Genomic DNA, 60,948 nt, shown 5'->3' with positions numbered 1-60,948 from the left:
GCCTCTGACGCTGTCCGTGGTCCTGACCACCTGAAGCGGATCTGCTGTGGGGACAGCTGGCCAGCCATCATCCCGACCCTGAGGAGAGCATGAGATGGGCCACAGCCACATAGTCACCCCAGGCTGTGGGTACTTGTCAGAGGGTCTCTGGGCAGGGTGAGACCCTGGCGCCCCTCGCCAGCATCTGGGCATCTGGGCCAGGTCAGTCTGGGAGGAGGGAGGTCAAGGCCAGCGGTCACCAGCTCCATGGGGGGGCTGTCCAGACTGAAAGGACCAGGGCCACACGTGGGCACATTCTGCTCTTTCTTCTGCTAATCATGACTGATTGTTATTCTTGTTTGCAAAAATCCTGGTAGGGTGACACCATCCCACGTGCACTGGGAGGAAGGCAGAGTAGCTCAGAAGCCGGGTTAGGGATCTCTGTCCCCCTGGCAACCAAGCCCAGCATGGGGAGAGCAGGGTCTTTGCTCTCTGAGGAGCAGGCCCAGAGCTGCATTCCCCAGCGTTGGCCCCAGACTCCTCGGACGTGACTCTTTGGACATCTGGCTTCTGCCCCTGTCATGCCCAATCCAGTCCCTACTCACCTGCTGTCTTTTGTTGCATAACAAATTACCCCCAAACTTAGGGGCTTAAAACAACACCGTTCATGCTCTCGAAGTGTCTGTGGGTCAGGAACCCAGGTGCTGGGACCTCGGGCTCACATTCTCTCACGAGGTTGCTGTCAAGCTGTCGGCTGGGGCTGTGATCTCATCTGAGGGCTCAGCTGGGTGTGTGTGGGGGTCCACTTCCAAGCTCCCTTGGGTGGTTGTTCGCAGGCCTCGGTTCCTCTTTACAGGGTTGCCTTCGAACACGGCAGCCGGCTTCCCCCAGGGTGAGCAATCTGAGAGAGCGAGAGGCAGAGCCCGCATCAGAAGCCACGGTCTTAATAATCCAACCTCAGAAGTGACATCCTGTCACCTGTGCCACACTGTTTTCACTACAAGTGAGTCCAGCCATGCTCAAGGAGAGGGGATGATTCCCTGGCAGTCCAGTTGCTAAAACTCTGCGTTCTCACTGCTGAAGGCCCAGGTTTGATCCCTGGTTGCGGAACTAAGATCCCACAAGCTGTGCGGAGTGGCAAAAAAACAAAATAAAATAAAAAAGGGATGCACGAGGACAAGAATACCAGGGGGTCGCTGGGGGCTCTGAGAGCCTGCCCCACACACCACCTGTCCCAGATGTTGGGGTGGGCTGCCCTGCCTTAGGTCTGGCAGGGATCTTCCAAGTATCTGGACAGAACTTTAGACAGAACTAGAGACTCCTAGTCCAGGAGTAAGTTGGCTGTGATCAGCAGGGACCCCCTCCCCGCCGCCCAAGTGCCACCCACATCCACCCTATACCTGCACAAGGAGTCAGAATCCAGCTGACCAAAAGGGATACAGGCTGGCCTCGTGGCAGGGCATCCAGGATATCTGCCCTGCCTCCAGTCCCATGGGGAGGCTGTGTGTTAACTCTGAAATGCATGTGTCCGTTCTGACAAGGATGACTGGCTGTGGACTCTGCCCAGCCTCAAGCCTTGCCTGGCTCCAGAGCTTTTCAGACAAAATCCAGCCCTTTTCTCTGCTGTGGCCTGAGCCATCCCCACCGCCCCCCTCCCCTCCCTGCTCCCCCAACACTCCTGCTCGCTCTTACCTTGAAGCTTGCCAGCTCTCCTCCTCCACGCTCACCGGCTCCATCAGAGAGGCCTTGTCCACACCCCCAGGGCTCTCCCTTTACCGCTCACCCCATTCTGTAGCCCCTGTCAAGCTGCCCAGCTGTCCCCTGCTTGCCTTCCCTCTCGCTGGCACGCGCCTTGGGCCAGGTGCAGGATGAGCTCTCTCCCTGTGGGTCTCGTGTAACCCTCACACACTTCCACGTGGTTACTAGCAACACCCTCATTTTACAGACGCAGGAACTGAGGCTCACGGGGGGTGGGGGCACGCAGCATACCTGAAGCCACACACCAGTGGGTGGTCCCGGGCTGTCTGCATAAATATTTGTTGGACGAATGAGGGCAGGACTGAAGGACCGACCCCAGCACTTGCAGGGTAGCTTTCGTTTACTCAGCACCCAGCAGAGACCGATTCCAGGCACAGGGGACAGCAGATGCAAAAGCACAGCACGACTAACGCCTGGTGGGACCGGAAGACGAGAGACAAAGCTGAGAAACTGGCCAGAGCAGGCAGCGGAGGACCTTGAACGCCCAGACCAGGATTTGGGACTCGCCCGCTTGAGTGTGGGCGTGGCTGAAGGCAGCAGTCCCTGGTGCTACCGCTGCTGGTGGGGTCGTCACGGGTGCTCCGGGGAGGAGAATAGCCTCGAACAATCGAGACCGTGATGGGGCTGGGGAGCGGAGGGCCCAAGGGCTGTGAACAGGGCCCTGTGCTAGCACCTGCCACCCGTTACTCCCTCCCTCCCTCTCTGCGTCTTTGTGCCGTGTCCTTTCCTTTCGCAGTAAACGTTCTTCTTCCGAGAAATTCCAAGGGGATCTCAGCCAAGCAGAGGGGGGAGGGATCCTGCCCACGCCTGGGGCGGGGGGAGGTAGAGGTGGAGGGAGCGCCGGGAACGGGTGGAGGGAGCCCGAGCCGGAGAGGGCTGGCGCCGCTGGCGAGCGGGGCGCCGGCTGGCCAGAGGGGCCCAGGACGGCCCGGGACGGTGACCCGGCTCTGGCCCTGAGCCCCAGACGCCTGAGTCCTTGAGTCTCCAGCCTCCCCCGCCCCCCCGCGCGGCCCCCGCCCCGGCTCCGCCCCGCCCCTCGCGCGGGGTCCGTGTCTGCGGCTGCGTTCCCCGAAAGACAAGGCTGCACCCGGCTTCCCTTCCACAGGGAGACCGAAGGGCACCTCTCCCCGCGCCGCCCGCGCTTCCCGGAGCCCCGGAGTCGCGACACCCCAGGGATGTGAGTGCGCCCCCGACCTGAGGCCCGCGCTCCACGCTTAGATCCGCGGTGAGAGCTGAGGCTCGCACGGGGAGACGAGGGGAGGAGGCTCCGCGCCGGGTTCCCGGTCCCCCCCCCCCCCCGCCCGGGGTGGGGTGGGGGCGAGGCGCCCGCCCTTCCCCCCATTGGCAGGTACTGTCCACTCGCATCTTGTCCTGCCCTTTCCTCTCCGGACGCACCTATCGCTCCCCAGGGATAAGACGCGCCTCCCGACCCACCCTCCTACCCACAGGTGCGGAGCGTGGGGTGCGGGCCTTTCGAGCTGTCACCCTGCCGGAGAGGGCAGACCTATTTTCCCCGGGGTGGGGGGGGGGGATGCAGTGATGGTGGATGCTCTGGGGGATGGGCTGGGGGTGGGGCTTTGAGAGCTCCCCGACGACCCCTAGCCCTGGATTCCGGGGAGGAGGTTGCGTTAGGATGCCAGAAAAGGGGAGGGTCCTTCGACCTGGGCCGGGACTTGGTCTCCTGATCGAGGCTTCTCCCTGCCAGGCCTGTGCCCCAGACGACCCCAGCCTGCAGCCCCCGCGCCTTCCTGAGGCCCGCCTGGAGCATGTTGCCTGCGGCCATGAAGGGCCTCGGCCTGGTGCTGCTGGCCGCTCTGCTGTGCTCTGGCCCCGGTGAGTCTGGGGGCGGCTGGCGGGGGTAAGCCAGGTCGCCTGAGAGCCTGTATGAGGCAGCTCCGGAGAGAACCAGGTGTGGGGCGGCCATTCTCTGACGGTGCCCATCAGACACACACCCCCTCCGGAGCCCAGCGACCCCAGCCCAGCGCTCGCCTGTGTGGCCCCTGCTGGCGCTGCCCCAGCTCCAGCGGCGCGGGTCTCTCCTGGCTCCTGAGGGCGTGGGTCCTTTTCCTCTTGGGTCCTGGTCCAGTGGCTGCTCCCGGCTTAGTGCCGGCTTGCTTGTGTTCCATCTCTTCTCAGAGCCCCACCTGGCCTCCCATCAAGTCCTGTTTGGTTCTTCCTCCACGGAACCAACTAGATTCTGGGGGATGTGTGTGAGGGGGTAGGAGTGTGCAGGAGGGCACCATAGGTGTGATACTTGTGGCTGTGTGTGCACACACCGTGCGTGTGTGTGGGGCCGGGGGGGTGCATAGGGGTTTCCGGAGTCCCAGTGGTGGCACCCTCACCCCACCCTGCCCAAAGGCACACAGGTCGTCCCAGCCTGTCCTCGGGGTGCTAGTTTGGCCTGGTCACTCCTGGTCAAGGAGTGCCGGCCTCCTACAGCTGCATGGTTCTCCTAGGACATGCAGCGAGGCAGGTGGGGAGGACGCAAGGGGCTGGCTGGCTTGGACCCCTGTCCCTCTGGTCATCCTCTTCTCTGTACCCTGCCCAGCTCATGGCCTGTGGTGCCAGGACTGCACGCTGACCACCAACTCCAGTCATTGTACCCCGAAGCAGTGCCCGCCGGCAGACACGGTGTGTGCCAGCGTCCAGATCACAGATCCCAGCAGCAGTAAGTCAGGCTCCAGCCTGGGATGGGGAGGGGTCGGCGCTGTCATCAGAGTCCCTCTGGCCTCAGGCGACAGCATGGGTCTGGGGGCAGGGCACTGCCCTGCTGTGTGACAGTCAGCAGGTGCCTGACCCTCTCTGGCCCTTCTGTGGCCCTTTTCATGTAGCTGGGGACAGTGTGGGTGGATCGAAGCCTCAGTTCTGTTGTTCTGGGGTCCTGAACTGACCTGGAGGGTCCCTGGCTTGGGTCCTGGGCACCAGGCGGAAAGGGCCCTGTGGGGCTCGAATCCCAGGCTCCCCCCCTCCTCCCCAGGCAGGAAGGATCATTCTGTGAACAAGATGTGTGCCTCGTCCTGTGACTTCGTGAAGCGGCACTTTTTCTCAGACTATCTGATGGGCTTCATTAACTCTGGGATCTTGAAAGTAGATGTGGACTGCTGTGAGAAGGATTTGTGCAACGGGGTGGCGCTGGCGGGGCGCAGCTCCTGGGCCCTGGCGGGGGGACTCCTGCTTGGCCTGGGGCCCACCCTCCTCTGGGCTGGGCCCTGAGGTCCCCTCCCTCCCGCAGAGCTTCTGAACTCGTCCCGCCAGACCTGAGGCTGTGGCTGCCCCCTCCCCAGCCTGGCCTGGCTGAAGCTGGGGGCAGCCTTGGCCTGTCCACAGTCTGTGGCCCCCGCCCCTCCCTGTCTCTCCACCAGCTCCAAGTCCCAGCCAGCAGGACATCTCCAGGAATCAGGCGTCCAGCAGGAGGCTGGGACCCCGGGCCTCGGAGGGGAAGCCAGGCTGAGCCAGGCCCCGCCCGACAGCCTGGCTGTGAGGGCATCCTCTAAGGAGAAGTAAAGTCAATTCTGAGTCCAGAGACCCGGGCCTGAGCCTGGTGGGGATTTTTTTTTGGGGGGGGGGGTTCCTGGCAGAGAAAGGGCAGGGGGCGGGGGCAGGGAGGGCAGCGTTCGTCCCCTGGGGGCTGTGGTATGGAGCTGCCAGGGGACCGTGGGCCTGGTAAAGTTTGGGAACAGCCTGAGGGGCGGTGAGAGTTGAGATGAGCAAAGTCACAGGGTGGGCCAGAGGGCGAGGCCTTGCAACGGTGTGTGCACACACCGGGGACGGGGCCGTGCCCAGACTCACACCTACGCCCGCAGAGGGCACACTCCTCACCCACACCACGCTCTCACGTCGTCACGTGCTCGTGCCCACAGGTGCCCCACACGCCCCCACTGACACGTTCGCGTCACAGCAGACCCTGAACCGGTGTGCCCCAGTGCAGGCAGCTCCGCACAGGTCCACGTGTGCGTGCGCACGGGAACGTACAGACACGCCCGTGTGTAGGTCTCCAGAGCTCTCTCCCCGCTGGGTGGTGATCAGCTGCCCTGAGAGCTGTCGGGGCCCCTCAGGCTCACGCGCGGACCTCGAGGGCCCAGACCCAGAAGCAGGCACGCCCCCGCCTCCACCCTGAGCTGGCGCCGCCTTGGGTAGGGTCTTGAGGGCCAGTCCCCTGACCAGGCGATGGTATGGCACAGAAGGCCTGGGTGCTTCCCGTGGGAGGAGGCTGACCGTGGAGGTCAACCTGAGGCTGCTGCTGCTTTCCTGGCCCTTCCTGCTCCAGCAGTGAGCCCTCAGTTAGCCCCTGCACCCCTGAGTCCAGCCCAGCCTCCACACCCACTGGCCACGAGGCTCATCTCGTGGCCTAGGCTCACCACGGGCGCTCGGCAGCCACTCCAGGCTTTCTCGGCCAGTTCTTCTTCATCCCTCTGTGGCTGACCCAGCCCGAGGTCACTCCTGGGTCCTGGACTCCCTGGAATGAACGATACTTCCTCTCAGAGCCGGCCTTGGCATTCCTCCCTGGACTCCTCTTCCGGAGTGATGGAGAGGGGTCTGGAGGTCCTGGGCGAGTGAACCAGTGGGGAGAGTGGGGTCATTGGAGACTGGTATCAACTTCCTGCTGGTGGAAATGGCCAAGGGACTTGTCGGAGGGTGGTCTCCCCCTCCGTTTTAAGTTTGCTCTGCTGTTCTGCGATGTACCCCCCCGCCCCCCACCCAAACCTCAGTAAAGCGTGCTATCCACCGTGTGCGTCTGCTGCTTTTGGACCGTGGGACCGGGTGCTGCTGGCGGATGATCTGGAAGAGCCATGCAGAGAACCTTGGGGATTCGGAGGAGGCCGGGAGCCAGGAGATCAGGAGCAATGGGAGGCCTGGAGGTGTTGGGAGGATGTGGACGGGCCACCCCAGGGGCATGGGGTTCAAACCAACTTTTACGTCAGTCTTTACTAAATTTGTTATTTGAGGGAAGTGTTTAAAACACAAAAAGACGTGAAGCTCTCGAGGTCTTTTTTTATTTTTTGCTGTACGCGGGCCTCTCAGTGTTGTGACCTCTCCCACTGCGGAGCACAGGCTCTGGACACACAGGCTCAGCGGCCATGGCTCACGGGCCCAGCGGCATGTGGGATCTTCCCGGACCAGGGCACGAACCCGTGTCCTCTGCACTGGCAGGCGGACTCTCAACCACTGCGCCACCAGGGAAGCCCTCTCCCAGGTCTTTTAAGATACACGATTAGGATTGGACGGAGGGGCTCACGGCAGCATGGCCCAGATAACCCGGCCTCGACACCTCAGCTCCCGTTTCCAAGCAGCCAGAGCTGAATGGGTGCCCTGGCCTTCGCGAGCTGCTGCAGAAGGATCGAAGTCCACGGTCCGTGTGACGTGCTCGTCTCCTAGGCACACGCATATCTCTGATAGGCCAGGGTGCCATGGCCTCCTTTTCTGAACCATTCATCAAGGACACTTTCCTGGGTCAGGGCGTCTAGACGGACCTTTCAGTGTCAGCTGCTGAGTATCTTTTGGACCAGGACTCATTCAGCTTCCCCTCGTCAGTGGGCGCGGAGGTGCCTTCAGTGGTTTTCATCAGCAGTCCTGCCGTGACCGTCCTGGTCCTCATATGGTTATGGGGTCAGGCAATTATCTGTCACATCGATTCTGAGACGGGCAGCTGAGCCAGAGAGGACATAGACTTAACAATGAAATAGGTGCTCAGAAAAGGCCGTGTTGGGCTTCCCTGGTGGCGCAGTGGTTAAGAATCCGCCTGCCAATGCAAGGGACACGGGTTCGAGCCCTGGTCCGGGAAGATCCCACATGCCGCGGAGCAACTAAGCCCGTGCACCACAGCTACCGAGCCCGCGCGCCTAGAGCCCGTGAGCCACAACTACTGAGCCCATGTGCCACAACTACTGAAGCCCACACGCCTAGAACCCGTGCTCCGCAACAAGAGAAGCCACCGCAATAAAAAACCTGCGCCCCGCAGCGAAGAGTAGTCCCCGCCCACTGCAGCTAGAGAAAGCCCGCGCAGCAACAAAGACCCAACGCAGCCAAAAATAAATTTAAAAAAAAAAGGCCGTGTCAAGTTGCAGTCACACCAGCTCCGTCCGCATCACTCCCAGAGGGTGTTATTCAGCCTTAGGACTTCTTGCCAGTCTGGCCAGTAGAATCTTACTCTGAGGGCTACTTAAGAAGTGATTAATGAGGTTAGATGTCCCAGGTGTTTGTCAGCCACGTGTGTTTCTTCTGTGATTGTCCAATGGCATCCTTAGCCCATCCTTCTATTGTGGCGTTTGTCTTTCCTTATGATTTGCAAGACCCCTTTGTGTGTTACGGAAACAGTCTTTCCCGTGGTGTATGTTTTGCAAATATTTCCTTGCGTCTTTGTTTTTGGTGTGCCACTGTACATATGCATGTTCTCGAGTTTCCTGTGGTCAAATCTAATTGTTTTTTTATGGTTTCTGGGTTTCAGGTCTTAGGAGAACGTCCTCCACCCTTATCTGAGGAAAACAGTTTCTGTATTTTCTTCTAACATTGTCACAGATTTGGCCACCACATTCAGCTATCCAGTCCACCTGGAGTTCATTATGTGGCAGAAGGCAGGGACCTCTTCCAAACACGTGGCCAGTTTTTCTCAATGCCATTTGTTAAACAGCCCGTCTTTCCCTCGTGACTTAAGCACCACCTTGATAACAGGAGGCATTTCTACACGTGTGTGTGTTTCAGGCCTGCTACCCTTGGGGACACCCTCCCTGCTTTGGGTCTCACCCAGCTGCTTGACTCCAGCCAAGTTTCAGCAGTTGATGAGGTGAGAGCCTGTCTTGCTCTTCTTTCAATTTTTTAAAAAAATTATTTATTTATTTATTTTTGGCTGTGTCGGGTCTTTGTTGCTGCGTGCGGGCTTTCTCTAGCTGCGGTGAGCGGGGGCTACTCTTTGCTGCGGTGCGCAGGCTTCTCATTGCAGTGGCGTCTCTTCTTGTGAAGCACGGGCTCTAGGCACACGGGCTTAAGTAGTTGCAGCACACAGGCTCAGTAGTTGTGGCGCACAGGCTTAGTTGCTCTGCGGTATGTGGGATCCTCTGGGACCAGGGATCGAACCCATGTCCCCTGCAATGGCAGGTGGATTCTCAACCACTGCACCACCAGGGAAGCCCTGCTCTTCTTTTTAAAAGACTCTTGCCACTTCTCACAGCTTTTTGTTACCTATGAATTTTAGAACCCACTTGTCTAGTTCCAGAACAACACTCTCAGGGTTTTGACTGGACTTTCACTCATTTGGGGACGAAGTTGGGGAAGGAAGAGGTCTTCCCTGTTGGAAGTTCCCACTCAGAACTTCCATGGATCTCACCATTTGCTTGGTCCCTCCATCCAAGTTCATCATTTTCTTCGTGTGGCTCTTGTATCTTCCTTGCTATATTTATTGCTAAGTAATCTATAGTTTCTGTGGTGTCACAAGTGGGATTTCATCCCCTCCCCTTTTCATTCACGGTCACTTTTGGTGTGGTGAGCTGACATTTTCTTTGTGACGTTCGTTCCAGAAGTACCTGTCCCCACTGGGCCCCCATTTCAGTAGGATGACGAGGGAAGGGGTTGAGGGGTCCATAGGGGCTGTCAGATGGTTGGCCTCCATGTTTCCAAAATCCTCAACCCCTTGTGCCACGGGCTTCTCTGAGACAGATGTCAAGACGGAGCGAGTCTAAGGAGAAGCCCTTCAAAACACTTCCAGATGCGGTGTTGGAGGAAACTCCCGAAGGTGAAGAAGTGGTGCCCCTGGGCGGAGGGGCTTGGAAGGAGCGGAGGGTGGGGTGGATCCCAGAGAGAAGCCCCTGAAGGGTGACGCCTCAGAGCGGGATGGGTGAGAGCGGCTGCAGGTGGGCCACAGACAGCCCCACGCCTGCCAGTTGGGCGAGTGCTGGGACTGAAGCCTGGAGACAAGGTGGGGGGGATTTGTGCAGCCGTGTGCCTTGGTGGGTACGTGAGGACCAGATGGGCTGAGGGGTATTGTAGCAGATGCATCCGCCACTCCTGACTGGACACAGCCCTGGGAAAGACGATGTGGCCAAGACAACGTGGCCAAGACAGTTGGGTCTCCACCACCTGGTAGAATGGATCTCAAGAGAGAAATTGTTACAGAAAGATTAAAGTTATGCCCCTTGTTTGCCTGAGGTTGGGGCTGTGTTCACTCACTTGAGTGTATCAGCAAGAGCCCACCTGAGTCCGAAGGGCCTCAGAAGGGACTCTGTTGGGAGGATGCGGGGACCTACTCCTGGCGGCAGAGCTGGTGGGCTGGGCATTGCCCCTCGCCCCCATGGCGCTCTCTGGGGGTGTCGCCAGGATGCATCTCCCTGGCAGAACCAAAGTCATACAGTGACACCCTAGAGGCCTGGAGGCTGCAGAGTGAGGTTTCTGAATCCCAGAAAAGTGGGGTTCACAACGCAGGGACCATCAACCTGGTGCAGAGGGTGCTGGGATGATTTGGGGTAGCCACGTACAGCACTGCAACTAGAGCAGGGAAGGCTCCTCATTTTCCAATGCGTATGTCCCTAAATTCTATTACCATCAGAATCCCTTACATTTTCAAGGCGTACTATCAGATAATCTGCAGGTGAAGATCATTTTGACTGTGCTTTCCCCATATTTTTATTGCTTATTTCATTTTGGTTTCTACTGCTTCAGCTGGGACCTGCAAAGCACGGTTGAATAACGACAGAGATCCAGGGCCTCTGTGTTAATGGAAGGTCTTTCCTGTTGTACCTTGAATTGATGTTTGCTTTTGGATTTGAAAGTCAGTCTTTATTCAGCTCAGATTCTTTTATTTATTTGTGTTTCAATTAGATTTTTTTATTAGGAATGGCTGATGAATTTAAAGGAAATAGCCTTCACCACCTGCTGACGGAGCCACGTTCCCTCATTTAATTAGTAGTTAATGCAGTGGGTTCTCTCGTTCCATGCCCTGATGGTGCTTGTGACACGAACAAACCCCAGTAGGTCACGGCGTAGTGTTCTTTTAAACCATTGCCAGATTGCAATCGCCAACATTTGCATCGTGTGACAGTTGCGTCAGATTCAGGGTTGAGATTTGTTACTGGTTTGCCTTTGAACCTCTTTGTCGGAGGTAAGCTCAGGATTTCGGCAGCCTCACAGAACACACAGGCCATTTCCCACCACCCACGCTCTGCAGCAGTCGGCTACTGGGGGTCTGTGGGGTTCATCTTCTCCAGCGCCCCCTCGCTGGAGCTGGGGGGCCTCTGGCGCTGGCCCAGGGGAGTTGCAGGATGGCCGGTGCTCTGAGCCCCTCCCTCACTCCCTGCCTGCTGGGCCTGTCCCTCTCAGAGCATCTGTCCATCTCCTCCCCACTTGCACCTGATAGCGGTCTTATTATGCCCGCTCGACACCTAGGAAGCAGACTTGGAAGAGGTAAGATGCTGACGTACCAAAACCTTCACTGGATCCACAGGAAATGCCTGGATTCAGGTGTCTCTTCTGGCACCTACTTGCCGTGTGATTTTGGCCAAGTTCTGCTGCCCCTCTGAGCCTGTCTCTGTGTCTGTGAGGTGGGGACACACCCAGCTCACAGGGGGTTCGCACACGGAGGAGGGGCTGAGCCTAGAAGCCAGGCCTCTGGCCCCTTTTGTTCCAGCTGGCAGAATGCTAGTGGTGGAAGTGCGGGGACGTGGGAGGATGAGCACGCCCCTCGGTTCCCTCCTTAGGGCTTGAGACTTCCCCGACCCCTCCCCTGTTCCGTCCAAGCCCCTTCCAGACTTCAGGGCTCTTAGGCAAGGCCCTCCTGGTACACCTTCCCTGACGGCATCTCCCCCACCCTCCCTCCTGGCCTGTTCTCCCAGTCCCCTGAGGATGCCCCTGATCCGGTTTCAATCTCATCTCTCTCCCACCCCTCCTGCCCCCTGCCTGTGTCTCCTCCTCCTTCCTCGGGTCCCAGGGCACAGCTGGCAGTGCAGCCCTGCACACGGCACGTGTTGGTAACTGTTGGTGAATAGCGATGAGCTGGACAGAATCCCCAGCTCCCCCTGCTTCTTCATGCTCTACAGCAGAGACTTTTATGTGTGATGTTTCCAGGTACCTCTTACCTTCACCCCACAGTGCAAAGGTCCAAAGGTCCTTGAATTTTAGGTAGCTGGTGGGAGGAGAGTGGCAACTCCCCTCCCCCCCTCCCCCCAGGCAGGTAAGGAAGCGAAGTAGGTGCAGGAAACCCCTCTCCAACCTGTGAGCTTCCCAGGCCGTGGCTCTGGGCACCAGTTCTGAAACCCCAGCAGAATGCCTTCAGGTGAGGGTTCCAATGCAGACGCCCAGGCCCTGTGCACAGAAATCCCTATTCCAAGTGCCCCAGGAATGTGCCCCGCCCGCACCGCCACGATAAGCTAAGACAGGAGCTGAGCGCTTCATGTGCTTATCTATTCCTTGCACTCCTTTTGGGAGCCAGGTGCTAGGCTCTAGGCCTTGGGGATAGAGCCGGAAGCAAGATAAGTGAGATGGCCCGGGCCTGCCTCTGTGGAGGGTGTCAGGGGCGTCGGAGAGCGAGGCCCCAGCGCTTCCTTACCCTTCCTGGAGGGGCAGCATGGGGCCCCAGTCCCGGGATTAGGTGAGGGGCTCCTCCATAGCTAATACATTCACGTCAGTAACACAGGTGAGAAATGTGCCCCCTCCCCCGCCTGTCTGCCCAGCGCTCCTCTGGGTCCATTCAAGGTGTCTTTATGCAAATACAAGGTCCTCTTCTCCTTGTGTTTTCACGCCTCTGATATGTCACCCCGAGGAGCCGTGCAGGTGTCTCCAGGGGAGAGGGAGCCCCACGTTCCTTCTCACAATGCACTGCGTCCCGGACAGACCCCAGCTCCTTGCTGTTCCCTCGGCCTCCACTCACGCCCATGGAGGCTGCCCTTCGTGTGCTCCCGTCCCAATGCCATGATGTGTCACCAGCAAGTGTCTCTGGGGAACCAACCCCAGGGTTGGCCTTGCTGGGCCTTTGTCACTGACGGGTGTGGCCATCCTTCCTGCCTGAGGGATGGTACCAGCCCCACTCCCACCAGCTGGATCTGTAGTCCAGGGCAGAGTTCATACTTCCAGAGGGTCCTTCACTCATCCATTCTCTCAGCTGGTGGTTTGCGCATTTGTCCCCAAGACATACACAGAGGACGAGTCACAGTGAAGGGATCCGAGCGAGGAGAGGGAACCCCAGAGCTGGAGCTGGATCTTTCTCGATTCACCACCAGCCGACACCACCTTTGAGAGCTGGTTATTCTGCTGAATGAATGAGTAAAATACAAAATGGGTGAATGAGGGATGGAGAGTGACAGTCGGATAAGTCAAGAATTGTGAATTGATGAGAAGAGGGCTTCTTGAATGTGGAGCGGCCGTGTGTGGCAGAGCGAGTCTCCCCTGGGGCTGCAGCCCCCAGGGTCAGCCTCCCTACCAGTCCCGCTGCCCTGATGTCCCTGGGCTGAGAGGAAAACATGGGGGTCCCTGCTCCATCCCTCCAGAGCACAGGGGTCTCATCCCCTAACTTGGGAACCTGGGCTAGCATATGTCTCCAGCTAGGCAACAAGAGAGACAGACTTCAAGACGGACAGAAAGACAGGCATTTGCCTTCCTGAGTTGAGCCAGGGGAGGCCTCAAAGGGCAGGGCTGGTCCATCCGAGGGAACACAGCCGGGAAAGAAGACTTCAAGATTAGCCACTCAGAAATCAAGTGATTCTTTGTGACTGTCCCCCAGCGTTCCCTGCAGTGATCACCATGGTTACCATGCTTCCAAATCCCCTGAGTCCTTTTGCAGAGCCCTCCTGCTGAAGCCAAGCGTTCCATTTCTACTTTGCGGAGTTCTGCCAGGGCCAAGGAGAGTCCTCAGACCTGCAGAGACGCGCAGCAACCTCAGGGAGCCTGTACACAGGGGAGAGGTCCAGCTTCCGCAGTTACCAGGGAGACGCGGATCTCAGACGCAGCGTTGTAGCCCTCACATTAGCAGACGTTCAGTCCCTGAGGAAGCCCACGTGCACCGCCCAGCCTCTTGCTCCTCGAAGGTTGGAAACTCTCTAGAACAGCTGCCAGGAAAAACAGCCTGTCGTATTCTTGGAGTTGAATATTCTGCTTCCCATAACCAAGCCATCTCCTCCTGGCACGTCACCCAGCGAAGCATCTCGATCGTGTGCACCAGGAGAATGTGTATGGTCGCACTGCTCACAGGAGCAGGAATCCTGAAGCACCCCAAATGCCCACCAACAGGAGAGTGGGTTGATGAGGTGTGATGGGGTATTACACAGCGGCTGCTACAAATGAGCGAGTGTCACAAAACGACATGGGCCCCCGTTAGCAACGTGAGCTTGAGTAGGTAAGTCCCAGTAGGTCACATAAAGCTGATATGCATACATACGTGACTTTATACTGTTGTTTCATATAGATGTGATAGAAAATATTGCTTTATAGATAATAAAACTCTATACCATCTATCATTTATCCACCTTTATCATCATCATTATTTTCTATCTGACTATCTATCCATCATCATCATTATCTATCTACTATCATCTATCTATCTATCTATCTATCTAACATCCATCTGGAGAGCATAAGAAGAGTCAGCTCAAGATTCCAGCATCTGATGCTGCTGCCCTCGGATGGGGAGGTGGGGGCACATAGGGGGCCTTAGGGGATTGAGAAGGGTCCCACGGGGAGCAGTAAGGTATCATCAAAGTGTTAGTCTTCCTGTTGGTTGGTGAGTTCATGGAAGGTTGTTATATTATTAAGAAGAAAGGAACGAGGGCCTTGTAAGGGACCAACGATGAGTGGGTACCACAGACCAAAGACCATGAGTAAAATTCGATTTTATGCACCTGAAGTATCAGAAATACCCCCAAATGGGAGAACACAGAGCACCGCCCTCAACACTTGTGTTTGTGCCCTGCACCTCACTTTGAACGCGTGAACCCGAGAACAGCCACAGGAAGGCTCTTCTGGACGTGCCTGCTGTGGGCAGGAGGACGGCAGGGTCTGAGGGGCCCTGGGCCTGCAGAGGTTCAGGGGTAGAGGCGGGGATGGGAGACGGGGCCCTGAACTGAGGCAGCAGGGACCACCGATATGAGGGCAGCTGGCCTCGGAGATGGGCTCTGGGGACATATATGCCCAAGTTCCCCCTGAGGTGATGCTTGCTGTAGGAGTTTCCAGGGGCTGCCGTAACAAAGCACCACAAATGAGGTGGCTTGAAGCAACAGAAATCCCCCCACAGTCCTGGAGGCCAGAATCTGAAATCAAGGTGTGCCAGGGCCGTGTTCCCTTTGAGGCTTTCAGGGAGGATCCTTCCTGCCTCTTCTAGCTTCTGGGGGGATCCTGGTTGTCATTGGCTTGTGGCCACATCACTCCCATCTCTGCTGCATCTTCACATGGCCCTCCCTGTGTCTGTGTGCCCTTCCTCTGTCTCTTATAAAGACACTCTCATTAGATTTAGGATCTGCCCTAATCCAGTATGGGCCCGCCTCAATCTTTACCTTAACTGCACCTGCAAAGACCCTGTTTCCAAATTAGGTCACATTCTGAGGTTCCTCTGGGGGACCGCATGTGCCGGTTCTGAGCTGTGTCCTGTGCGCTCTGAGGCAACCCTCGACTTCACACCTGGAATCAGGCTGTGTCTGCTCCTGCTAATGCAGGGGGCTGTGCACCTGCCTGTGGGGACCAGGAGGATGGGCAACGAGGAGAGGGCGGAGTAGCCGAGGGCTCTGGGGAACTGCAGAAAGTTCAGATTTCTGTGGCTGTGAAGCACTTGGTGGTTGAAGGGAACGTGTCCTGGAGACATGCCTGGTGTTGAAGCCACAAAGTGAGTTTCACACTGTCCTGTGTTTCTGTGCTGCGGACGGAGCGGCCTTCGTACGGTGAGTCCAGAGGACTGCAACCGCGGGACGCTCCTTATTTGTGACACTGACGTGTGACGACTGTCCTGCTCTCCATCGTGTGCTCTCCGTCCTCCTACCGGGGTCCCATCAGAGAACTCAAACCAACGTTACTTATTGGTTGTAATAATTCTTGTTTTGTAAATTTAAAAGCCATCTCTATCACCCCCGTAACTCTCAACCTCAAAGTTATCCCTAATCCCTTTCTTTCTCATAACCTTACTTTCAGCTGTGCCCAATCCCAGATATTCCCTCTTTTTTTTTTTTTTTGCGGTACACGGGCCTCTCACTGCTGTGGCCTCTCCCGTTGCAGAGCACAGGCCCTGGACACGCAGGCTCAGCGGCCATGGCTCACGGGCCCAGCCGCTCCGCGGCATGTGGGATCTTCCCGGACCGGGGCACGAACCCGTGTCCCCTGCATTGGCAGGCGGATTCTTAACCACTGCACACCAAGGAAGTCCTGGAAACACTGAGTCTTAACCACTGGAACACCAGGGAGGTCCTGCACCATTTTAAGTTGACCAATTTTTAAAAATATAAGTTGTGTTTAAAAAGAAAAGTTTATACATTACTACCATAAATGAAAAACATTGTTAAAACAAAAGCTAACCTTAAAAATACAGGCAGGGCTTCCCTGGGTTCACGGGTTCGTGCCCCGGTCCGGGAAGATCCCACATGCCACGGAGCGGCTGGGCTCATGAGCCATGGCCGCTGAGCCTGCGCGTCCGGAGCCTGTGCTCCACGACGGGAAAGGCCACGACAGTGAGGGGCCCGCGTACGGCAAAAAAAAAAAAAAAGATGAGCTAGAGAACTGGGGTGGAGAGCTCCGTTAGTCCTTGGGACCTCCCCTGCCAGCCCCTGCGTTGGGGCATCGAGCAGCTGAATGGTTGTTTCTTCCTGATCACTCAGTTTTCTTAATAGTTGCCCAAAGATGATCAAAACTTCCAGTGAGAAATGGCGTGTTTAGTTGGGAAGAGTCCCAGCTCCTGGCGCCGATGGTCAGTGTGTGCACAGGGTCCCTTCCAGCCCGGGCTCGGTGGGATTTGCTTGATTCCCCAAGGGTAGAGTGAACTCACTCCTGCACGCCCAGGGGAGGGAGTGCTGCCAGGACTCAGGCCAGCCTGTCCTCCAGCTTCATTACACTTTTATCCTCAGCCCCAATGATTTTTTGAAGATTTTGTGTGTGTCAATGGGAGCATTTAATTCTGTGTGATTTTCAAAGGCCATATACGCTTCTTTTCCTGTCCAATCAGTTTTCAAAGGTAGTCAACCTGGGTTTCAAATCAGCCTCCCCAGGTGTTTTCTCATCCTGGGGTCAAGGTCAGTATCAGCCTGTTTTTTTTTTTCTCATTTAATTCTATTAATACATTTATAAACACTTCGTTACACCATGCAACTGTGGCAGAGAGATGAAAATAACGTTTGTTACGTGACACTTAAAATGACAGCCTCATTTCCTTCCTTTGCAGCTGAAACGACCTTCATGTACGTTCCCCACGATCCCAGTAGCTTGGTGCTGACGGGAGGCTGCAGTTCACCTCATTCCACTCTCCTTCTGGCCTGTGGACATGACCGTGTCCCAGGTGGCAGCACAGGTATCTGCAGATTCGGGCTCCAGATGTCCTTACGTAACGCTGGCCGTTGACACCTGCCCGCCCACAGGTGGGAATGTTCAGCCGGCCGGTCCAGCGAGAGCGGAGTAGAGGTTCCTTTATACGTGGTTCTCGGGTCATCAGAGAACAACGGTAGAGCCGACACTGACCAGTGATGTCCAGTAAATACTCCCACCCAACCCTGCCTGGCCACTGACCTTTAAAGCCACAAGATGCCACGGAGACAAGAATGCCCAGAGCCCTCCCGGGTGGCGGGAGGCGGCCCTCCCCCGCGTTGCTGGCGGTGTGAGCTCTTAACTACGTCATTCATTGGCTCTTGTTGGCCTTCCAAGCTAATTTCCAGCCGAGGCCAGTCTCCTGGAAGGGATCTCCCTCTGGTGTCTCTACTGGGGACAGCAAGTCCTTTTCTTCATGATGCTGAGCCTCCAGGAACATGACTTCCGCCTGACTCAGCACCCCAAGACCAAATCCTAAAGTCCCCTGAACTTATGTCAGGGTAGGGCCAGTCCTATCCAGGCCAGTGCACCTGTTCCCGTCACTGAGTATGGGTGGGGTTAGTTCACTTTGGGAAGACATACTTCCAAAAATGTGGTGTGTCCCTGAGGGTAGACTCCCTATAGGCACTTTACCCTGACTTCCGCTCAGCCTGGCTGTGTCTGAGGCTCCTGTGAACCTCCCGGCTAGACCTGCGGGAGGGGAGGGCGTGCATGCTCTCAGGCGATTTAGTCACCCACGCTCTGAGTCCCCTCCCATCCACACCTGTCACGTTTGGAGGAGCAGATCAAGCTCTGACACTCCAGGGAGGCAGCCACCTGCCCCCACCTCCCGCAGGCAGGGGCTCAGCAGACTCCCGAGGTTGTGCCGCTCGGCATTCCCCGGCCTGCGGCTTCATTGGTGTTATTTCCTGCAGGTCGTCGGGAAGTAAGCAGATGGCAAATGCAGCCGCGGATGGTGCACTGACCAGCTCCAGCCGGTGCCAGTTACCAGAGGACCGAGGGATGCTGTTTCACTTACGCGTTCAGACTGTCCAGGTGACGCTGTGAGGCAAGCGCATGAGTCAGCAGGAATCCCGGTCGGATTCCTGCCCTGGTGACCCGAGCAAGCGCGCAGCTTGGTGCCGCGAAGGGTTTTGCAGACATGGCGCTCACCCCAAGATGCACAGGTGTAGGTGAGCCCGCTGAGCTTCACGCGCCCTGCAGAAGGGGACGTCAGGGAGACAGACACACAAGCACCACTCGGGAGAAGGAATGGGTCTCAAGGGACAGAGCAGGTCTGCTGACCCCCAACAAGGGAAAGGGGCCCTCAGCCCCACAAGGAAAAGAGTTCTGCCACCAATCTGATGAGGAAGAAGAGCCCAGCTCGGCTGATACCTTGATTTCAGTCTGTGAGCACTGGGCAGAGATCCCAGCCAAATCCACCCAATCTCTGATGCAGGAGACCCCTGGGGCACAGGACCTCTGGGCCAAGGACTGTGAGGTGACCAAGCGGCTGAGCTGTGGCTGTTGGCAATGCGGTGATGGAAGCCGTTCTGAAGTCCCCAGGGTCCAGCTCCAGGGCTCTCCCAGGTGGGCTCCGGAGGAGCGTATCAGGCAACCTTCGAGTCCCAGTCCTAGTTTTGATTTCGGCAAAGGCCCCCGCCTCTCCGGTCCCCGACGCAGACCCTCTAATGCTGCCTGAGCGCTGTGTGGTCTGGTTGAGAGAGCTGCCCGCCATGTCCCCTGAGAGTCCTGACGTCTGATTCTGCTTAGGGCCCTTTTCACATTCAGATTGTTTTCCCTGGTGACTTTGTGATCAGACGTCACAGGATTCCTGGATGAGGAAGGTGATTTTTCCCAAAACTCAAGCCACCCTACAAGCCTCGTGTTTAGTAGCTGCGTTGGTGGCAGTGGGTCGCCTGTCTTGGTTAGCGTGCATCTTGTCCCCACCACGTCTTGTGGCCCCCCAGGAGTCAGCTTGCATAAGTTCCTGAGATGAGGAAACCGCCTTTATCACAGCATCCCTCATGTCCCATCAATGGCATTAAGCAGGTGTGTCTCCCTGTTCATCGTGAAGCCCGTCATGTGTGGTTGTGAGCGGGTGGGGCAGCAGGCAGGGTAACCCCCACCCCCATCCCCTGCCCATCACCCACTGCAGCACCTTAGTAGTTAAACCACCTGGAAGTGTTGCTCACAAAAGTTTGTAGCCCTGTGGAGATAGGCTGTCAACCCAAATAATCACGTCTGTTCACCGGCGTCTAGAATTAGTGATGTACTCACCCCTCCCACTGTTAAAGCGCCAATGAAGAGTCATCAGACTTCTGCTGTTACTTCTCCCCAAAGCATCCTCCTCTTCCGTGGAACACCTGTGGGATTCCATGGTTACCTGGCACGGTCGTCGACCACAGCATGGGTTTCTGAGTAATCAGTGTTCTTAATTGAATTACTCTTCACCGGAGTGTGGCATCTGTTTAACTGGTCACAAGAGAAAAGACTTTCTGTTGACTAGAAAACTGGTCAGCTTCTTTCCGATTCTCCCAGCTCCTCTACAGGTCTAGCTTTTACCTACTAACAGCAGCCAGAGAATAGACTCTTCTTCCTAATGTCCCTCTGTCTGTCCCCTGGGCAGCTCCATGGGATCCGGGTCTATCTCCTCTGTTTGCCATTGGCAGGACCTGTTCTCTGTAGCTGCCTCAAGACTTCCACTGTTCTGTATCAAGGATGGGTTTTCAGGAATCCTGGCTCCCAGTGCCTTGGTTTTTCCACTCTTTTTTCTTGTCATCATAAAAAACCCAGTCCTACTCACAGCACCAGCCAGAGGTAGCACAGGAGTTGGATTGTCCAGTTCACTGTGAGATGCAGGGCAGCACGAGTACCTAGCCATCCTCCCCGTGACGCCTCCCTCGCTGGGGTCCAGGTTGAGGAGTGCTTGGTGGTGTGTGAGGCCGACACCAACACTGGGTGTTTCCATTGTGAAACATTGCCCTTCAAACGCCAATAACCTCAGGGGAGAATCTGACACTTCCCAGGGCCGTGCCCCACAGATCCAGATGTGTTTATCATAAGCTGAGGAAGGCCAAGCTAAGGACACTCCTTTGTCTGCTAGTAAGAACACCAGGAGATCTGAGCAGCAAGTCCACAAGGACATTTGCCTGGTGGCTTCCTTTTCCTCTCTTATATTTTTCTCCTTCTCCAAGGCATCCCGAGGGGAGGGAGGGAGGGTTGCAACCAGCTGTTAACCCTTCCTTTCCATGTATATACGAATGTGTGTTACAATTATGCATATGTGTGTGTGCATGTATGTGTGAATGTGTGTATATATTTGTATGTATATATGTGTATATTTATGTGAGTGTGTATATGTGTATGGATGTATGCACGTGTGTAGGTGTGTGTATATGTGGGTATTCATGTGAGTGTGAGCATGTGTGTGTGTGTGTGTGTGTGTGTGTGTACACTCATTATAACTACGTACAAGGGTATAAAGGAAAATATGCTTGTAATGAATGAAGGGATAGGAGACCTGAACAGAGAAATAGAAACTATAACAGGATTGAAAGAAGTAAAAAGAGAAAAATATTTGAACTAAAATTTCACAAGCTGGGCTTACCAGATGATCAGTAGTGACAGAAGAGTTAGTAACTTGAAGAGAAAACAATACATGTTAACCTATATGAAGAATACACAGAAAAAGATAGACAGGAAAAAAATGTACAAAGCCTCAAGGAACTGTGGAACAATATTAAAAAAGCTCACATAAATGTAACAGGAGTTCCTGAAAAAGAAGAAGAAAGAATTGTTGGAAGAAATAATGGTGAAATTTTTTCCGTATTTGATGTAAGGCATAAAATTACAGATTTAAGAATCTCAACAAATCCCAAGTAGTATAAATATGAAAAAACTACATTTAGGCACAACACAGTCAAACTGTTGACAACCAAAGGTAAGAGAATTTTGAAAGCAGGCAGAGGAAAACACCCTTGACTAAGCAGAGAGACAACAACACAATTAACAGTTGACTTCCCATCAAAAAAATTGAGGCTGGAAGACAGTGGAACAATATCTTTAAAGTGCTGAGGTAAAAATTGATTTTCCCAGAATTCCATATCCAGTGCAAGTATTCTTCAAGAAGGAAGGTGAAATAAATACTTTTTTTGATACAATAAAAGTATGAGAATTCATTGCCAGCATATCTGCACTACAAGAAATGAAAAGTTTAAACTATGAGCCTCTCGACAGAATAGTTTTATTGTTCTTTCATGTAAGTACAGAAGGATATAAACTTTGCCCAAACTATCACCCTTCACTGCATCCCAAACATTTTGGGGAGTGGTATTTTCCTCATTCGTCTGTTCTGGGTATTAAAAATATATATATTTCAGATGCTCTCTTTTTAAAGTCTGTGTTAATTTGAAATGTGTTTTTTAGAATTTTACATGTGTTAAAATTGTATTTATCTTTTTGTTATTCATTTCTAACTTAATTTTCCCTAAGTTGGAGACTATGATCCTGAGATATGAGATAAAGAAGACTTTTGAGAAATGATAAAATCTGGACACGGAACAAAGTCAAAGCACTGGAAGATCTTGTTCAAGTCTCAGTTCCAACACCTGAGTGCCAGGGGCAGGGCTGTTTAATTACTGCCACAGAGAGAGTGCCTGAGGGAGCCCATTGGGCCGTTAGTTTTATGGAACATGAACTTAATACAATGAACTGTCCTCTCTTATTTCAGTGAATTGACAATAGCAAACTCTCCTACAACACGAGATATTGCACATGGGGAAGCCCTAAATTCTAGAGGATTTGGTCAATTTCTCAGGGCATGAAAAGTGGGCAAGGAATATTTTTGATGCCCCAGCTATTTGCCATCTAATTCTAGTTCCACTCATACCCTCTGGTTGATTTGTACCTTTTCAGCAAGTGGCAGGGGAAAGTCAGACGGGCTGCCCATCGCAGGCTGCGGCGTCCACCTGGGGAGGAACTAGAATAGGCCCTCTTTCCAGACTGAGCTTTACACAGAGAACTAAGCAGGGCCAGGAGGGGACGAAGACATCACAGATCTGAGAACAAGAGACTTGAAGAGTCTTAGAAGGAGGGGGAAAAAGAAAGTTGACAGGGGGACTTCCCTCGTGGTGCAGTGGTTAAGACTGGCGCCCAGTGCAGGGGGCCGGGGTTTGATCCCTGGTCCGGGAACTAGATCCCACATGCATGCCACAACTAAGGAGCCCGCCTAAAAAAAAAGAAAAAGAAAGAAAGTTAACTGGTGTGTGACAATGAAACATGCAAACATGACTAGCCTAGAGATTTACATGCTTGATGGCGGTGGTGCAAATAGGGATCTGAGCTTCCTGGCACTCGAAGCGAAAAAGAAAGATAAGCACGTATGTAGCCATATATACAGACAGACAGGAAAACACCCCACGCCCTGCCAACATGTCCATAAACACAACATTTATAGACGAAAACCCAAAATACACACATTCAATCCCCTTTCGTGTACGTGTCTGTGCAGGACTTTCATGAACAACGCCCATGTGATATTTTTACGTGCATGCGTGTTGCTTTCTGTAGTGGTTGCTACCTCTAAACCGGCTTCATGACCCACACAGCCTTTCTCAAACAGGGCTCCCTCCTGAGCCCCAGACCCCAGACAGTGCTTTCCGGCTATTTTCTTGGTTCTCTCAAGGACCGCACGTGATTCGCCATGAGGGTGCCTCAGGATGCGAGCGTCACCTTCTGGGAAGCGGACAGACCAAGGCTGATGGGGCTCAGGTGTGCCTGGGGAACAAATGTGACCTGTGACCTTGCAGATGCCCCTGTAGCTCTGGGAACCAGCTCTTTCGTCTGTGAGAATCTTCCGCCTGGTGTAAAAGCCAGTTCTGGGCTCTGGCTGTGTCCTGCTGGGACTCAGCCGTGGAGACTTGGCCGGTGCCCAGATGTGGCCCTCGTGGCGGGGGAAGGGCTGCAGTGCCCAGGACCTTCTGCGGCTGAGAGGGGTGGGGGGAGGTCTGGCCGCAGTGGATGGGGGAGGGGAGGGCCTCAGCACCTGCGGGAACGGGGACTGGAGAGCTACTCCCCTCCCCCGCACTCGTCTGTGACTCATCTGAAGCCAGAGCTTCACATGCGACACAGGAGGCCCCGGGAGGACAACCCGGACCGCGGGCACCAATAGATCTGGGGCCACCACACGAGGGTGACCGGGGGCTCCATCTGCTGGGAGGTAACCCGGGACACCCCGGGGCTGGGAGCAGCTGTGGTGTGAGGGAGTGGTCGCCACGCGCAGGACTCCCTGCTGGACCGAGAGGTGAATGTGAGAGTAATTGGAGGAACGCAGGGTGGCGGCTCCACGGTCTCCGGCCCCTGGATCTCGAAAGGTTCTGACCTTTCCAAGAATCAGAGACACTTGGCCTCACAGATCATGCTTACACACACACACACACACGCGTGTGCAAGCACACAACCTCCTCGACAGAACTGGCAGACCACTCGCACTGCAACGCTGACCGGACAGTGCCCGGTGCCCTCTGACCTGGCCTATCCTGCTCTCCTGCACTGAACAAACAGCTGCGACTTCGGACCTGCCGCGGGCCATTTGCAAACACTGCTCCCGCCCCTCAGGCTCCGGCTGGGCCGTGGGGACGGCCCACGGGGGAGAGCACCGGGACATCCGAGCAGCTGCTCTAAACCAGGGGCTACAGCAGTGAATGTGGGGTGCCCTTCACAATCTGGAAGAGAAGTTGGAACACATCACTCAAGATGAGCGATTCTGTTACGTTTACGAGGTAAACCGAACCATCTTTTCTAGCTGTATTTGTCCATGGGTCAGCTGTCTCCAGAACCCAGGTTGTTAAAACTCAGCCCCTGTGAGTGGATGGGTGCCTGCTCGCCTCCCGCCGTGTGGCTGGAGCCCAAGATTCCAGCAGTGCCTCATGGTGGACACGTCGGCTCAAGTCGCCTCGTTGGGACAGCACCCAGGGCCCACGACTGGTCAGGACCGTGACCTGGGTGCTCTGAGGTCAGGGAGACTTGGGGTGGGGTGTGGTTGGGGTGGGGGGAGGGACGAAGGGACTTGGCTCAGAGCGCTCCAGCTAAGTGAGAGGCCCCCCTTCGCTGCTGTCACACCTTCACTGAGGGCTCTCCCACGGCTTTGTCACTCACGCCTTGTTTCCCCACCCCTCAAGGCCTCCTTCCTTGGTAATTTATTCAGTGTGCTTCAGTCCTCGCCCATCTCCACCCGACATCCACTCATCACTCAGTTCCTTGCTTGTTTTTGCTTTATCGATCCATGTTCCCATTGCCTGTCAGGCTTCCCTGGGGGACGTGAACTGCAGGGTCCGTGTGGGGGACAACTGTCCCCACCCACCTCACTGGCATAGAAGGGACAGGGTTGGCGCTTGTCGGGGAGAGGCCCTCTTGGAGTGGACCGCGGAATGCCAGGGCCAGGAGGACAGGTGGGCCTGGACTGGTTCTCAGACTTGCCAGGCTAGGCGGCAGTGAGTCTGCCCTTCCCCCATCGGGGACCCTCATCTCAGAGGGTAGGCCACAGAGAGGGAGGGGTCGGGGTGGGGACCATCATCGAGGCGCCCTGGATCCTGGGCGAGGGCAGGAAGGGAGGGTCCTCACGGCAGCACCTGGTGGAGGCCGAGCCCCAGGCTGACCAGGAGCCCAGTTCGCGGGGCCCGGGCGCTGGCTCTGGCAATCACGTTACCCAGGCTGCGAGGGCAGCACCCGGCCCCGCTGTGGCTGACGTTTTCCGCGGGCATCAGCTCCAACTCAGGAGGGTTGTTGATGATGCAGGAGCCCGTGCAGCTCTTGGTGATCAGCCTCTTTTCTTCCGAGCCTGAGCCTGCTCCCAGCCAGGCCTCTGGGCAGCGAGGAAGGCCGGGCATCCCTGACGGCACACAGACTCCGTGGGTCCCCGGTCCTGAGCCTTTGGGGCAGCCCCTGCAGCCCCCATTCCCGCACGTGCTGTGGGAGCGGGTGCGTGCGGAGCTTAGGGGAGCAGGGGTTTCCCCGCACCTGCAGGCACCTGGACCCAGGCTCGGCCCAGTCCTCACTTGTACGTGACGGAGACGTTTAGATGCGTGTCTGCCTGGGCCTGTCTGCAGGTCTCCCTTCTGACAACCCACAAAGGGAAAGAAAATCACCAAACAGCCCCCTAGTAGGAGAAAGGGTCACTGGGTGTGGTGGGAGAGACCCAACCTCAGAAGGAGGCTTTCCAGCTGGAGCACAACTTAGAACCCCTGCGGAGGCCTGAGGGTCCATCTCCCAGGAATGCTGGGCAGATTGGAGCAGGAAGCTGGGGCCTGAGGGCCCAGCAGCTCCCAGCATCCTGCCCCCTCCTCCTGGGCTCACCCTGAGGGGTCCTTGTCACCCCCAAACCCACCCCGCAGGACAGTAGAGATGGAAGGACAGGTGAGAGCGGACGGGAGGAACGTAGGCCGGGACCAGCCTCTCCAAGGGGCACGTGCTCCCCGGGCTCAGTTCCTTCAGAGCAGAGGCAGGGAGAGGACCCCAAGGGGGAGCCGCAGGGAGGGTAGAGCAGTGACAGCCCCCTGAGCCCAATGAAAGTGGAGAGGTCTCTGCGTGGCTCTGAAGGCCTCCTGGCCCCCTGACCTGAGGTCCCCTCCAGAGCACCGCCTCCTGAGGTCACTCAGGTCACTCCCTCCTTCATCCTGGCATGTTCCCGTGAGCTTTACACGGAGGGAAGCAGCCACACATCGGGTCCACGGAGGGGGAGACGCCCGACCCAGCTCACGGTGCGGAGTCCCCTTGGAGGGAGCAGCCCGGGGCCCACCGGGCCGGGCAGCTGAGCTCAGCCTTGGACGCACCCACCTGGAAGACCACCTCGCAGGAGTGACAAAGCAAGCGCACGATCGGGGTGCATGCAGCTTTTATGCAGCGAGAGGTGGTGTCGACCTGCAAGCAGTGGTAACAGCGCAGGCTGGGGTCTGGGGGGAGGGGGGGACAGAGCAGAGTTCGCTCAGGGCACACCCAGGGACAGGCACACCACAGCCCGCTGAAGCCCCTTGGTGACCATGGGCTCGCAGAGCCCCAAGTGTCACCCCCCGCCCCCCCCAGACAAGTGCCTCCTGGGACCCAGGTCAGACACTCACACCTGCAGGCTGACGTCATCACCCCCACCTCGCTGCTGGCTCGGGGGAGCGTGCGCACGCACGTGCACACACACACACACAGACACACACACACACACACACACACACACACGAGCAAACGCCCCACGCGGCCCTTCCCTCACTGAAGAACCCACCAGGCCTTCCCTTCTGCCACTGTTGGCCTCACCTCTATCTGCACACACCGGGGCCCACCGCAGGACGAGGAGGACCCCTCTCGTGGTGCGGTCAGTCAGGCCTGAGTGGGGGGAGGCAGAGAAAGAGCCTGACCCAGAGCCCCGCCCCCCAAACCTGGCCTGGGCACCTCTGACTCCCGCTCTCCTCCCCTCTCCCTCGGTCTCACACCCCGGCGCACACCCTTGATCCCGTTTGCATATGTCCTCCTAGCTTCTCTGGTCCTCTGTGCCGACGTGGGTTCTGATCCCGGGACCCTCACCTGACCCCCCCCCTACACCTTCCGAGTCAGAATCAACCCTGCTCTTGGGAAGGCTTCCTGGAGTTCTTAAGTGGCAGCCCCTGAGGCCCAGGAAGGGGGAGGAAGCTGAGTCACAGCTGGGTGTGGGGGGAGAAGGGGGTGGGGACCTGGTCTCCCCACCTGTGGGTCCACGCACCTCGGCCAGCCTCAGACTGAGCCGGCAGCTCTGATGCAACTTTTTTGGTGTAACAGACCCCATGGAGCAGGGAGGGAGCTCCACACTGTGGAGGACATGGGGGAAGGCCTGTAGGGTCCACCTGGCTGAGGGGGAGACCCAGAAACCCTGCGCCTGAAAGAGGGCGGCCAAGGGATGGGGTGAGAAAGGGCAGTTCATCGTATTAAGTTCATGTTCCATAAAACAAATGGCCCAACGGGCTCCCTCAGGCACTCTCTCTGTGGCAGTAATTAAACACCCCTGCCCCTGGCACTCAGATGTTGGAACTGAGACTTGAACAAGACCTTCCAGTGCTTTGAATTTGTTTAAAGTGTCCAGATTTTATCATTTCTTAAAACTCTTTATGTCATATCTCAGGACTGTATTCTCTGACTTAGATGCAATTAAGTTAGAAGTCAATAACAAAAAAGATAAATACAATCTTTTCACATGTAGAAATGAAGAAGAAACACATTTCAAATTAACAGTTTTTTTTTTTTTAAATCTGTTTATTTATTTATTTATTGGCTGCGTCAGGTCTTAGCTGCGGCACCCGGAATCTTCGTTGAGGCATGTGGGATTCGTTGTGGCGTGCCAATTTTCTGTTCTCTCATTGAGGTGCGCGAGCTTGAGGGCTTAGTTGCCCCGAGACATGTGGGATCTTAGTTCCCCGACCAGGGATGAACCCGCATCCCCTGCATTGGAAGGTGGATTCTTTACCACTGGACCACCAGGGAAGTCCCTAGCACAGTTTTTTAGAAGAGGATGTCTTAAATATTTTTTTAACGACCCAGAATTGATGAATGAGGAAAATACTACTTCTCAAAATGTTTGGGATGCAGTGAAGGGTGATAGTTTGGGCAAAATTTATATCCTTCTCTACTTATATGAAAGAACAATAAAGACTAATATTCTGTGAAGAGGCTCATAGCTTAAACTTTTCATTTGGGAATAATTTCAGATTTATAAAAACGTTGCAAACAACTTTGCAACTTTTTAAAGAATTATTCTAAGTATAGAATTATACTATACAACCCTTTACACAGATTTTCCAACTTTTAACATCACGTATAGCCATAGTGCAACGATCAAAATGACACAGTTAGCACTGGTGCACAACTATTATCTAGTCCACAGGCCTTATGCGATTCTGCCCGGTGCCCCTCGCCCTCCTCCTGCCCACCGTCGACCCAACCTCATGCCCCACCTGCTGGTCGTGTCTCCTGAGGTCCCTTTGATTTGGAGCAGGCCTCCGTCTTGATTTCTTTCAGGACCTCGATGCTTTTGAAGAGTGATGGCCAACTGTTTTGTAGAAAGTCTGTTCATTTGGGCTTGTTTATTCATGATTAAATTCAGCTGAAGCATTTTTGCAAAAATATGGTGGAAATGTGGTTGTGTCCTTCTTAACGCATCGTATGAGGAGGGCATGGGATGCTGACTCACTGGTGATGTTGGCTTTGGTCCCTTGTAACCAAGGTGGTACCTGCCAGGTGTTTGCCTTGTAGTGACACACACTCACACTGCAAGTCACACACATGCTCTCTGACACACGCACTCACTCTCTCTCACACAGAGCCTGCTCTGGTGCCTAAGACACCCCCAGGACCCCCATAGTCATGGCCAGGCCTTTTGGGAAGGACCATCAGAGACCCCACCCCAGGGCCGTGTCCCCACTGTGGACTCCTGACAGGAGCTCAAAGTTCAGGAGGGGCACTGATGGCTGCAGCCTCCATCCCCTGCCAATCCTCTGGGTCAGGACCCTGTAGGCCCCCCTCTTCCAGATTGAGGAGCCCCACAAACAATGATTACTGTGGCTTTTTGCCAAATGGTGATTATGTATTTCCATCATTCTCTCTACATTGATTAGTTGGAATTCTACTGCATTTTACTTTCTTTCTCCTATCCACACTCTGGGATTACCTACTTATTAAAACGGTTCAGATTTCATTGAGAAGGAAATGTCATTTTATTGTATTTAAAAACCAAGATCTGGACCAATGTATGCTTATTCCTACTAGGATGTTTCGCGCAGATATATATATTCATGCTAATACCTCCCTAGTCATTGTATTTCCTACCTCCTCCCGCTCCCCGTACTTTTTGTTTCTCCCACACAGAGAATCCTGGCTTGTGACAACATCAATGGATTAAGCAGTTCGTTATGATAGGTCCAAGTGTGTATTTCTTTGGATTCTTCCTGTTTGGAATTCACTGGGCTTCTTGAGTCTATAGTTTTATGTCTTTCTTCAAAACTAGAAAGTTAGCAGAGTCATTATTTCTTCAAGCATTTTTCCTGTACTCCATTCTTTGTCCTCTCCTTCTAGGGCAACACTTACACAGATATTGGACTTTTTGGTATTTCCTCTAGGCTCCGTTCATTAAAAAAAAAAAATCTTTTATTTATGTTGTTCAGATTCTATGATGTATCCTCAAGTTGGGTCTTTCTTTTTTCATCTCCATTCTGCTATTGAGCCCAGTGGAAAGTATTTGATTTTTGTTATTGTAGTTTTCAGTTCTACAATTCCCATTTTGTTATTCTTTATATGTTTTACTTCCTTGCTGAGACTTATCTTTCCATTTATCCCAAGAGTGTTTGCCCTTAGTTCTTGGAGCGTTTTTAAAATAAGTGCTTTAAAGACTCTGTGTGATAATTCCTAGTTGAGGTCTTCCCTGATCTTCTGTACAAAGAGTAATTTTGGATTATATCCTGGATATTTTGAATTTTGCGTTATGAGAGGCTGAATCTTATTTCCATCTTACGGAGAATGTTAATCTTTTTGTCTTAGCAGGCAATCTACCTGGCTGGGTTTATGCTTCAAGTGAAGATCAACCTTATGTGGGTTGTGGCTTCTATGACAGTTTAGTTTTCAAAGGCTTTGCGGTGGACACAGTGGCCAATCTGATACCTTAGTGGAGGTCAGTCCCATAGATCAGTTCTTATAGTTTATGTTTCTCAGGGCCAACTCCATGTATGCACAGCTCAGAATGAGCCTGGGTTTTCATAAACGTCTTCATGGGATTTCTTTCCCAAGCTTCTCGCTTCCTGCGGTCTCTCCGGCACTTTCTAGTAACTTGCAGTTCCGCTTTTCAGTCATCTAGTCAGAAAGCTGCAGCTTAGTTCTTCCATAGAGCTGCACAGTTCCCACCCCTACAACCACATCTGGGGCCATGAGGTGGGAAGATGTGGAGAGAAGAAGGTCAATGGGTTCTACCCCATCATCCTGGGATCACAGATCCTCTGACTGGAGGGGCCAGTTTCCTTCTCTCAGAACTTTAGGTACCTGCAGGCTCTGTTGGGAGCTGCTGAAGTTGCTGCTTTTCCCACTCATTAAGTGAGTCCCAGAGGGGTTCTAATGGACCTCTTCTGTCCATGTTCTGGTATTCACTTTCAGAATGTGGGCTGTTTTGGGAATTCTCTGGTGGTCCAGTGGTTAGTACCCGGGTGCTTTCACTGCCAGGGCCAGGTTCAACCCCTGGTCAGGGAACTCAGATCCTGCAAGCTGTGCAGTGTGGTTAAAAAAAAAAAAAATGTGGTCTGTCTTGAGTCAAATCTAGAGAATACCAGAGGAAATGAAAAGGGGAACTTACCACACATTTGGTGGTACTTCAAAGTTTTGTCTTATTCCCCAATCTTTCTGCTACTATTATCTGTTTGGAGTCCTCATATAGCTTCTCCGTGTGCTTCATTCTGGGTTTATAGCTGCATTCAGTGGGAGAGGTCTAGCCATCTCACTCTGAGCCAGGGCTGGCCCTGACGGTGTCGCCCCCTACACTCTGCACAGCACACTCTACAGCAGGGGCTGCACCACCTTCCCTGTTTAATTTGAATTTCCTTCACAAGTGGAGGCAAACATATTTTCTTATGATTAAGTGGTATTTCATATCATTTTTGTTAATGTTTTTCATGTATCACTCATGTTTGCTTTAGCCCTGTTCCCCCACCCTCAGTGTTTACAGAGTTATTTATATCCCCTGGGGAGTGTGTGTGTGGAAAATCTTTATATTTGTATAGAGTCAAATTAGTCTATCTTTTCTTTTCTTGCATTTGGATTTTTTTTTTTTTTTTTTTTTTTTTTTTGCGGTACGCGGGCCTCTCACTGTTGTGGCCTCTCCCGTTGCGGAGCACAGGCTCCGGACGCGCAGGCTCAGCGGCCATGGCTCATGGGTCCAGCCGCTCCGCGGCATGTGGGATCTTCCCGGACCGGGGCACAAACCCGTGTCCCCTGCATCGGCAGGCGGACTCTCAACCACTGCGCCACCAGGGAAGCCCTGGATTTTGAATTCTACATAGGAAAACGTTTTCCACACCCGGGTTATAAAGATATTCACGTGTGATTTCTCTGGGTGTTTGTATAGTTTTGGTTGTTTACTATTTACTTTATTCTAATGTATGATGTATGGATGCGTGTGTATAGATCCAATTTTGACTTTTCCTAAGTATTCATTTATTTGTTCACAAACCATTTATTTATTTATTTTTACTGGAGGAAAATTGCTTTACAATGTTCTGTTAGTTTCTGCTGTACAATGAAGTGAGTCAGCTATATGTATACCTATATCCCCTCCCTCTTGGACCTCCCTCCCACCCACCCCCATCCCATCTAGCTCGTCACAGAGCACCGAGCTGAGCTTCCTGTGCTATACAGTAGGTTCCCACTAGCTAGCTATTTTACACATGGTAGTGTATTTATGTCAAACCTAATCTCCCCGTTCGTCCCACCCTCCCCTTCCCCCACCGTGTTCACATGTCCATCCTCTACATCGACGTCTCTATACCTGCCCTACAAATAGGTTCATCTGTACCATTTTTCTAGATTCCACATACATGCGTTAAGATACGATATTTGTTTTTCTCTTTCTGTCTTACTTCACTCTGTATGACCGTCTCTACGTCTATCCACATCTCTACAAATGACCCAATTTCATTCCTTTTTATGGCTGAGTAATATTCCATTGTATATATGTACCACATCTTCTTTATCTATTCATCTATCGTTGGGCATTTAGGTCGTTGCCATGTCCTGGCTATTGTAAATAGTGCTGCAATGAACATTAGGGTACATGTGTCCTTTTGAATTATGGTTTTCTCAGGGTATATAGTGGGATTCCTGGGTCATATGGTAGTTCTATTTTTAGTTTTTTAAGGAACCTCCATACTGTTCTCCATAGTGGCTGTATCAATTTACATTCCCACCGACAGTGCACGAGGGTTCCCTCTTCTCCACACCCTCTCCAGCATTTATTGTTTGTAGACTTTTTGATGATGGCCATTCTGACCGGGGTGAGGTGATACCTCATTTTGATTTGCATTTCTCTAATAATTAGTCATGTTGAGCATCTTTTCATGTGCCTCTTGGCCATCCATGTCCCTTCTTTGGTGAAATGTCTGTTTAGGTCTTCTGCCCACTTTTTAATTGCATTGTTTCTTTTTTGGATACTGAGCTCCATGAGCTGTGTGTATATTTTGGAGATTAATCCTTTGCCTGTTGCTTCATTTGCAAATATTTTCTCCCATTCTGAGGGTTGTCTTTTTGTCTTGTTTATGGTTTCCTTTGCTGTGCAAATGCTTTTAAGTTTAATTAGGTTCCATTTGTTTATTTTTAGTTTAAGTTTAATTATGTTGCATTTGGTTATTTTATTTTTTAAGTTTGTTTTTATTTCCATTACCCTAGGAGGTGGGTCAAATAAGATCTTGCTGTGGTTTATGTCAAAGAGTGTTTTTCCTACGTTTTCCTCTAACTAAGACTTTTATAGCATCCAGTATTACATTTAGGTCTTTAATCCATTTGGTTCATCTTTGCTCCAGTGATTTGAGAATCCTCCTTTATCATACACTAAATTTCCATATGTTCTTGGGTGTATTTCTGGTCTTTCTATTCTACGTCACTTGATTGTCCATTCACATGACAATGACATGTTGCTTATTTATTTATTTATTTATGGCTGCGTTGGGTCTTCATTGCTGCACGCGGGCTTTCTCTAGTTGCGGCGAGCAGGGGCTACTCTTGGTTGCGGTGCATGGGCTTCTCATTGTGGTGGCTTCTCTTGTTGCAGAGCACGGGCTCCAGGCACGTGGGCTTCAGTAATTGCAGAACATGGACTCAGTAGCTGTGGCATGCGGGCTCGGTGGTTGTTGCTAATGGGCTCTAGAGCGCTGGCTCAGGAGTTGTGGCACACAGGCTTAATTGCTCTGCGACATGTGGGATCTTCCTGGACCAGGGCTTGAACCTGTGACCCCTGCATTGGCAGGTGGATTCTTAACCACTCTGCCACCAGGGAAGCCCCTAAACTTTTTTTTAAATTATGTTTTAACCTGTGCTAGTACTTATTACTTCCACAACTTATTTTTTTCCTAACTGATCTTGAATGTTTTTGTTTACACGTCTTTCAACTTGCCCATTTAAGAAAAAAAAGTTATTTTTATGGTAATCACATTAAATTAAAAATCTTATAAATTAGAGAAAACTGACATTTATTTAGGCTGTGCTGGGTCTTTGTTGCAGCATGCAGGCTTCTCTAGTTATGGTGTGAGGGCTTAGTTGCGGCACGTGGGATCTTAGTGCCCCGACCAGGGATCGAACCAGGCCCCCTGCATTGGCAGTGCAGAGTCTTCCACTGGGCCACCAGGGAAGTCCTGAGAGAACTGCCATTCTAATGATATGTAGAGTTGTCCAAGAACAAGGAGTGTCTTTACAATTGCTCGAGGCTACTGTTGCATCTCTTGGAAGTTGGTTGAATTTTCCTCCTTTAGATTTTGCATATTTTTAGTCAGATTTATATTTTTATTTTATTTTTTAAAATTTTATTTATTTATTTTTTGGCTGCACTGGGTCTTTGTTGCTGCGCGCGGGCTTTCTCTAGTTGCGCCAAGCGGGGACTGCTCTTCGCTGCCATGTGTGGGCTTCTCACTGCGGTGGCTTCTCTTGTTGTGGAGCATGGGCTGTAGGCGCCCAGGCTTCAGTAGTTGTGGCACACAGGCTTAGTTGCTCCGCGGCATGTGGGATCTTCCCAGACCAGGGCTCGAACTTGTGTTCCCTGCATTGGCAGGCGGATTCTTAACCACCGCGCCGCCAGGGAAGCCCGGTCAGATTTATTTTTAAGCATTAGCTCTCTATTCCACAATTGTAAATAAAAACTTCTCTTCCGCTGTAGCCTCTAGGTGGCTATTGCTCATGTATAAACAGGCTATTAATTTTTATTTTAGTTTCATATTCTACTACCTTATTGAATGATTTTATTGACTTTGCTAGTTTTATCATTGATCTTTTAGGGTTTTTGAAACATACTATTAAGTTAGTTACAGAGATTGTACTTTCCCCAGCTCTCATGCCTCTAATTGTCTTCTCTTGCTTATTTTCATTTGCTTGTGTCTCAGATACAGTGTTAGAAAGTACTGATCCTTTTGTTCAGCGACATCATAAGACCGCATCCAGCACTTCCTCATACAGTTAAGTTCCTGGCTTCAGGGCTGACACACGCACACAATCATGTTATTGTATAATATGCTATTGAATTTGGTTTGCTAATAGTTGGTTTTATTTAAGATTGTTGCACTGATCCACAGAAATGCTGTCATTTGCTTTTTAGTATCATCGTCACGTTTAGCTGTCAGTGTTATGCTTCCTTTGTAAAAGGAACTTGGAAATTTTACTACTTGGGTCGAGTTTGGTACTCTGTATTTTTCACTAGGAAATACTTCATTGCATCTGAATCTTCAAACCTGTCCCATCGAGGTATGCAATGACTCTCCTGTGATAGTTCAATCAACTTTCCTAAAGTGTGATTTACACCCAGTAAAAAGTACCCCTTTGAAGTGGACAGTTCGGTGAGTTTGACAAATGTAAACACTTATAGAACCACCAACACAGTCAAGACGTAGAGCATTTGCCCTAACCCGGGAATGCCCTGCTGCCTCCTCGCGTGGCCCGCAAGGCTGCGTTCATTGTTCACACGTCCCTTTGCTAGCATCGTGTGCGAATGGGTGATTAGCGCCATGGGGCCCTTTCATCCATTTTTGTCATTTGTTTGTGTTTCCTCTTCACTCCCACTTTCAATCTTGCCAATGTCACCATCTTGTTAGTCTGTTGACTTTGTAGATCTTCTCTATTTTATTTTGGTTTCCTATTTCACTAAATCACATTTTTGGCTTAATTTTGTTTTTTGGTTTTTTGGGGGGTTTAATTTATTTTTCTGTCTCCAGCTTCTAGATTTAAACACATGGTTTATTGATGTTTCAGCCCCTCTTCTTTTGTAACATACGGATCTAACCTATCCATTTTCCTCACAGTGCCGTTTTCTTTTCAAAATAAACGTTTGTCCTGATTTTATTACTGTTCAGATCAAGGAATTTTAAAAATTCCTATTATAATTCCTTGTTCAACAGATGAACTAATCAAAATGTAATAATTTAGTTTAGAAATATTTGGGATTTAAAAGTTTATCTTCTCTGTTATAAATGTTTAATTTAAATGCTTATGGACAGAGAACATTGTCTATGGGGTAATTTATTGTTCAATAAAAAGGATAAAAATCTGGACATTTGGAACAAAATGAGAGGACCAGAATGCTCCGTTCAAGGTTGAGCAGACCTTGGGCGGGGGTACTTGTACCCTCGGGGGTGGGGGGGAGGGGTGGGGAACAGAACCTGCAGGAGAACACAGGCCGCTCTGGACTCTGCTGCGTGTGGAGTTCACACACGACCTGATTCACGACTCTGTACCACAGACGTGGCAGACTTGGGTCTCTTTTTTAGGGCAAGGGGAGTGGAAGCAGCATCTGGCATGCCCTCACAGCTGGCTTTCCCTTCTAGGTCTTCACAATCCCAACACACGCTGCCATTGGGCTGTCCTGCGGTGCCTCCTGAGTGCCCCGTCCTCACGTGGGCTGCCTGGGGAGACCCCAGGCTCCATCAGTGGAATCAGGACCCACAGCCGGACGAGGACAGGGAGCACGCAGCAGGCAGAACCAGTGAACAGAGGTCAAGGGATGGGGAAATTATGAAAGTTGACTCGCCAAATCCATTTGATAGCTGAAAGAGCTAAGGTAGGCACTTCCCTGGTGGCGCAGCAGTTGAGAGTCCGTCTGCCGATGCAGGGGACGCGGGTTCGTGCCCCGGTCCGGGAAGATCCCACATGCCGAGGAGCGGCTGGGCCCGTAAGCCATGGCCGCTGAGCCTGCGCGTCCGGAGCCTGTGCTCCGCAGCGGGAGAGGTCGCAGCAGTGAGAGGCCCGCGTACCGCCAAAAAAAAAAAAAAAAAAGAGAAAGAAAGAATCCGCCTGCCAATGCAGGGGACAGAGTTTCGATCCCTGGTCCGGGAAGATCCCACGTGCCGCGGAGCAACGAAGCCCGTGTGCCGCAACTACGGAGCCTCCGTGCTGCAACTACTGAAGCCCGCGTGCCTAGAGCCCATGCTCTGCAACAAGAGAAGCCACCACAATCAAAAGCTGGTGCACCACAAGGCAGAGTAGACCCCACTCGCCACAACTAGAGAAAGCCCCCACACACCAACCAAGACCCAACACAGCCAAAAATAATAATGATAAATAAAATACACAACACAAAAAAAATTTTTTTTAAAAAGAGTTAAGGTAGTACAAACTAGGAGAATCAGAAACTCAAATAATTTTGAAGGAGGTAGGGTAGAAGAAAGGAAAGGCAAGGCGTGGCCAGGTTGGAGACGGGATTGGATACATCTGAGTGTCAGCACGAAGCTGGAAGCCTGTCGGAGTGCAGGTTGTAGCCGGATCTGAGCTTCCCAGCAGAGACTGTGAAAAAGAACCTGGTCCCCAAAGAAGCCACAGCAAAAATCCTGAAACTAATGATGGCCATAGCAGTGCCCGCACGTCGGCGGTCCTGAGGCCGGCTCAGACCAGCTTTGGGTTGCTCCGTGGCGGCCACGTGCTGCTCAGGGCCCTGGGGAATGGGGGAGGGCCGTGGTGCCCAGGAAGGATGTGACCCGCCACCGTCTTAGGTCAGAGCGGCTTGGGGAAGCTGAATGGCTGAGGGCAGGCTCCATCTTCTTCTCACCTCACGTGCTCAGCCCTCATGAAGCATCTATTCCCTGCTCAAGAATACCTTTCTCATTCGGTTGTCAATCATCTTCATCTTTCCTTCACTCATTCTTTACTCATTTCTCCATTCATTCAGCAAAGTTTCTGATTTCTAGCCGAGAGGTTTCCCAGAAGGGCCTACAATCCTGGGTCCCCTGTCCAGAGGAGGGACCAGGATGCCCGGCTCCAAAGGTGGTCATCTTCATGGAGAGGGAAGCAGAGAGCGGCTGGTACGGCAGTCATGGGCAGACAGGGTGTGGTGTTCCCTGACCCGGATCACACACACGTATTTCCTAGGAGAATGCAGCTTGGAGAGAAGACCGTGGCCCCACCGGGTGATTGTTTCCCCTCTGCACTGGCCTTGTGGACTGGCCTTGACTCGGGAAGTCAGAGATTCCTGATGCCTCAATGGGCCAGGAACCTCGTGTGGGGAGTCGGAAGCAGTAGCTGGTGACCAGCCTGCTTGGCCAGCCTAGGGGGTTAAATTCAGCATGAAAAGTCACAACTGCATTGAGGGGGAGTGAGGTCCCACTTCAAGCTGGGCCTTCTGGGCCTCTCATCCAGAGAGCTCCTGGCCACTCCGTCGGTCTCCTTGGCACAGAGTGGAGCCTAGCCCAGGACTGGGAATGCATGAAGGCCCCGGAGCATGAGGGGCGGCCAGGCCCATCTTGGTCCACGGGGGAAATCACCAGGAGTTGGAGATTGGGGTCAGGTGTGCGATGGGGGAGGCAGGTGTAAGGACCCAGAGCTGGGCAGACCCTGAGGGGCGTGCAGACCCTGGGCGGAGGGGTGTGCAGACCTTGGCGGGGGGAGGTGTGCAGACTCTGGGGTGGGGTAAGCCTGAGGAACCAGGACTGGGGGCCAGGTGTGTGGACCCAGCGTCCTCTGGGCTCTGGGGACCTGCTGCCTGCTGACGCTGCCCCCGCCCACAGATTCCTGGCTGCTGTCCTCTAGCTCTCTGCCTTCCAGGATGTCTCCCTGGATGTTCCCCTGGATGTCTCTATGAGCTTGTCATGAGTTCCACTTGTCCCAACCTGCTCCTCCCCTGCGCCCCTCTCCTGGGTGACCCTCCCCCAAGCCAGGCATGGGGCCATCCTGGGCACCTCCAGGCCTTCTATCAGCCCCTACTCTCTCCAGCACCCCTGTGCACCAAACACGGTTCCCATCCACCCCACCGCCCAGCATCTCTCCACCCCACTCTCCTAGGCGGGCACCACTGACCCCTGTCATGTGCCCCAGACTCCGAGCCTCCACCCCACCATTGGCCAGCTGGCCCTCCTGAGGACCCGACCCTGAGCCTGTGACTCCTGCTTGCCCAGTGCTGGTCCTGTCCCCAGCTTGGTTGACTGTAGCCCAGAGGGACAGTTTTGTCCACCATTCCAACCATGGCCGGCGCACAACCACAGAGTCTGCTGAGAGCAGGCCAGAGGGCTGTAGTCTGGGCCCAATGGGTAGAGACGAGGAAGAAGCAAGAGGGGGTGTGGTCAAGCAACGACTTTATTGTCTCTGGAAGGAGTGAAGGTCGTGGTCCCACTGCAGGACTCTGCCTGGGCCAGGGACAGAGGTGGCGAGAACAGCGGGCGTGGGGGGGCTGAGACCACAGAGCCAGTCAGAGCCAGAGCCAGGGTTGAGCCACCCTCTGGCCTCGCCGGGCTCTTCTTGCCCAGCACAGGGACCTGGAGCTTCCGTTCAGAGCAGGGGCTGTTACCCCAAACTGAGAAATGCCCATCGCATGCCCCCATCCCTGACCCCACGGAGTGGGGCTACAGTCCCAGGCTGTGTGAGCGAAGGGCCCCTGCTGGGGACGGGAGAGGCGGCCGGGCCCAGGGCGAGGCGATGGCGCTGCCTACCGTCTCAGGGGTGAATGTCCCACCCACGGTCTTGAGAGCGATGGGGGCAGGATAGAGGTGGGAGGACAGCGTGGGCCTTGGGGCCGAGGGGAAGGTGCTCACAGCAGGACCCAGAGGAGGCCAAGGCCCACCTGGAGCAGGAGCGCCCTTGGAAGGGCCCCGGGAGCCTCCCGCGGGGGCGGTGCCCTGTTGCAGAGAGATCGGGAACAGCAGTGCCTGGTGATCTTGCCGTGCACCCCGGGGCCCGACGACCATTCAGACTTCATGTTGGTGTTGGGACACCTGGGAGCACAGCGCCTGCTGAGCGAAATTCTCAGGCGAGATCCTGCAGAAAAGAGGAGACAGCGCTCAGGAAGAGAGGGGGAGCCTGGGGAGGGGTGCTTTCCCGCGGGCAGGGAAGGCCAGAACCAAACCTCGGGTCAGAGAACTGTTGGTCTTGGAACATCTACAGATACCTTCTCCTGATCCTTTCACAGGCCAGGCCCTGCACAGTGGGAGCACAGCTGTCCAGGGTCACCTTCAAGGTCACAGCAAAGACAGGGTTCAGGACTGCTGGCCCTGGTCGGGGCTCTTCCCTGAAACCACACGTGGCCTGGAAACCCAGGTAGCCAGGGGCCTGGGAGTCCCGGGGAGACGGGGGAAGCAGGGCAGAGAGAAGAACGATGGTGGCCAGAGGACCTGCTGCACCCGGCCTGGGCTCCCGCCCACCCCTCCCTCCTTCACTCAGAGACGCGCAGAGACCTCTGAACGAAGCACTGGAGGGAACAGAACACTCGAAACAACCCAAGCTACAGAAGAAAAGATACCCTCGGGTGGAGTCCACCTTCCTGTGTCCTGCTGTGCTGCGCTGTGCTGTGCTGCACTGTGCTGCGCTGTGCTGCGCTGTGCTGTGCTGCGCTGCGCTGCGCTGCGCTGTGCTGTGCTGCGCTGCGCTGCGCTGCGCTGTGCTGCGCTGTGCTGCGCTGTGCTGTGCTGTGCTGCGCTGCGCTGTGCTGCGCTGCGCTGCGCTGCGCTGCGCTGTGCTGCGCTGTGCTGTGCTGCGCTGCTGTATCTGTTGTGTGCATGGTACCTCACTACACTGAACCTCGTTGTATTGTATTATATGACAGCTGTATGCTTTGCATTACATCGTATCATAGGCTGCTCAGGGCGCTTGGTTTAGGATAACCGAAAAAAAGGAAAGAGACCAGCCAGCCTCCTCTGGAAGCCCCCAGGGCTCAGTCTTGAGCGGCTGCCTCCTTCTTCCCCTCCTCAGGACCGGGATCTGGCAAAGGTCGGCGCAGGCGAGGGGACCCCTGAAGGGAGCCTTCCTCGGCTCCCCGCAGAGACCCCGAAGGATCCAGCGCAGAGCCCCCGACAGGCCCCTTCAGCGCTGGCCAGGGACTCACTCAGGGTGATGATCACCGTGTGGGAGACGCAGACCCGGTCGGCGGAGGCGCACGCGGCGGGCTTGCAAAACTCCCAGCTCGTGGCTTTGAAGCACTGGTAGCAGCTCAGGTTCTCACCTGTGGGGCAGCAGCAGGCCGCGGTGGGGCAGCAGCCCGCCGCGGTGGAGCGCGCTGCGCACCTGCCCGGCGGCGCAAAGGGCTTCCGCTGCCTAGAGATGCGCCCGCTGCGCCCCGGAGCTCCCGCAGCCCCCCGCAGCCCAAAGGGCTGCCCTTACCTGGCTCTGTGGCTTCTTCAGCACAGCCCAAAGACACCAGCAGAGCCCACAGGACTGGAACCGGCACCCCCATGACGCCAGACGGCTCAGCCTGCAGGAGGGCGGGAGAGGGACGGTGGAGCAGAGACGGAGGCTTTGTGCGGACCTCCCCCCGTCGCACCGCCCATCCCCTCGGTCTCTCCGCCCTGGACCCTCCTCATTCGAGGCCTCTCAGACCCTGGTTCTCGCGTTGCCCCTCTCGCAGCCCGAGGACTCCTGAACCTTCCCTCCCCTGCTTCAGGGAGCGCGGCCCTCTGGGGAGGGTCAGCTGACGGAGGGCCGGCTGTGGAGGCCTGTCAGCCCCTGCTCGCAGCTCGGGCTCTTGGGAGGGTCTCCTGGGGTCCGTGAGGATGGCCGCTTCGTGCTGGAGCAGAAGGCGGGCAGGGAGCGCGTCTCCCCTGCGGGCATCCCCTCCGCCAGTCTCCACCCCGCGCCAGCTCTGCTGCATCCTTCTCTTCCTGTAACAACCCCCTGCGGAACAGGGCCCGGTTCACACCTTGGGGACACAGGACCACACTGAGTCCCTGCCTCGGAGGCTCAGGAGAGCTGAAACTTCCCGCAGGTGTGGTGGCAAGTGGTCTGGTGTTGGAGGTGGAGGAGGGCTTCAAGGGGGAGGAGGGATCATTGGGGCTGGAGAACAGGAGGTCGGTTGGGCAATCGGAGATGAAGTGCAGGGCCGTCCAGAGGGAAAGCATCAAGAGCCAGGCCCAGGGCAGGAAACAGGGCAATTAAGGGCAAGTGGGGGAGGGAGGGGAAAGGGAAGAAAGGGGAGGAGGGGAGGGGGGGAGGAGGGGAGGGGGGGAGGAGGGGAGGGGGGGAGGAGGGGGAGGAGGGGGGAGGAGGGGAGGGGTGGAGGAGGGGAGGGGAGAAGGGGAGGAAGAGGAGGGGAGGGGGGGAGGGGAGGGGGAGGAGGGGAGGGGGAGGAGGGGAGGAGGTTCCCAGGAACCTGTCCTCACCAGAACCAGTGTTAAAGAAAGAAACTTCCATGACGCTCGTAAAGCTCAGTGAGACTGAATAATCTCAGGGGCTCTCGAGACCGGCGCAGGGACCGCTGTGACGGGGTTGTGCAGAGAGAGACTGGGGGCAACTCCAAATACAGCAGAGGCAGTGGGGATTTACAGCCAAGGAGCAGGTGTGGTCAATGGATGGAAAAACACTAAGAGGAGACCTCAGGGGTAGGGGGATTCTGGCTAAACAAACCTACCAGGACCTCCCTGAAGGCAGGGCAGGTGCTCAGTCCTCACCTGGGGGGTGGGAGGGGATGGAACCCCATCGGATACTGAGTTGGGGGAGGTTCTTATTAAAACCGGATTTTACAAGGAAGTGCCCAGATGGGCCCAGGAGAAGGTTTGGGAGCCTGACTAAAGTTTGGCCAAGCAAAGAATCTTTGTCACCAAACAACACGGCACAGATGAAGCAGCAGAGTCCACTGAGGGCAGGGGCGGTGGTCCGGAGTGGGACCCCGTCCCCTCTGGAGGCACCATCACCCCAGCCACAACCTCACCTGGAGACCGGGCAGGTCTAAGGGCCCTGCGTGAGTCCAGGTGTGGGCAGGAAAGGCTGTCCTCTTTTCTGACCCCCAGGGACCCCTGCCTCCCAAGGCTGCCCCCTAAAGGCAGCGCCCATGCCCAGGTGCCCGCACCTGCGTGTCAGGTGGCTTCACAGTTTGTCACGCCATGTCCTGCCAGCATCTTTCCCCAGGTTCTTTCTTTGTTTTTCCTTCCTGCCTTTATTTCCTTGACCACACCCGTTTGAGCTCCTCTGAGGAGAAGGCAGGGTGTGGGCCCTGGATCTGGATGTGCAGTGGGTGACCCTGCCCCCAGGGGTCTCGCAGGAGGAGAGTGGGCCGAAGGATAAAAGGGGCGACTAGTAGGCAAAGGGGGATTGGACGGGCTGCCTCTGGCCCCCGAGTGACTGCTGCCGGTCACCTCCACTCGCAGCCACCGGGCCTCTGGAGGCCTCGGCACCCCCTGCAGGCCCAGCTTCCTGTTGCCACAGGGAGAGGATGTGCTGGCTATGAATGAGGGTGTGCAGCTGGTTGGGGTCATTTCCCCTCCAGTCTACCCAGCGGCCCAACCAGCAGGACTGTCCCCCGCCCCCTCTTGCCTGGCACGTCCTAGGGACCATGCCTGGCCAGGTGCAGCCTCCGCCTTGCTGCTGGTGCACCCAGAGCCTCCCTTTATTGGGTTCCACTCCAGCCCTCCCTGCTGTCCAGCCTCTGCCCGGGCATGGGCCCGGCTTGGAGGTGGGCACAGAAGGGGTGGAACTGGAGATGCCTGGGGGGAGGATCTGGGCTTACGTCATACGTTTATTCATTTGTCATTTCATGCTGTAATGGAGTTGAATGTGAATCTGTGAAAAATTCGAAACCCCCAAATCGCATGGTGCTGTTGGATGTGGGTGTGACGAAGCAACCCGGTGGCATTTGTGACAGGTTAATAAGGTCACTCAAAAACTTATATGAAAATGCAAAGCAGTTAAAATGGCCAAAACAGTTTTTCAAAACTCATGAAACTATACTTAATATTCATAAATTTTACTTTTTACAAATAATACCTCAAAAAGCTGATTTAAAAGAAACTTTCTGCAAATGAAAATTCTAGATTTAGATGCTCTCACTGGTTAATGCTTCCAAACATTCAAAGAAAAGATAATATCAATCTTCCAAGCTTCTTTCAGAGGAAAGAAATGAACACTTCCTAATTAATTTTAAGAAGTTAGCACAGTCTTGATTTCTTAACAAAAATGGATAAGGTATTACAAAAAGTGGACATTCCAGAGCAATAGCCCATGAAAATTAATGAAACATGTCCTAAACATAATATTGGAAAATCACCAATGGCCCACAAAAAGGAAAACATACTATATAATCCAATATATACAGAAAATTATTTGTTAAATTCAACGCAATTTGTGATTACAACTCTCTCAGCAAACTAAGAATAGAGGGGATCTTTCTAATCTGATAAAGGTCATTATAAAACCAGCTCTAACTTGCATCATCTTTATGGTGAACTCTTGAACACTTCCCCCCTTGTTATCACCCCTTCTACTCACTCTGTCCTGGATAGAGAAACAAGGGGATCATCATTTTAGATGAGAGATCAGGGACTTCCTGGTGGTCCAGTGGCTAAGAATCCGCCTTCCAATGCAGGGTGCGTGGATTCGATTTCTGGTCGGGGAACTAAGATCCCACATGCTGCAGGGCAACTAAGCCCACATGTGCAACTACAGAGCGCGCAAGCCACAACTAAAGAGAAGCCTGTGTGCCCCAGTGAAAAGATCCTGCATGCCGCAGCAAAGATCCCACGCAACTAAGACCCGATGCGGCCAAAAATATAAATAAATAAAGATTTTTTAAAAAGATGAGAAATCAACTTCTTATCATTTGGACATCATGGGATTTTGAGTTTCGAACATAATGTACAGAGCAAATATGGGAATTAATCCATGAATTTAGAAGGGTCATTGGCTATAAGATAAAAACCAATTGTATTTCTATAAATTTGCAATAATAAATTTGGAATCTTAAGTTTTAAAAACCCCACTGAATTCTGGCCCTAGGATCATTTCAGCTGCCTACATCCAACTCTATTTACTCTTTCTAGCAAGAAAAGGAATTCAGATCAACAGAGCAAGGGAACAAGACGCCACGCTCCTCATGACTTCAGCACGCATAGGAAATGGAGAGACCACAGATGTCATTTACTTTCATGTAGAAAAACAAACACAAACTTCTGGCAGAGCCGTCTTTGGACCTGGGGCACCTGCTGTGCAGCGTGGGTATTGCTGGAGAGAGCGGTTGGAAACGGGAGAAAGGAACCAAGGGTCTGAGAGTGATGGGCTGGACAAAAGCCATCCTCAGAAAGAGAAGGTCCAGCTCCCCTCGAGGGGATGCTGGGAGCCAGGCTGAGAGCTGCTGGCCAGCGGCCTGGCTTGAGAAGATGCAGGAGCAGTGGGAGATGCATCCGTTCTTGGGGAGCAGACCAGTAGGAGGGGCGAAACCCCTGCAGGCTTGGTGGCCAATGGAAAGAAGGAAAGAAGAAGGGGAAATTAAGTGCGGCAGCAACCAGGGAGACTCCTGATGTCGGCAGGCACCCACCCCTCCCACCACCAGACCACGGACGCAAGAACAGCTGCACTTCATCGCGCAGCCGGAAGAGGGCGGCCTCGCGCCAAGAGGCCGCGTCCTACTGCGCGCTCATCTGTGGGAAGACACTGCAGGGAGAAGAATTAAAACGAGAATAAAACTTTTCTCTTGAAAAATGTCCCAGAAAACGAACCAGGAAGCAGAATAAATCTCTCATGCCTGAGTCAAAACATTTGAAAATATGAAGGAACACCTTGCATCAGAAGTTCAGAACCTCAAAACAACAGTAGGCAATAAAAAGAAGACATGAGATGAAAAACGATGAAAGTGAGGAAACAAATGGAGGAAAACGTAAAGACCAGCTTAGAAATAAAGTCTCACAAAGTTCCAAGGGAGCAGGCATTTGAGATTGTTAAGTCGGAAGCTGTAGCAGAGGCACTGAAGCAGGGAGGCAGGCAAACAAGAGGACAAAGCGACCTAAAACCCGAACTAAAAGGGCTCACCTGTTCCTGGAAAAACGACCTAGAATGGTGAGCGCTAAGACTACACTAGTAGAAAATGCAAACGACACAGGGCTTCCCTCCTGGCACAGGGGTTGAGAATCTGCCTGCCAATGCAGGGGACACGGGTTCGAGCCCTGGTCCGGGAAGATCCCACATGCCGCGGAGCAACTAAGCCCGCGCACCACAACTACTGAGCCTGTGCTCTAGAGCCCGCGTGCCACAACTACTGAAGCCCGCGCACCTAGAGCCCATGCTCTGCAACAAGAGAAGCCACCGTAATGAGAAGCCCACACACCGCAAGGAAGAACAGCCCCCACTCGCTGCAACTAGAGAAAGCCCCCGCATAGCAATGAAGACCCAACTCAGCCAAAAATAAATAAATAAAATAAAAATGATATTTAAAAAATGTAAAAGATACAGAAGCGCCCCTTAGTGCCTACAACCCACAACGTATATGTAGGGGAAAAAAATAGGTTGGTATCAGACTTCTCAAGACGCTGTGAAGCAGAAATGATTAAACAAAACAAAACAAAACAAAAACAAAAAAAACACCCTCAAGTTTGGGGACTTCCCTGGTGGTCCAGTGGTTAAGACTCTGCACTCCCAATGCAAGGGGCCCGGGTTCAATCCCTGGTCAGGGAACTAGATCCCGCATGTCGCAACTAAAGATCCTGCATGCCGCAACTAAAAGATCCCACGTGCCACAACTAAGATCCAGTGCAGTCAAATAAATAAATAAATATTAAAAAATAAAGAAAATAAAATTTGAACCAAGTATTTTATATATAGTCAAGAGTATAATCAAGCATCAGTGCTACAGAAAAAAGTTTTTAAAGCCCTAAACTTCGATTTTAGTAAAAAAGGAAAAGAAATGACAATACACGAATCAAATTCCCAATTCAAAAAAAGTGGTGGTGGGGGAACCAAAGTGAACAGAAGAAAGCACGGAAAAGAAAATCATAAGGCTAGAAGCAGAAGTAAATGGTGTGGAGAACAAGCCTAGATGTGATTAATAAAGCAAAAGCTTGGTTTTCTGAAAAGTTAAAAGAACTAGATGAGCAACTAACTAATCTAATCAATAAAAGAGGGATAGTACAAATGTACAAATAATACATACTAAGAGTGAAGTAATTATTGAAAGAGAAAAAATTTTAATGATAACAGACTATTTCCTATACCCTTCTACAAATACAGGACCTCAGATGAAGGGGATAACTACCTAGGAAAATACACTTAAGCAAAATTTATCCCAGTTGAGAGAGGAAGGTTAAAGAGATCAATTTCAGTAGAAAAGAAACATAATAAGAAACTACCCCAGCACAAACAACCAGGATCAGATGATTTCACACAAAAAATTCTACAAAATCTTCAAAGACCAGATTTTCCTAATGACACATAGATTGTTTGAGAACATAAAAGAGAAGACTTCCAAATTCTTTTAACGAAGCCAGTATAATATTGATAACCAACCTAATAAAAATTGTAAAAAGAGGGCTTCCCTGGTGGCGCAGTGGTTAAGAGTCCGCCTGCAAATGCAGGGGACACGGGTTCGTGCCCCGGTCCGGGAAGATCCCACATGCCATGGAGCAGCTAGGCCCGTGAGCCATGGAGCGGCTGGGCCCATGAGCCATGGCCACTGAGCCTGTGCGTCCAGAGCCTGTGCTCCACAACGGGAGAGGCCACAACAGTGAGAGGCCCGCGTACCGCAAAAAGAAAAAAAAAAAAAAGAACAACAACAAAAAAAAATTGTAAAAAGAAAGAAAATTACAGACTAACATCTCTTAGATATATCAGTGCAAAATCTTAAAGAAATATTAACAAACATAATCCAACAGCACATTAAGAAAATAGTACAATATGACAAAGTAGGATATATTCCTAGGATTCAGTGATAGTTAAATATCAGGGAATTTTTTAATGTAATTCATCTTATTAATAGGTATGAAAATAAATGTCATAGGAGTAAATCTATAGACTTTGAAGTAAGTTTGAATAGATTAACTACCCTTTCTTAATTAAAAATATTCAAAAGAAATATAATCTCTTAAAGTTGTCATCTTACAGGACTTCCCTGGTGGTCCAGTTGTTAAGAATCCGCCTTCCAATTCAGGGGACTTGGGTTCCATCCCTGGTCAGGGAACTAAGATCCCACATGCCGCAACTAAGACCCAACACAGCCAAAAATAAATAAATAAATAAACAAAAGAAAATGTAACTTTTTTTAAAAAAATAAATTTTATTCATTTTTTTTTGGCTGTGTTGCGTCTTCATTGCTGCTCACGGGCTTTCTCTAATTGTGGCGAGCGAGCGGGGGCTACTCTTTGTTGCAGTGCATGGGCTTCTCATTGTGATGGCTTTTCTTGTTGCGGAGCACGGGCTCCAGGCACATGGGCTTCAGTAGTTGCAGCACGCAGTCTCAGTAGCTGTGGCTTGCGGGTCTAGAGCACAGGCTCAGTAGTTGTGGCACACGGGCTTGGTTGCTCCGCAGCATGTGGGATCTTCCCGGACCAGGGCTCGAACCCGTGTCCCCTGCATTGGCAGGCGGATTCTCAACCCTGTGCCATCAGGGAAGCCCTTTAACATGTATTTTTTTTTAAAAAGTTATCATCTTACATTAGAAAAAAAATACCCATTAAAAGAAAAGCATTCCCATCACTATTTGAAATTCAGTCAGAAGTATTCACTGATACAGTTAGAAAACAATAAACAATTACAGGCTTTAGAATGGAAAAAGAAGTAAAACCGTATCTATCATTTGTAGATGATACGGCAGTATACCTGGAAATCCTAGAGAATAAAGAATAAAAGTAACATATTTGGAAAACAATCAGTAACGAGTCAGGATGCAAAGTAAGCATATAAAATTCAGTAGCCATCAGAGGGCGTCCGGGATTTGCCAGGTTGAAGTAGACTGGCGGTCACATGCTCCCACTGGACCAAGAAGAAAAAAACAGGCAGCCTGCAGGTGTCGTCAGTAAACGTGTTGGGGAGCTGAGAGGGACAAGGACCAAGTGGACTGGCTTCCTGAGGTGGGGAAGTCCCCCGAGCTGAGCCGACGCTGCCAGCCTGCCCTGTCTTTTCTTCCTGGGGATTTGCCAACCACCAGCGGGACTGTATCCACAACCCAGGGAGGAGGGGCGAGCACGGTCAGCTCCGGGAAAGCGAAACCTACGAAAAACCAGAATGCGCGCTGAGTCCCAGATGCAGGCGGCGGTACCCAGGGCGGGGCGTGTATAAGGAAGAGTGACGTCCGCGGCAGTCCCACGGCCCTGAGGAGCCAAGTTCCCACCCGAGGAGAGAGGCCTGCTCCAAACACACATTTGACCTTGCTCTGAAGAGACTTGCCAGAGTCTAAAGCGGCCGCAGGAGTTGGGAGTGGGAGGCTTCAAAGCAGGGTGCAAAGACGTGGAGGGCATCTGCCTCGCTTTCCAGGGCCAGGAGACACGCCTGCCCGAGGCTCCACCGGAAGCCTGGGAGGAGAGGGACAGGAGGGCGTATGAGTTTCCCAAAGCTGCGGTCCAGCCCAACCCAGCTCAACTTGTGATGGAGTTGACCTGGTGAATACCTCACGCACTTTGATCTGGTAAAAGAGGAACCGAGGGACCCGCTACTAGAGGTACGCGTGGCCTCTGGCTCTTATTTATACAAGGCCCCAAGGTGACCGATAGCAACAGGGGAGAAAAGCCGTACACACGGACCAGCGGACGATCCAGATAATGGAGTTAACAGAAAAGGACTTTAAAATAACGGTGACAAGTATGTTCAATAATAGACTTTAAAAACTGAGAGTTTTGACAGAGAATAGGACTTTATGAAACAAATCAAATAAATATTCTCTGTATGGGCGAGGATTCGCCAGAGAAGCAGAACCAATAGAATGTGTATAGAAACAAAAAGAGATTTGTTTTAAGGAAGTGGCTGCAGGGCCAAAATCTTCAGGATGGGCTGTGGGGGGTGGGGCGGGGGGCGGAGAAGTCTTCCTGTACCCTTCTGGCTGGTCTAAGGGTGACACTGACATGAGACAGATTAACAGGAGAGAATCTCGCAGAAGTTTAACAACATGTCTACATGGGAGAGACCCAGGAAAACTGAGTAACTCACCAAAGGGGCCACAGCCCTCACCTTAAATGCCACCCTCAGCTAAAGACAAAACAGGTTGTTGAAGGTGGGGAGAGTCAGTTGCAGCAGGTGAGCAGGGTTGTGACGCGGATTGAAGGCATCGCCTTCTCCAGTGATAAGAGTTTCTAGAGATTAGGCCATCCCAAATGGAGATCTCCCTTATAAATGTAAATGCTTCGTACAAAAGGTCAACTCCTACTTGGTTGTCAGAACCCTTCCCATGTCTGCTCTTTCTCAGAAAATAACCAGCTGAAAACAATGCATGTGACAGAGAGACGTATCTTAGGGTGGCAAATTCTGTTTCCTTAGAGCCAGAAGGCCGGAGAGCCGGTGCTGCAGTTAAAGTCCAGAGACTGCTGCAGAATTCCCTCTTGCTTGGAGGAGCTCAGTCTTTTGTTCTATTCAGGCCTTCGGCTGATGAGGTGAGACCCACCCAGGTTATGGAGAGCAGTCGGCCTCACTCAAATGTCACCAATTTAAATGGCAATCTCATGCAAAAGCATCCTCACAGAAACATCCAGAATGGTGTCTGACCACATATCGGAGTCCTGTGGCCCAGCCGAGTTAACACATACGATGCATTCTGGAATTAAAAGATGCATTCTGGAATTAAAAGACAAAACATCTGAAATTAAGAACTCGTTTGGATGAATAAGGAGCAGAAGACGATATGAACGTAGGTAGAGACAGGACAATATAAAATAGCCCAAGGGAAGCTTAGAGAGAATAAAAACAGTAGAAAAAAAATTATTCGGAGCATAAGGGCCTGTGAGACTCAGTCAAATGGTCTAACTTTACATGAGATTGGAGTACCACAGGGAAGAAAGAGGGAATAAATAAATACTTGAAGAGATAACATTGTTCAAAATCCATGAAAGATAATTGGCAGATCCCTGGATCACAGAAAACTAAGCAGGATAAATGCAAAGCATGTCGTCCCAGCTAGCGACACTGCAGTCCAAATGCTGAAAACCAGAAAACAATGCCCTTAGCAGCCAGGGGAAAGAGACGCATATCTACAAAGCAACAACAATTAAGAGCTAAAGCTGACTTTTCACAAAAAAGCCAGAAGAAAATGAAACTGTATCTTGAAAGCGATGAATGACAAAGTCTGGCAGCCCTGAATTCTATGCCAACCAAAAATATTATTCAGAGATATAGAAAACAAAGAGTTTGATTTATACACAAGTTGCAATAATTCATTGCCAGCAGACTCAAACCACAAGAAATAAAAAAGGAAACTCTTCAAGGTAAAGTGAAATGATTACAAATGGGAACATGGAACTCTAGGAAGAAGGGCAGAGAAGCAGGAGTGATAAGTCCGCCTAACTGAGCAGGACCCTCTGGGGTCTTCCTGGGCCAGACCCTCCCCCATATCCTCTGCTGTAGCTCCTCTCTGAAGTACCCAGATAACAGTGTCTGATGCACATTTCCTGAGCTGTTTTATGGATGCTAAAACCACCACCAAATGGAAGAAATAAACTACCTGATGATCATGAGCCCCAGACCTACAAGCACCTCGGGATTGATCATGTTAACCACCCTCTACCTCACCGTCGACCAATCAGAGAATTGTGCCTGAGCTGATCACGGACCCTGAGGCATACCTGGAGGCACAATGTGAGGTCTTGGGGAGAGTGTGCTAGCACTGGCCTGGGGTTCTGTTTTTATGGGGTCGAGGGTGGGGACCTAGGGTTTGGTGGGCTCACTCTTTATTAGTGACTTTAAAACAGAAGAGTGGGGATTTAAAGCGTGGGTAGAGGAGAAACTAGAGCCCAGGATGGTGAGTAATAGAAACCAACTAAGAGCTCTAAAACAAAGGAGCCTGGGGGTGGGCGTGTCTGGCTCCTACCTAGTCCTGTGGCTGGCAATGTGTTTAATCTAGAGAGTCATTTGGGAGTGGATGCCTGGCAAGCAAAGCTGAGGTCAGGCCCTTGCATTAGAAAAAGAGAAACCGGGACTTCCCTGGTGGTGCAGTGGTTAAGAATCCGCCTGCCGATGCAGGGGACACGGGTTCGAGCCCTAGGCGGGGAAGATCCCACATGCCACAGAGCAACTAAGCCCGCGCACCACAACTACTGAGCCTGTGCTCTGGAGCCCACGAGCCACAACTACTGAGCCCATGTGCCACAACTACTGAAGCCCGCGTGCCTAGAGCCCGTGCTCCGCCACAAGAGAAGCCACGGCGATGAGAAGCCCGCGCACCTCAACGAAGAGTAGCCCCTGCTCGCCGCAACTAGAGAAAGCCCGCGCGCAGCAATGAAGACCCAACGCGGCCAAAAATAAATAAAATAAAATAAATTTATAAAAAAAAAAGAAACCAAGTGTCAGGGCTGCACTACATTAACTCAACTATGTTAGTTCTGTGTTAAGTAAATGTTAAGTAAATGGACTTAACATTCCAAAGTAAAAGCAAAATTTTTTAGACTGGATACAAAATAACACTAAACTGGTTACAACTCTGACTTTAAAAATCAGGACACAGAATAGCTGAAAAGAAAAAGGGTGGGAAAAACATCCTGCCGACAGTAATCCAAAGAAATCTCGTTCACCCTATTGATGCCATATAAAGTGTACTTTAAGGCAAGAAATATTACTAAAAGATATTTCATAGTGATAATGAAATGCCCAAGGTCACGAGGCCCCTCCACAAGACCACCAGAGTCGAGAGTCAAAGCCAAACGGCAAGGGTCATTTATTGCAGGTTCGAACCTGGACCTCCGCGCACTCGTTGCCGGTGATGCTAAGAGGTCCTGGCGGAGTTTAGTACAGCTCTTTTATAGACCGGTACAAACATAGTCGCCGATTGGTTGACTTTTAAACAAAGACACTAGTCGCCGATTGGTTGATTTTTAAACAGAGACACTAGTCGCCGTCTGATTGGTTGGACGGTTGCGGGGGGGGTCAGCAAGCGTAATTACAGAAGCGAGAGCGGCTGGTTAAGTTTCGGTTTCCTGAGGTTTTGTTTCTCAATTGGAAATACTTAAGGCGGGGCCATGTTCGCAAAAAGAAATAGTGCAAACAGGAGGACTGATGCAACCCTAGCAGTGCTGCGGCCTCCACCAGCCCAACGGCAGGGCGGCGGGAGGCTGTGCGCCCAACTTCAGGCGGCGCTCCCAAATGTGGCAAGCCCAGCGCCGCGCCCTGGAATGGTCCTTTTTCGGCCCTTCTCCTCCGGAAAGAACAGAAAAGAAACTCCAGGAAAAGCACAAATTGAATGCAGGGCGTCAACTCAGTCCTATTCCCACCAAAGTAGAACATAGCCCCCTCAATAAAAAGTCAACATAACACAAAGATATGTCAATCCTACCTCTATACAACTAGTAACAGCTTCAAAATGTTTAAGCAAGATACGGCAGAAGTGAAAGTTGAGGCAAATTGACAGTGACACAAATATTTTACCATAAATCCTTTAAGTAACTGATAGTGTCGCAGGAAGGGGGACCCCTCCCAGGGCCCGAGAGCGTGCTCTTGTCTAATGCTCAGAAATGGACTGTCCGAGGAGACACACGTGCTGACAGAGCAAGAGACTTTATTGGGAAGGGGCGCCCAGGCAGAGAGCAGGAGAGTAAGGGACCCCAGGAGGACTGCTCTGCCACGTGGCTCGCAGTCTCGGGTTTTATGGTGATGGGGTTACTTTCTGGGTTGTCTCTGGCCAATTATCCTACTTGTGCCCACATTTGGTCTGACTCAGGGCCCTTCCCGGTGGGGCATGCATCTCTGAGTTAAGATGGATTCCAGTCGGAGGGTTTCTGGGAGGTTGGCAGGACGTTTTACGGGCTGGGCTGGCGTCTCCTCCCTCCTTTCGGCCCCTCCCAAATTCTCCTGGTGAGTTTTCTGCGGCAGCGTCCTGTTCCTTATTGGGGCCTCCTTTTGTGTGACAGCTCATGCAAGTAGTTATTATCATACCTGGCCAAGGCGGGCAGTTTCGGTCAATGGTTCCCTAACAATAGAACAAGCAAACAAGAATGTCACTTAGCATACGTGAATTTGCACAAGATTGCAAAAAATTAACATAATGGACATACATGGAACATCATACAAACAAGTGGATCCGTATTTAAGTGCATGTAGAACACTTACCAAGTATGTCATATGCTCAATCGTGCAGTTGATCTAGGAAAACAAAATATATGACAGTTGGAGAGGAAGAAATCCAAACAAGAATGGCTAGTATTACAAGTACTGAAAATACCAAGAGCTGTGCAGGATGTGGACAGCTGGAGAGCTTACACTTCACGGCCTCAGTATAAACTGGCACAGTCTGCTAAGGCTCCTGCTGCCATGTCAGCAGCCAAAGGATGTCGCAGCCATCAACCACCACCGCCCCCCCACCCCCGGAAGGTGAGCCCTGAAGGAACGCAGGATGGAGACGAGGGGGATGCCCTCTGCCAAGCCCTCAGCTGCCGCAGCTGCCCCACTTGTGCAACCTGAGGGGACTCATGATGGAAAAGAACGGGATACTGGCCCGAGAAGCTGAGATGCCTGTCAAAGGAATGATTTCAGTGAGCCCAGGCTCTTACAACTTCCCATTCACAGAAAAGCGCTATATTCCTCAACTTGAGATGTCTGGTTTTCTTTAATTGACAGTAATCTTTTGGGAATTCCCTGGTGGCCCAGTGGTTAGGAGTCTGGCTTCCACTGTAAGGGGCATGGGTTTGATCCCGGGGCATGGGTTTGATCCCTGGTCAGGGAATTAAGATCCTGCATGCTGTGCGGTGTGGCCAAAAATAAATAAATAAATAAAATCGGCCCTTAGAACAAAACAAACAAACAAAAAACTCCCATAGGCTTTTGATGCTCCGCCTACCTGGTCTTTGTTGCAAAACTTCTGTATATCCTCACTGCTCCCTGACCTCTTCGGAGCAGAAACTCAGAGCTATTCTGAGAGGCTGCCTCCCAGGCTTGAAGTCCTCAGAAAGGCCGCCAAATAAAACATGATTCTCAACTTTTAGGTGGTGCTTTTTTTTTTTTCAGTCGACATTAAACATACACATACCCTGTGACCCAGCATTTCCACTCCCAGGTACATTCTCAAGAGAAAAAAAATCACCAAGATAAAGGCCCACAAATGTTTAGAGCTGTATCATTCATGAGCATCAAACCTGTCAACAACCTTAACGCCCATTAAGGGCAGAATAAATACATAAATGCTGGCATGGGCACACAATAGAATACTACATGGAAATGAAAAAGAATCCTCTACTGCTACACTCAGCAACATAGGAATCTCACAAACAGAGTGATGAGTTTAAAAAGCAGCAGAGTCCATTTCCTGGCAGCTCCACACCAGCAGAGAGCCTGTGCTGCTGGGGGGACTTCAGAGGACTCGTGAGGCCACCAGAGACAGCTCCCTTCTGAGTCACGGAAAGTCAACTGATCAGGAACTTTAACTGTATCTGTACAGTCCCTTCCCTTTTGCACTTTCTATGGTGAATACAAGTTACAGGTCTCACTCACACTCACAGAAAGATTTCAGAGAGGAGACACAGAGGTCAAGAAAGTAAAGTGAGGATTTACGAAGCGACAGCGCACTCTCATTGCGGGACCGGGCAGACTCACGTGAGTAGCTGTGCCGAGTTTCTTTGGCAAGTTGGTCATGTGGGGTGTAGAAGTGAAGGGGCGGAATATTCATTGGGGAGGGAGGGGTTTGGGGTCGTATTCCCTGATTTTCTTCCCAGCTCCACCTTCCCAAGAGGCGGAGGCATTTTTCCTTTATTTAGCCTTGATCGTTGTGTCATGGCTTCCGTGCCCGATGGGTATTTCCTATCTGCGAGGCTAATTTTATTGTAATCAGAGTATAATGAGCAAAAGGTTACTTTTGGACTCTGGAGAGTCCAGCCTCTTCTCATCTTTCTTTGTCTGTCTCCAGGGCACTTGTCACCCCAAAATGTGTGGTTTCCTGTCAGTCCAGAGGTTCCTTTCTCTGTCTGTCCAAGGGCCACCGTTGTCCACAAGCTGTACGGTTTCCTGCCATCTGGCCCGTGCCCTGCCTCCTCTGCGCGTATCTAGTCACCTGCCTGCTGTAACACCATGGCCCACTACTCGCTTTGTACATGTAGATCTGGACTGTGTAAACTGTCAATAATACACCATCTGGCGTATAACCCTTTGTCTCAGAAACATGTAACCTTGCTTTGACCTTTAGCAGGTGGAAGAGTCCTCAGGGTTTTCTGAAAGGCTGTCTCCCGGCTTATAATCCTCAGGTTGGCGCCACTGAAATTCTCTTTCCTTAGAATGACTATTGATTAAGTTTCCGTGGACAGGAGGATCCTCATGGGTGGAGGCAGGGCTGGAGGCTTGCCCTCCTGTGGCCCGGGTCATCCCTGTCCTTCCCTGGCCTGTCTACCCTCCTGGGGACCACGGCGTCCCTCCCACAGGGACCACAGCTCTCACCAGGCCCCGGGGGGAGGAGGGCTGGGGCCTGAGGACAAGTAGACCACTGAGGAAACCGAGTCACAAATCTGAGACACCACTGGAGGGAGAGCGAGGCCACCTTCCCAGGGGAGCTTGGGCGCCAGCAAGTGAGGGGAGCTGGGAGGTCTGCTCCCCAGCAGGGGGCTCGGCAAGGAGAGCCTCAGGGTGCCCGACGCTGTGGTCCTGTCAGGACTGGCCTGGAGCCGGGAGCTCCTCCATCCCCTTCTCTGACAGGCGCTCTTGGTGATCCTGGGGGAAGGGACGCAAATTACAAGGACCTGCAGGAAAGGAGGGGGTCACTGGGAGCCCGGGGTTGCGGGATCTGACCCACACCGGCTCCAGACCCCAGGCTATGAGGGTGTCAGGCCCAGTGCAGCAGAAGCTGTGGGGAACGGGAACGGAGTGGCGGGTGAACCGGTGTCTGTGACACCCTCAGGATGGCAAGACTCTGCTCACTCCTCTGGGCAGAACCGGCCAAGAGCTGCCTCCCTGCCCCCAGCCCCACCCCAGGCATTAATGTGAGGAGGGAGCCAGACGCCCCTGGGTTCAGTAGGGTGAGAGCCACTGGAACCCACCCTCTGAGCCCCTCTCCTGCCCACCCCCAGCCCAGGCCTGGGGTGCTATCAGTGTCCCAAGTCCTGACCCTGGGGGAGAGAGAGAGAGAGAGAGAGAGAGAGAGAGAGAGAGAGAGAGAGAGAGGGAGAGAGAGAGAGAGAGAGAGAGAGAGAGAGAGAGAGTGTGTGTGTGTGTGTGTGTGTGTGTGTGACAGAGGGGTGGACGGGGCATCTTGTGAAAGCTGGGTCTGGGGGGCAGAGCTCAGGGACATCTCCTGGCTAATCCCAGACTCAGGTGACTGATCCTCTGGCTGCCTGTGTCTCCATAGGCTTCCCCAGCTCCCTGGGGGGGTCCTCAGGCTGGGGGAGCTGTCAGCAGGGGAGCTGTCAGCAGAGGAGCTCAGGGTTGGGGGAGGGGCAAAGGGCGTGGTCCTGGGGGAGGGACGGGGGCTGGGGACCCTCAGCCTGGCGTCCCCTCTAGCCCTCAGGAGGAGGCCAGCTATTAGAAGAAGTGGACTTTCCTTCAATATTACAATGAAGCCCGGCGGGCTGTTCCAGGACAGTCTTCCTCGGCAAAAGCGGGATGGACGGACTGACAAGGCTGGGAAGCTTAGCGTGACCTGTAGGAAGACGACCTCCGCACGGGGTGGGGCTGGGGGCGTGGTGGGGAGGCTCCGCCCAGCCTGGGCCCGCCCCCTCGGGCCCGCGGAGAGCCTCGCCCTGCTCTGCCCCGGAGGCTAAACGGAAGGGCTGAGGGCTGAGGGCAGACGCCCCCTCGGGCGGCCTCGGCGCTCCCGTCGGCGTGTGCCGCTCGCGGCCGCCAGGGGACGGCGCCTCGCCGGCTAACTCAGAGTCTCGGGCACCTAGAGCACCCCTCCTCCTGCACTTTCCACTCCGACCGTAAATGCTTGCCTTCCCAGGACTTCATCGTGTCACTCAGATTTCTCCAGGGAGCCGTCCTCCCAGAATGCACCCTCTGCTGAGGTTATTAACCTTCCATTCAAGGGGTCCCAGAAAGCACCCATGGGTGGGGCTCAGAGAGGGGAGGTCCAGCTGTGCTGTGGCTCCGTCACCAGCCCTGGGGATGGTCTGGTGCCCGCACCTCCCACCCCACCGCCAACGGCACCGGACCGAGGGGAGCCCGGCAGGGGACCAGAGGAACTCTGAAAGCTCCGGCAGGGCAAACCCAGGCCGGGCCATGAGGTAGCCTTTGCGAGGGGCCCCCGCCAGCAGGTTGGGTCCTGGGTCACAGGAGGGCAGGAGCGGGGCAATGAAGGTGGTGCTAAGGACTGGGGAGGAGGGGGCCCCGGGCCCGGGCCATGGGCACCACAGGAGTGTTGTGGGAGAGGGCACACCCTGGGCAGGACTCCCCTCGTCCCGGAGGCCAGCTGGTCAGGCGGCAGACCGAGCAGCTTGGGAGGGGCAGGCGAGGGGGCAGGGGCCGGACCGGACGGAGCTGAATTTGCCTACAGAGAAACGGCAGGCATCACTCCGGCCCCTGCGCACTGAGACTAGAAAGCCCAGACTCCCGGCCAAAGTGTGCCCGGGCCAGACAGTTCTGCGCCTGGCACCTCCGTGCAGCCCGGGCAGATGCCAGTGGAAGCGAGAGTCCGGGCAGAGCCCGAGGAAAGCTTTCCTTTCCCTCCCCTCTGCCGCTTCGTTCCCCTTCCGGCCCTCTCCTGGGGGTTTCCCCCCTCCCCCCTCCCCCTCCCTCCCCTCCCCCTCCCTCCCCTCCCTCCCCCCTCCCCCTCCCTCCCCCCTCCCTCCCCTCCCTCAGGCTGTAGGAAATGGAAACTCAGAGCCCTCCCTCCCTCCTCCCCTCCCTCCCCTCCCTCCCCTCCCTCAGGCTGTAGGAAATGGAAACTCAGAGCCCTGGGCTCCTCCCCCGCTCAGCCCCACCCAGCCTCCCTCTGCTCTCGCACAGCCTGTGCCTTCCAGCCTCCCCCCACTCCAGGGAGGGAAGCGCAGCCGCCCCTAGGAGGCCCAGCTGCTTCTGAGCCCAGCCCTCGAGGGCCTTCGCCCTGCCACCCGGAGCAGAGGCAATGCTGGGCACGCCCAGGGTCAGAGACGCAGGAGGACAAGTGGCTTCAACCCTCTGAGCCCTGGTTTTCACTTCTGAAACCTGGCGGTAACCACATCCATCTCTCATTGTAGTTGTGGGAAGAGTATAACAGATCAACATCACCTGCAAAATAGTCAGTACACAGAGATGGAAGCTGAGGTCAGCATTAGCGGGGACAGATTTGTTACACACCTGTCCTGCCACTGCCCCCCGCCCCCCGCCTCCCAGTGTCCCCAGAGTCAAATGCAAACTCCCGACTGTGATGGTCAAGTCCACCTGTGCATCCTCCTCTGGCCTGGCCCCGCTGAAACGACAGAACGCGTTTTGGTACTCAATAGAGCATAGGTTCTTCAGTGCAGAAAGAATTCAGCAAGAGGCAGTGACAGGTAAGGAAAAGGTTTATCAGTATAGGGCGCTTGTGAGAGATGCAAGCGGGCAGGCAAGGGAGCACCGTGATGAAAGCTGGGTGGGCTACATTTTTATAATGTAGAAAAAGTGAGGGGAAGACCACTTCTTCCTCATTCTTGAGTAGATGTCAAACTTCCATCATCAGCTCCTCCTCCACGTCAGGCAGGGAAGTTTTCTTGTCCCTACACGGTCAAGCCAGGGCTGTCATGGTGCTACGGAAATGGGCAAAAAGTTGGTAACATACACTAAACCGCAGTAAATCATCTCAGGTTTCAGTAGAACGTCACCTTTCCCTATATTTTTGTCTTTAGCGTGCGCAGAGGAGCACGTTCTAGGAATCGTTACCTTACTGACCTCACTGGGCAGGATGTGGGTCTCGCTCCACCATTGTTTTGGGGCATGTCTTGTGCTTCTGTTGCATGGTTTTGTTGCTAGGCAAGCCTGCTTTCTTGCGTGATCATTAACTTACAGGGGTCTCCCATACTCCTTTCTTTACTTATGATCCCTTAGTGGGAGTAACTATTTAATCGCCTACTTTGTCCCTTCACTCTCTCCCTATCACCACCACTGCCCCACCCTGCTGGTCTCAGTCCTTTTAGCAAAGTTGCTTGTGATTTGTTTTGAGTGAACAACACAGTGGACGCATTCTATGTGGGGACTGTCAACAATAAACAAAGCAAACAAAATGCACAACGTGAAAGCAGGTGTTACCTGAACACTGGGCTCACCTCTTGGTAGGTGTGGAGCCAGAAGCCACAACCATTTGCCAAAGAGCAGAAGGAAGCATGTATTACGGGCGGCAAGTAAGGAGAACACCAGGGATCTTACCCAAAGCAGAGTCTCCCCAGCAGCGACACTGGGGAAGTTTTAAGCTAAGGGTACGTGCATATTCATGAAGCGGTTTGAGCAGAGGATTATTCAGTATAGAATTGGGGCAAAGGTTGACAGAGTCCAGGCTTGGGTTGACTGAAGTCAGAAGGGACATCACCCACCACCTGGGTGGGGGCCTTAGTTCCTTACAGAACTCAAAGGTATATTGTGTATATCCCTCGAGGAGGAACTAGTACTCCGCTGCATCACTGCACTATTGTTGGACTGCTTTTCCTCTGTTCCTGTATTCTTTTGTTCCCCTAAGATCACTGATCACAGAGACCTGTTCAAGGGCAAGCACTGCAGCCAGGCTTAGATCACAAAATGGCTTAGGCCAAAATGGCTTCTCTTATGTCAAGAAAGCCATTCCTGGTTCTTTCTCTGGGGACCCCCTAACCTATCTGCTTACACAGTTTCAGTTTTTTGCAGGGACTGTACTGAGGACTCTAGCCTGGGAGACAGCCTCTCAGTAGCTCCAGAGAGGTAGGGGAGCCAGTATATATATGAATTTTTTGATTGGGAAATAGAGGTGTCAAGCATACCTCTTGGTAAAAGATTACTACATATCACAAAAGACAGACATCTCAAGTTAATGATTTTAGTGCTTTTCTATGTATGGGAAGATGCAAGAATCCGGGGTCATTGAAATTCTCCCTTAGATCCACATCTTAACACAGCCTGCGTCCTCCTGTTTTTCCCTATCATGAATTCGCTTCAGGGCACACTGCTGGTGGGCGACTGCAGTGGGTTGCAGTTTAATCCTCGTGGAACTGGAACGGTGGGCAGCATTTTTGTTTTTTGGTTTTTTTTGGCTTCGCCACACAGCAGACTAGGGATTGAATCCATGCCCCCTGCGGTGGAAGCGCAGATTCCTAACCACTGGACCGCCAGGGAAGTCCCTGAACTTCAGAGGTAACCAGCATTCCTGGGGGACATGCTGATTTCATCCCCTTGAATTCTTTTTCTTGCTTTGTTTTTTCATGCTGGTCTGATCCACTCAAGTGCATCTCACCATTTCTACCACCCCGTGAGTCTCAACCAGATGCTGTGATGTGCTTCTGGACCCTTCCATGAGATGTTGGCTGGGCCTGGGTCTCCTTCCCCTTGTCATCCTGATTTCCTGGGGCAGACCGCTCCTCCCGTCCCTCCCTTGAGCTCTATCACCGCATTGGCGCTCAACCCCAAGTGCTGGCTGGCATCCCCCTTGGTGGCAATGACGCCGAGGATGCTGCATTCATGTGTGTCACAGGGCCCATTCTGTGCAGAGCTGCTCACCTGCTCCTGTGACCCGGGCCCGGGATATGGGCCACAACCCGAGCCCTCGCAGGGACCACTGTCCCACCCTGCTGCACAGCGATGCTTGGAGCCTGG

The 60,948-nt window shown here is 52.9% G+C and overlaps 2 protein-coding genes and 1 long non-coding RNA gene across 5 annotated transcripts; 2 read left to right on the top strand and 1 right to left on the bottom strand.

The window, feature by feature from the left end:
• The first annotated feature begins 1,953 nt into the window (after positions 1-1,953).
• LY6H (lymphocyte antigen 6 family member H) lies at positions 1,954-5,294 on the top strand. 3 transcript variants are annotated; one of them, XM_030875950.2, is made up of 5 exons: positions 1,954-2,298; positions 2,843-2,914; positions 3,443-3,570; positions 4,286-4,405; positions 4,715-5,294. In XM_030875950.2, the coding sequence occupies exons 1-5, from the start codon at positions 2,027-2,029 to the stop codon at positions 4,948-4,950; spliced, it is 828 nt and encodes a 275-aa protein (XP_030731810.2). In that variant the 5' UTR covers positions 1,954-2,026; the 3' UTR covers positions 4,951-5,294. The 3 variants fall into 3 exon arrangements, with proteins under 3 accessions (XP_030731810.2, XP_030731811.1, XP_060143328.1); XM_030875951.2 differs by having other exon boundaries at positions 2,162-2,962; XM_060287345.2 differs by lacking the exons at positions 1,954-2,298; positions 2,843-2,914 and adding an exon at positions 3,147-3,185.
• An 8,231-nt stretch (positions 5,295-13,525) lies between these two features.
• LOC132593748 (uncharacterized) lies at positions 13,526-20,391 on the top strand. Its single transcript, XR_009559556.1, has 3 exons — positions 13,526-14,050; positions 17,072-17,197; positions 18,126-20,391. It is a non-coding gene; the product is annotated as an uncharacterized lncRNA (long non-coding RNA).
• An 18,153-nt stretch (positions 20,392-38,544) lies between these two features.
• LY6L (lymphocyte antigen 6 family member L) lies at positions 38,545-41,107 on the bottom strand. Its single transcript, XM_070044035.1, has 4 exons — positions 41,051-41,107; positions 40,516-40,606; positions 40,241-40,357; positions 38,545-39,177 (listed from the first exon to the last, which is right to left on the bottom strand). Exons 2-4 carry the CDS (start codon positions 40,586-40,588, stop codon positions 38,951-38,953), a joined length of 417 nt encoding a protein of 138 aa, XP_069900136.1. The 5' UTR covers positions 40,589-40,606; positions 41,051-41,107; the 3' UTR covers positions 38,545-38,950.
• Positions 41,108-60,948: the final 19,841 nt, after the last annotated feature.

The sequence above is a fragment of the Globicephala melas genome, chromosome 17 (genome assembly GCF_963455315.2).
Source record: "Globicephala melas chromosome 17, mGloMel1.2, whole genome shotgun sequence".
NCBI lineage: Eukaryota > Metazoa > Chordata > Mammalia > Artiodactyla > Delphinidae > Globicephala > Globicephala melas.
This window is presented reverse-complemented; position numbering and strand designations above follow the sequence as displayed.

Coding starts and splice junctions, on each gene's coding strand:
- LY6H (XM_030875950.2), top strand. CDS start 2,027: ATGAGGGCAGGACTGAAGGACCGACCCCAGCACTTGCAGGGTAGCTTT. Junction 3,571..4,285: donor TCTGCTGTGCTCTGGCCCCG/GTGAGTCTGGGG, acceptor TACCCTGCCCAG/CTCATGGCCTGTGGTGCCAG. Junction 4,406..4,714: donor GATCACAGATCCCAGCAGCA/GTAAGTCAGGCT, acceptor CCTCCTCCCCAG/GCAGGAAGGATCATTCTGTG.
- LY6L (XM_070044035.1), bottom strand. CDS start 40,588: ATGGGGGTGCCGGTTCCAGTCCTGTGGGCTCTGCTGGTGTCTTTGGGC. Junction 40,358..40,515: donor TGAAGAAGCCACAGAGCCAG/GTAAGGGCAGCC, acceptor GCTGCCCCACAG/GTGAGAACCTGAGCTGCTAC. Junction 39,178..40,240: donor CACGGTGATCATCACCCTGA/GTGAGTCCCTGG, acceptor TCTTTTCTGCAG/GATCTCGCCTGAGAATTTCG.